At 48.7% G+C, this 71,111-nt stretch overlaps 2 protein-coding genes across 3 annotated transcripts; both read right to left on the bottom strand.

Annotated features, from left to right (window-relative positions):
- Window positions 1-6,036: 6,036 nt before the first annotated feature.
- Window positions 6,037-23,334, bottom strand: LOC142453818 (cytochrome P450 4F2-like). The gene is made up of 12 exons (XM_075555527.1): window positions 23,137-23,334; window positions 21,463-21,607; window positions 18,695-18,748; window positions 18,478-18,605; window positions 16,479-16,600; window positions 15,265-15,535; window positions 13,497-13,563; window positions 13,265-13,394; window positions 6,967-7,100; window positions 6,811-6,875; window positions 6,562-6,644; window positions 6,037-6,229 (listed from the first exon to the last, which is right to left on the bottom strand). The coding sequence occupies exons 1-12, from the start codon at window positions 23,332-23,334 to the stop codon at window positions 6,037-6,039; spliced, it is 1,590 nt and encodes a 529-aa protein (XP_075411642.1).
- A 14,255-nt stretch (window positions 23,335-37,589) lies between these two features.
- Window positions 37,590-54,435, bottom strand: LOC142432450 (cytochrome P450 4F3-like). 2 transcript variants are annotated; one of them, XM_075537687.1, is made up of 12 exons: window positions 54,238-54,435; window positions 52,044-52,188; window positions 49,359-49,412; window positions 49,144-49,271; window positions 46,993-47,114; window positions 46,035-46,311; window positions 43,649-43,715; window positions 43,334-43,463; window positions 38,489-38,622; window positions 38,333-38,397; window positions 38,090-38,172; window positions 37,590-37,767 (listed from the first exon to the last, which is right to left on the bottom strand). In XM_075537687.1, exons 1-12 carry the CDS (start codon window positions 54,433-54,435, stop codon window positions 37,590-37,592), a joined length of 1,581 nt encoding a protein of 526 aa, XP_075393802.1. The 2 variants fall into 2 exon arrangements, with proteins under 2 accessions (XP_075393802.1, XP_075393810.1); XM_075537695.1 differs by lacking the exon at window positions 52,044-52,188 and adding an exon at window positions 50,429-50,573.
- Between the last annotated feature and the right edge of the window lie 16,676 nt (window positions 54,436-71,111).

The following is a 71,111-nucleotide window of genomic DNA, read 5'->3' as shown; positions in this document are numbered from 1 at the left end:
TAACTCGACAGGTGTAATGATCCCCTAGGAGCCAATTCCAAGTTTGTGAGTGAATGTCCCGTGGGAACTTCAGCAGGGCCTTGGAGCTCATTAAAAGTTGACAGAGTTGATTACCTCCATTCCATTGCTCCAATTAAAACGTCCCTAAGGTGCCTTGTGGAACCACAGGCAGGTGAGCTACGATCTGTAAAGGGCTAAGGATGAAGATGGAGGTGCAGGTTCAACAGATATGTTTAAGGACTTGCACCATTCACGTATCATGCAGTTGATCCACTCGAGGCACACAATCCAATGATGCTTTGTATAGTCGAAGGTATGTGTAACCACCATCATTGTCTAATTTCAGAATATTTTTATCATACCAAAAATAAACAAACACACACACCTGAAAATGTTACCCTACATCTACCTATCCCAACCAAGCTCTAGGCAACCACTAATCCACTCTCTCTGTAGAATTCCGTATTCTGGACATGTCATACAAATGAGATTATATAATGTCCTGGTGTCCGGCTTTAAGAGTGTCTGAGGTAATATTTTTATGCTCGGCCATGTCACAGTGTGCATCAACACTCCTTTACCTTTTAAGGCTGAAGCACACTCCATTGTACAGCACGCAGAGCAGATTTTGTTTATCCGCTTCATTGTGGCTGGGCAGGTGAGTGATCCCCATCTTTTGGTTCTTGTGAATAATGCTACCTTAGACATCTGTGGGCAAGTTTTTGCAAACATCCATTTCCTTTCTCTTAGAGAGGAATTTCACCCAGGTGTAGAATTTCCGGATCCTTCAATCCTGGTGTCGTGGATCGAAAAGCACCCTCCAAAAAGATCTAGCTAGCTGGCCAGTCATGATTCCTAGTAATGTGTAGTTTGCCTTCCATTCTGGGGCCTGATGCAGTTGCCCTCCCAGTTATGGGGTGTAAACTCTAATTCTGTATGTTAATGAGCCTGGAGTAAGGTGGGAACTAGCTTAGTCATGCCATCTTACAAGAGGATGTGACTCGAGTCCCATCCCTGCCTGCGTCACACCTTTTATCTCGACAAGGGTAAAAGGGGAGAGAACCACGCAGAGACCAGGGACCGGACTACCACCTCGAGCGAAGAGCCAAGGAAGGAGCATATCGTTTGGACCCAGGGTTCCTGTGCTACGTCACTCCCAGACCAGAGGAAGATTGATACCAAGCTAGACGGAGATCCCCAAGGAATATTGAGACCACCGATCTTGAAAAGAGAAACGGGCCTTCCCTTAGAGACGATACCCTGAATTCAAACTATAGCTGCCTGAACCTGGGAAATGATTTTTATTTTTGGTAAAGGTATCCACGGCACTTCTGTGATAGCAACACTAGATCAGTCAGCCACATGGTGACTTTCAGGTCTGGTGTCAGCAACAGCAGAAGCACTTTGACCTCATTAACAAATAGGAAGGGGAGCAGTTTGAACCCAGTCAGGGGGACTACCAAACCACCAAAACAGAAAAGGCTTAGGACACTGCTTCCATAAAGATTATAGCTACAAAGACCTGGCCGAGCAACTCAGCTCTCTTGCAAAGAGGTCGCCATGGAAACGCTGTGCTTGGCGATTGGAGAAACCACCAGCCTGTTTGCTGCACATCACTTCACACTCTCCACATTCCTCTCACGGCCCTCGTTCCCCACCGCCCAGCCTGACCGCCAGTCTCCTCCCATTGCCTGCCTGCGAAGCACCCAATAGCTGACACACTTCTCTCTGAATGTTGCCTTAATGGCGTCCAGCATCTGCCAGTCCCTGAGAGGCTGGCCAAGGTCCTGGAAGTGGGAGGGACGGTGGGATGTAGGAGACGGACCATTTCCATCAGCGCTCACGTCCACAGTTCAGTTGATTCAGTTCCTTCTGCAGTGGTGCTGTCAGCTCCAAGCCTGCGGAAGGAGATCCCATGCCCCAGACCTTCAGACCTGTGATGAGCTCTTTTCTCATCCCCCCAAATCTTCCTGACTAGTTCAAGTAGGACAAACTCAAACTCTCTGCTGGCCCCTCAGTTCCAACTCATGGTGTCCTCATGGGCTGCAGAGCAAAACTACTCCATAGGGGTTGTTGGGTTCCCCCATTGTGATTTTTTTCCGCCTTTATGTTTTATTTTTTCTCTAATAAATCATTTTATTAGGGGCTCTTACAGCCTTTACCACAATCCATACATACATTGTATCAAGAACATTTGTATAAATGTTGCCATCATCATTTCCAAAACATTTTCTTTCTACTTGAGCCTTTCCTATCAGCTCCTCTTGTATTCGCCCCCACCCCACCCCCATGAGTCCTTGATACAGTGTAATTTTTTATTTTCATATTTTACACTATCTGCTGTCTCCCTTCACGCACGTTTCTGTTGTTCATCTCGCTGGGGGTGGGGATAGGGTTATATGACGCTCTAGAGCAGTGGCTCTCAACCTATGGGTTGCGACCCCTTTGGGGGTCGAATGACCCTTTCACGGGGTCGCCCAATTCATAACAGTAGGAAAATAATTTTGTGGTGGAGGGGGTGTCACCACCACATGGAGAACTATATGAAAGGGTCTACTCTAAAGGAACCTGTGCCAATCCCCATCCCACTTCATGGACCACACCAGAGACAACCAGGTGCATCTTGATGGCTGGGTATCATCATCTTCCTGCAGGCAGGAACCCAGGCTGCTTCTGGAGCATTGCTTCAGTTTAGCACAAAGGAAGAAAGGCGATAACAGGTGAGAAGGTCTGGTGCTAAGGACAGGACCCAGAGCTCTATGGACATCCTCTGTCACTGACCCTGGGGCCTCAGAGAGGGCAAGTCTAGGAGCTGATAATACACAGTAAAAAGCCTCCATCTATTCTGAAGGATAGGGCGGCCGGCCCGGGGTCAGCAGGTCTGTCGATTCTCACAGATGAAGTCAGACTGGGGTGAAGTATCATCACGCAGGTGTGGGTGATTCTGCCATCTGGTAGCACCCTGGCATCCCCGTCGCTGTGAAGAGATGCCCACCAACTCCCTCAGTGATTGGGGCAGACCCCCTGGTGCTGTGAGTGATGGTCGGGGCTCTGAGGCTCCTGCAGACCCCAAGGGCATCGTACGTCTATTGATTCCATCTTTCAACAACCAAACCATGACCGTGGTTCATGAAGACTCATGTATCGGAGAACTGTGCACTGTAGGACTTCGGAGGCTCTAATCTTAGAGAAGAGAGTCTCTGGTTGGTACAAATGGTTATGCACTTGACCATTAGTTAAACATTTGTTGCTTAGAACCCCCTACTGGCACCTTGGAAGATATGCCCCGTGATCTTCAAGGTTCTGAAACGCTCATTCTTGAAACCCCTATGGAGTTAAGGTAAACAAGTAGCCATCTAGCCCTGGAGCAACAAAGCCCACATGGAAGAAGCACACCAGCCTGTGTGATCACGAGGGGTCGAAGGGACAAGGAATCAAGCACCAAAGGAAGAAAATCATATCATGGTGAATAAGGGGGAGTACATGAGGGGGATCCCCCAATGCCCATCTGTAGACAACTGGACATCCCTTGAAGAGGGGCAGTGAGGAGGAGATGAGTCACTTGGGGTGCAGTGTAGCACTGATGCAACACACAACTTTCCTCTAGTTCTTAAATACTTCCTTCCCGCCCTCCGACCCCCCACCAATATCATGATTCCAATTCTATCTGACAAACCTGGTTAGACCAGAGGCTGCACAGTGGTGCAGATAGGAACTGGAAACACAGGGAATCCAGGACAGATGAGCCCCTCAGGACCAGAGGTGAGAGTGGTGATACTGGGAGGGAGGTGGGAAGGGGGTGTCTAACGGGGGAATCCATTACAAGGATCTACATATAACCTCCTCCCTGGGGGATGGACAACAGAAAAGTGGGTGAAGGGAGACATCAGGCAGTGTAATATATGACAAAATAATAATTTATAAATTATCAAGGGTTCATGGGTTCATGAGGGAGGGAGGCAGAAAAAGAAAAAAGAAAAATGAGGAGCTGATTCCAGGAGCCCAAGCAGAAAGCGAATGTTTTGAGAATGATGAGGACAACGAATGTATAAGTGTGCTTTATACAAAAATCGATGTATGTGTGAATTGTGATGAGTTGTAGGAGCCCCAATAAAGTGATTTTAAAAAGAAAGAAAAAAACCCCCTCTGGAGTGAAGTTCTACTCTGACGCACCGAGCCCCGAGCCCCTGTGAGTTGGACTGGATGCAAGATCGACTAAGCCACCTACCAGCGGCAGCCTTGATGGAAGGAGACCGCGTGCCTCGTCGACGAGGCATCTCTGGATGGATTTGAAATCACCAACTTTTCCACTAGCGGTCAAGTACATTAACACTTCCTACCTGGTACCTGACTGCCAGGCCAATCTCCTTCCATTTTCCAAGTGGAGAAACTGAGTGTTCGATCAGGAGAAGTGACAGATCTTCAGAGGAGACCGGCTGAGGGTCACCCAGCACCTGCCTCTCGGGTGCCTGCTCCGCTCCCCTTCTTTGAGATCTAGTCACCCTGAAGACAGACCAAAAAACCCAAACCCACTTTTGCTGAATTGATTTGGACTCATAGTGATGCTATACAAAGGGCTCGTAGGTGCATCTTTAAGGGAACAGAACACCTTTATCTTTCTCCCGAGTGGCAACGGGTGGGTTTGAACCACTGGCTGTAGGGTTAGCTTACCCAACAGTGCAACCAGGGCTCTGGAGCCAGACAGACCCATGCAAACCCTAGCTCCGCTACATGTACCTATGTGACCTGAGAAGATGCCTCAGGGCCTCTGACCCTCCATCTCATCTTTGCAAAATGGGATCGACATGTAAGGTGCCCTTAGGGTGTCTGCACAGAGTAGATGCTTAGAATTCAGAGGTTACCATGAAGACAACTTCTTCCCTGGGCCTGAACTCACCCTGAGCAGTGTGCCAGGCTGCGACGGATGACGGCGGCAGACAGAGAGAGAGAGAGAGAGAGAGCGAGAGAGCGAGGTTGAAAACCAGATCAGGTCCCACATGCATCAGAGGGGGGATCAACTGACAAAGTTTTAAGAGTTCAAGTGAGGTCCATCCCTTTGGTCGTCTACAGTCATCTCTCCAATGGAGGCTTACAGAGCAGATCAGTTGTCCGTTCAAGAAGTCGAACACATTTTGTTTCATATCCTTGATTGCTATCCTCACAAGGTATTCTCCTTCCTCACTGGGTTTCCGGTTTCCATTCCTCCTGCTTTCTCAATCCTTTTGAACATTGTCCTCCGGTAAATGCTGCCCTTTTGCTCTCAAATGGCTGGTTATTCTGAGGTGTGTGTGTCTCACTAGTGTTAGTGTTCGCCTCATAGATCTCTCTACTGTTGGACTGAAAATTGAGTAATGGACCTTTGCTAATGGTGGCAAATCCATTTCTAGACCTGAAGGGTGACCTAGGAACCATCATCTCCGGGACTTCCACCCGTCTCCATCCAACCAGTAAGCACAGTCTTTTTGACCAGTTTGAATTTTGTGCTACATTTTTCTCCCACTCTACCATGGTCTTTCTCATGAATCCCTTTCAGAGTAGTTGCAAGTGGTGGCTGAGTACCCTCCGGGTCTTCAGGTTCTGGAGACTGATGTTCAAGTGGCCCATTACTCTCCTAGACTTATTCCACGCAGCTTCTGTTTCTTCATCTGTCTTTCTCCATTCAGGGAGGGGGCAGTGGCTGTACCTGAGGTGGCTGTTCGCCGACTTTAAAGACCCCGGTCGACAGCCACCACAGTAGGAGCCAGAACACATCTTGGTGGATTATGCTGTGCCAATTGCTCTTGGTATCCCCCAAGACCAGGTGACTGACTCCCTTAGCCCTGTAACTCATTTCTTCCGGGCATTTGGTTAAGTCTAACCCCCTTCCCCCCATGCTCCCTATTATCCATAGATTAACTCCATCATTGAACCTGTGGGAAATGAGGAGGTCTTGGTTCAGAGAAGCAGGTCCCGCCTCCATCCAGTCACTCCCAACTCCCAGGACCCTGCCGGTTTCCATGAGAGGCGACAGCAGAGTTTTATTGAGTTGGGGTGAGTCTAAGGATTGGGGGTTCTCTGTGGGCCATTGCCTAGCGGTTCCACCCGCAGCCACAGCCCGCCCTCAGTGCGCAGGATCAGCTCTGGCTTCCGCTGAGGTTCCTTGTCACCAGGCAGGACGCGGAAGCGCAGCAGCGTGAGCGCCAGGGCCACCTTCATCTCGGTCATGGCGAACGTCTGCCCGATGCAGTTCCTGCGGGCGGCACGCGCGACGCGGGTCTGACGGTGCCCAGGACGCCTACTGAGCCTGGATCCCCACCTGGGATCCCCACCCCAGCCCTGAGCAGCCGGAGAGAGGAGGAGGGCGGTTGACCAACCCCTGGCCCTCCAGAGGGCTTCCATGCCTCCTGAGTTTGGTGCAAACCCCAACCCCCTACTCAGAAGAGCAGCGTGGGGACTCACTGCCTAGGTCCTGGAGCTCAGACTACCCGAAACTGTCCCCCAGCCCCACTACAATCAGGCATAACGGAAGACCCAGGCCCCCACCCCTACCCCTATCCAGCACCAGTCACCTGCTGGTCTCACCTGGGCCCCGCAGAGAAGGGGATAAAAGCCAGGGGTGACCTCTGCTGGCTGTTTTCTGCGTCGAAGCGGAAGGGGTCATAGATCTGGGGGTGCAGACAAAAAAGCTGGCTGGGGTCTCCCTAGACAGATACTGCCTCAGAAAGATGTGCATGCAGTGCCAGACTGGGTGTCTGAGTTCCCGCGCAGGACCCCGCCCTTCTCCTCCCACCGGTTTCTGCAGCGGATAAGGGAGGACAAGGGAGGGGGTACCTCAGGATCTGGCCACACAGAGGGGTTGTGATGGGTTCCGAAGATGCTGATGAGGCAGATGACACCTGTGAGAGGAAACGTCGGTCAGTAGGAGGTCTCCTCTGCCTGCTGGGCTCTCCTCCCTCCCCAGGACCTCCCCCTGGCCATCGTGGGCACCTTTGGGGATGACCCGGCCATCTGGAAGCTCTATGTCCTGGGTGCAGCAGCGAGAGATGATCGTGACTGGAGGATGCAGCCGTAGACTCTCCTTGATGCACATGGTCAGAAAGGGCAGCAGGGCCAGGTCGTCCCTAAAGAACACCCCCCATGCCCCCCACACACCAACAATTAACCAGGGAGCAAAGACTCCCCCAGCCCCTACCTCCTGATGACACCTTTTGACCATCTCTCAGAATACCACTCCCTCTAACAAAATAAATTCCAGATGCATCAAAGTTTTGGGATGAAATGGATACACTCAGTGTGCGTACAGCTAGACAATCGCATGTGGTATAGACTCAGCCATAAAGAGAAGTGAAGTTCTGATATAGGTACTCCGTGAATGAGCCTTGCACACATCATAAAGCCAGTCATAACGGACGGTGCTGTATGGTCTCACATCGAGAAAATAACCAAATATGGAAAACAAAGGGTATTCGTGGCTACCAGGTATTGGAGGAAGGGTCGAGGGAGAGTTTGGTTTGGGAGTTTCTGTTCAGGGTGGTGGAATGATTTGGAAAAGGATCCATCTCATTAGAAGGTCCTGTGCAGAATGGGAGACACATGTGGACCAGAGTTCACAGCCAGGAGAGCAGAGTGACGTGTCTGTTAGAGTCTGGTGAGGTGCCCAAGACTATGTCCCGTACCTCTCCGGTCAGGAGCTGAATTCACATTCAGTCAGAAAAATCACCCACTTAAGATCAAAAGGGCAGCATTTGCCCAAGGAGAAGTAGAAATCTGGAAAGTGGGAGAGGCAGTCTGATAAGCTATGGTACATTGAGAGGATGATCAGGGAGGAGTTGAATCAGAATGTGTCTGAATTTGGGTGTAGATTATGATCAGCTCTGTAAAACCTTCGCCTAATTTACCATTAAGAGGGTTTTACTGTAGTATCGATGAAGAACACAGCTTTCCCCCAGATCCTGGATGCTTCCTCCCCCCAACTACCATGATCCGAATTCTACCTTGCAGGGCTGGATAGGACAGAGGCTGTACACTGGTGCATATGAGGGTTGGAGGTACAGGGAATCCAGGGTGGATGATACCTTCAGGACCAAGGGTGTGAGGGACGATGCTGGGAGAGTGGAGGGTGAGTGGGTTGGAAAGGGGGAACTGATTACAAGGATCCACATGTGACCTCTTCCCTGGGAGAGGGACAGCAGAGAAGGGGGGAAAGGAGACTCCGGATAGGGCAAGATATGACAAAATAACGATGTATAAATTACCAAGGGCATATGAGGGAGGGGGGAATGGGGAGGGGGGGGAAAGAGGACCTGATGCAAGGGGCTTAAGTGGAGAGCAAATGCTTTGAGAATGATTGGGGCAGGGAATGTATGGATGTGCTTTATACAATTGATGTATGTATATGTATGGATTGTGGTAAGAGTTGTTTGAGTCCCTAATAAAATGTAAAAGAAGAAAAGAGAAAAACATGATTAGGGCAAAGACTGTACAGATGTGCTTTATACAATTGATGTATGTATATGTATGAACTGTGAAAAGAATTGTATCAGCCCCAATAAATTGTTAAAATAAAAAAATTAAAAAAATAAAAATAAAATCTGATGCCACCATTCAAAAAAAAAGAGGGTTTTACTGAAAAGATATAAATTGTTTACCTGGTGTGCATTTTTATGTATACTTCCACGACTACAAAAATAATTTAAAAGCATTAGAAAATGCAGCTATGGCCTCTTCTTAGCCTTTGGGAGCAAACCACACCACGCCCAAACCAGCCCCGAAACGACAGACAGATTTGCAGGAAAAGGGAAGATTATCTCGGGTAAGAAAGCAAAACCAAAAGATAAATGAATAAGAGACAAAGTAAACACCCCCCCCCCATTCAATTCTTGCTTCACACAGCACCAGTGATGCAATCAGACAAGGGGTCATTGGTAGCAAGGCGAGGAAAACATATTTGTTCCAGAAAACACGGTTCTATCCTTGGGAAAACACCCCAAAATCCTCGGGAGAACTGTTACCAACAGTGAGGAGTCTCTTTGTCGGTCCATCGGGTCCCTGCTGACTCTGGGGACCCCCTGGGTGTCAGAGCCGAGCTGGGCTCCACGGGGCTTTCAAGGGCTGCTCCTTCCGAAGGAGACCACCAGGCCTTTCTTCCAAGGCACCTCTGGGTGAGCCTAAGCTCTGATCAGCTCTGAATCCGTTCATGGTGTTCACCACGCAGGGACCTCAGGGATTCAGTAAGTGGGCTCAATCAGATGTTTAAACATCGCCTTTCCACATGGCTCTTCTCTTTTTAAACAAATGGCTCAACATCTTTCAAAAACGCTAAAGAGCACCCTTAGGTCCCAACCTGACACACATTCCCTCCCCCATGGATTTCCCCAGGCTATTATTTCTTTAACTAGCCTCCCAGGGATACTTGTTGGCATGTCAAAAAGCTACCCAGCAGCATCTCCGTACGACTCATACTGCTCTCTAGCTTTCTCCTTTGACGATGTAGTCATCTCCTCTTCTATACCCTCTGAAACGTGTGTGCACAATAGAGCCCTTGCCAAAAATAACTTGCCCGTGATCTCTTCTAGTGCCATTGAGACTTCTTTCCGTTTTAAATCTTCGACACTATCTTGTCATAAGGCATGAGAAATCGATTGGATTGACCTTTTTCCCCCAAGTAGTTTCTAAAGCTTTACATTAAGTGGTGCACATTTTCCCCAACAGGTGGGAGACAGCATCCCAAGCATTTACGAAGGTTTACTGGGCTCAATATTATTTTAGATAAATCAGAAAGCCTTACATGATGCATATGACTAATCATTTATTTTAAAAAACAAAGGAGAGGTGTTACTACTAATAATATAACATGCCTGGGTTAGATTTAACAAGAAATGTGAAAGCTCTATAGACCACATTTATTTATAAATTTCTCTCAATAAATCACAAAGGCAAAAACAACACTGCTGTGGTCGTCACCTAATCTGGTGTCAATTTAAGGATGAAGAGTGTAGGGGTGGAGTCTAGGCTGTCAATCTGGAGCTAGCCAATGAGACTTCTGTGGGCGTGGCTTTCTCCTGACAATTCTGGGACTTCTGGTACTTCCTCCTTGGAGGTGGAAGACACCTCTCTCTCTGCTACTCCCTGGGAGACATTGCAGTTAGTTGACAAGCCACAAGGTTGCAACCAGACCTCTGAAGCTAGAGAAGCCACAGAGAGACCCCTGCTAGCGCTGAGATGCTCACAACGCCACTGGACCCAAAGACTTTTTACCCACTGGCTTGTGATCGTCCTGCATTTGGCTTCATTGCATGTGTTTCGTGAGTCTGAAGAGGACTTTATAGATTGGTATTGGACATATGGGCTAATATCAGACTTATGGCCTTGGACTGGACTGGATTGGGATGCTTTCTCAATGTTCAATTCCTGTTGTATATAAAACTCTTTCTTATACATATATGTGTGTCCATGGGTTTGTTTCTCTAGTCTAGCCAGACTAACACAGCTGCCAATAGAAAATATGATTCCCCATAGTGACAAAAGAATCAAAGGTTTCATTTAACAAAGCATGTCAAAGATCTCTTAGCAGATACTTTAGGCTGCATGAAATAGAATAAGGTGCACAGGATTTCTTCTTAGACGACCAAAGTCCTTGAAGGAATGAGTCCCTGGGCCTGGAGCATTAGGACCATGGTCTCAGGGCAACGCCTGAGTGTGTTAGCATAACACAGAGTTCACAAAGACAGTGGTCTGCACCCTACGTGGGTTGGTAGTGACCGGGATCTTCAAAGCTCATGAGGTACAACCAGTGGTCATTTCCAGTCCAGAAGAAGGAAGAGTAATGGAAAGACATATGGAAAAAACTCGTCCAGTGAATGAATGGATCATACAAACATCCATCTTCACCAACCTGAAATCAGAATGAGGTGATTCCCAGCTACTCCGACCAACTGCTCTGAAAGAGATCCTGGAGAGAGCAGGGGGGAGGGAAACTGAGGAGCACACCTCAACATGACAAAGGGACCGAGCTTTGGGGTCGGCAGGAGACAGAGACGATGGCTCTTTCTTAGTCACCCTGCGGGTCTGGCACGGAACTCGCTCCTGTGGTGCAATGAACAACCACTTACGATCGAAATGGAAATGGCAGCATGTACCCAGAGACCAAATTCAGAGGGTTAGGCGAGAAGGAGGGGTGGAAACGGGAAACACAGGGAGAAAGCTGAATCCAGGACGATACAGGGAGGAGCTTGCAAAGGATGAGCTGAAACATCCTGAAGTTGAAACCTTAAGACTGATGATCGACTCCGTAAACCTTCACCTAATCCGCAATGAAAAGTTGTTTGTTTTTAAGTGATAAGCGACTTTGAATCATGGATAGACATTCTAGACTTTGGGATTGCCACTTCCAGCTAGTAGATCGCTGCTCACAGGACAGAGTAGAACTTCTCCGTTGGGTTTCTTTAAACAGCAAAAACAACAACCGTTTGATTGGCACTTCGTCCACATAGCATTCAATTCAGTAGTTCAGTCAGATCAAGAAGAGTTGTACCACTTTTACCACAACCAGTGTCCGAAAGAGAACCAATGTTCTTTTCCCTATACTCATTGTTACTCGTGTATTTTTTTCAATTTTAGCAAAAATATACGCAACAACGCATTCACCGATTCAACCACTTCTATGTGTATCATTCAGTGTCATTGATTATTTTTTTCTTGTTGTACACCATTATTACTCCTCTCCAAACTGTCCCGCCACCGTTAAAATGAACTCAATGCCCCCTAAGCAGGCACTCTTCCTCCTGCACCCATGCTAACCATAGGACAAGTTTGGTTTCTCTCCTTTCCACCCCCAGTTGGGGTTCCGAGAGTATAACTCTTTATGGGGGCAAGCAGTGCCATCTTTCTCCAGAGGAGCAACTGCTGGCTTGAACTGCCTTCCTCAGCCCACCCCTTAACCGGCAACACCACCGGGGTTCCTGGCTTCGTAGATCCCAAAATGTCCATGTTCTACACAACGATGCTACATTCAATACAACTAAAATCTAGAGGAGTTTCTCAGGAAATTGAGAATCTTTCCAAAATTCTGGAAGAACGGAAGGTCATGAAGAGCTAGGCCAATTCCCAGTTAAAAAAGAGAGATCTCATTCTGCCAGATGTAGAGCCTACTACAAACCGCAGTAAAGAGAACAGCTCAGCCCTGCCGTGGGAACAGAATAATCAACCCAGAGGAAAGACTAGTTAGGAGACAGACATGTGCGAGGCAAAAGTCCCACATTCGACAGAGGAGGCTCCACAAAGCCCTGGGGGGGGGGGGAGTGGGCTGCTGTCAGAGAAAAGACGGGTGCACTCGACTTTTAAAAAAAGTCAGAAGATAACGTGTGCAACACAGAACAACAATGAATGCACTTTTAATACAGAGTCAGTTCTGAGAAGGGCATCTGAAAGAAAGAAAAAATCCCCAAAGAAAAGGCAACCAAATGCCTGCGAGTGTGTGTGTGTGTGTGTGTGTGTGTGTGTGTGTGTGTGTGAGTGTGTGTGCGCTTCCCTGAACTAGCCAGCCATCTCTCAATCGCTCACCCCATCACGTGGCCTTTGACCAGGCTGATGAGCCTTGGCTCACAGCATTTCCTAACTGCATTTAAAAAGTTGCCAGAAATTCATTCAACCACTCAGGTGAGAAACCTTCTCTATCCCGCCCCTGGGGAGCTTCTCTGGAAACTTTAGCCCTGTCCCTGTGAGCTGCAACTCTCCTGGCTTTGGAATTCCTGGAACAGAGGGCCTGGGATGGGTCCTTCCTGGGGCTTTAGCACTCTGGATGGAGCTGGGCACAGTGTTGGGGATGGGACTGATGGGCACTGAGTTGGGCACAATGAGAGAGTGTCTGCTTGCTGAGGACTGGGAGGGTGATGGCCAACAGCCCTCTCTTGCCCCCAGATGTCCCCCTGTGAGCCCCTGGACTGGACAATAGGGTAGGGAGGAGGACTCTGGAGAAGACGAAAACAATCCAGGGAAGTCAAGACCTTGAAACCATGTCATTCAAGGATTGAAAACAAGGCAGGGGAGGGCCACGTGTTTACTGAGCACCCACCAAGTGATAACAGCTCACAGACATTGTTGCTATCCTCCAAGCCGACCAAAGGTTTCTCATCAAAAGCCACAGCCTCGCCACTGGTGACAAGGTCGGGTCTCTGTTCCTGGTCTCACTAAGGAGCTAGGGCCAATTCCGCAGAAAGCTCGTCCCCCACCCCCACCAGAGTCAAGGAAAGAGGCTCCGGGAACAGGTCATGAGAACTGCACCCACCATTCAATCTCCTCGGTCCCACGGTCCTTCAGGAGCTCTTGCACCTCCTTCCGGCAGCGCTCCTGGTATTCCGGGTGCTTGGCCAGGTTGTACAGGACCCAGGAGAGGCCGCTGGCTGTGGTGTCATAACCTGACGGGAGGATGGAGGAGGGTGGGGCAGGATGGCCCACCCACCAAGTCCTTGGGAAGGAAGCGCCCCCATCCCCAGTGCCCTCCCCTCCCGGAACCTCACCCTCAAACATGAAGGTGTCGGTCTCTGCTCGGATATCCTCATCTGACAGCTCCTTCCCATCTTCATCCTGGAGAGAAGGTGGCTAAGGGTCAACTGAGACTAACTGCAGGGTCATGCACAGCGGTCAGCCTGGAGCAAAGCTCCCGGACTAAAGCACGTTGAGAATGAAGGCTGGCCATCGAGTTCCAGAACGTAACCAGTGAAACTCATGTAGCTTGCCGCAGTGTCAGCTGACAGAGCGCTGGACCACGAGCCACGCAAACGACGAGGTGGCCACCACGATCCACTCAGGGACGTCACAATGGTTGGCCTGGCAAAGGACTGGGCAATGTTTCATTCTGCTGTGCACACGACCACCGTGATTCCGAGCTCACACGGTGGCTGAGATCTTAGGCAAAGGTCCAGCTTCCGCCCAGAAACCCAAGCCAGCCCTGTAGTCCTGGATGCGCCTTACGCACATCTCTAAATGCCTATCTGCACAGGCCTCCCCTCATCGCCTTCCATGCTCCTTTGTACCTAGTGGGAGGATTTGGTGCTCCTTGAATAGTTCATGCCTCTGCAGGGTGAAAGAAGGAGGAGGAGGAGGGGGAGGAGGAGGAGGAGGAGGAGGAGGGGAAGGAGAAGGAGCAGCAGCAGCAGACATCACCGTATTTACATTGGATGACAATTTTCCGCAGACGTTAGTGACTGAGTATTGCACAAAAGCCATTTATTTGCCCACAGATCATCCACTCTGACCTCCCCCAGAGTCACTTGTTTATTTCTCGGGACCGAGGATCCAGAGACTTTGCCCTCACCCTGCAGAGGATTTTTTTTATACTGTGAAACCAAAGTTACTCTCCCACTCCCCGCCTCTTAAACCTCTTTAGAGGGGTGAAGGTCACACGCGCTGCCGGTCTGCATGCGGGTAAAAACTCTGTCTCGGGTGCAGGTGGAAAGTTGGGTGGAGGTCATGCGACCCTTGTGATACTTTGGGAAGGGGAAGCCCACACTGTGAGGCTGTCCTTGCTCTGAAGGCACCCGTCTACTCTGATCCCGGGATCTAACCGATAGACCCATCTGTCCATCATCGCAGTGACTCGTGTGTCCCTGTCATGCTGGGAGCTATGCCACTGGTCACTTACAGGCTAGACGGATCACTCGGGGTGGACAGGTTTTCAGCAGAGCTTTGAGATTAAGACAGACTAGGCAGAAAGGCCTGGTGACGGACTTCACAAAACCAGCCATCAAACCCCCTGCGGATCACGACAGACTGCTATCCATGATACTACTGGACAATGAGACTCCTAGGTCAGAAGGCACTCAAGATATACAGTGAACTCAAAATACACAAGGATGGACGCAAGCACACCACCCATCATGAAGGTGGGTGCAGGACTGGACAGCACTGTGATACATATGTCTAAACAAACACACGCACAGTGGCAATCTAACTTATTAGCTCGTAAATAAAGTACAATCTTACGCCTTCCACAGTTCCAGCTTTAGCCATCCCTGCAGGTTATAGTCCATAAAACCATCTCTAAACATCTCTGACACGGCCCTCGCTTCCTCAAACACCTTCCACGGCTCCCCATTGTAGATCTTGTGCATAGATCTCAGCTCAGAATGAAGCGTTGCCCAGTCCCGGGCCAGCTTACTGACTGTCGGTCGGTCGGTGTGCTCGTGCCTAGCATCGTGGCCACTTTGCGCTCGGACCACCTCTTCCACGTGATATTTATAACCGAGGTCTTGCCCTCTTCCCAAATCAGCACCTACAGGCACCCACCTTGCTCAGCAAGAGCACGTCAATGAAGTCCAGAGTCTTGGTCTTGGCCTTGGCCTTGAGGAAGTCATCGACATCCTGACCTTTGAGGTCACGGCGCCGTTGCTGGATGGCGGCATTTGTGAAGTCATGCACCAGGCGGCAGGCCCTGCGGAAGTGCCTTCCATAGGGAGTGAGGTAATACAGGAAGTCCCAGTGCAGGAAGTACTGATGGTTCCGGTTCGCTACGAGGGTGCTGAGCTCCAAGATGGCAGTGATATAGTCACTGGGCTTCCTGCAGGACAAGGGCAAGAAAGCAGGCAGCAACTTCACAGACCTGAGGCCCAGGGTGCACTTCCCTCCCAGAAGGCAGGCACTACCTCCCACAGTGAAAGTGAGCATCCAGGAGAAGGTGCCTCCAGAGATGAATGGAAGGTGTGAGCCAGGAGGGAGATCTCTCCACCCCTTTGTCTCTCTCTACATCCCCATCCCTGGGAACTGCCTGTAGGTACCAGGCACCAGGGAGAAATTGGGAATAATGCTCATCACTTTCACCAGCCCCTTCTGCTTCCCAAACTTCATCCTCTGCCAATTGGTCCATGGATCCAGCCTCTGCTTGGCTTCCTTCTACCCAGTAGTAACACCGTCCATTGTCTACATGACAGTCAATCTTCTGCAATTTCTAGGACTCAGCTCTGGCCATGTCCTTCCTCGCGTGTAAAGCTTGCAGTGAGTCCGTGGACATGCCGAGATAAAGTCCACATTTCTTTGCCTACCTTTTAAATATCCGTACAAGCTAGCCCCTACCCAGTTCTCCAACCTTATTTCTTCGATGTCTCCTCAAGCTCTGTTGCACATATTGCTCATTCTAGCCTTTTTGCTTTTACTCAAACATTTTTCACCTCCCAAAAGACCTTTCTTTCTCCCCCATTCCCTGGGCGTTATCTATCTATCTGTCTATCTATCTAGCTATCTATTTATCTATCTATCTAAAGAATGGAAATTTTTATAGGAGTAGAAAGCCCACAGGACAGTTGGTGGTTTCGAACTGATGACTTTGTGGTTAGCAGCCCAACGCATAACCCACTCTGCCACCAGGGCAATTTCCCTCTCTTGAATTGCCCAGCTCTGACCTACCTCCTCCAAGAAGGCTCTTCTGATTGCCCTGGTCAATCCTCCCTTCCCACCTACTTCATTGGGTCCATCATTCAAACTTCCAGATTCGGGTTAGGACTCACTCCTGGCAGTGGCTGTCCAAGCTGAAGGCGCATTTCTGCAGACTGTCCAGGGTCATGAGGCTGATGTGCTCAAACAGGTCCAGATGGGTGCTGCCATCAGAGGCCAGGCGCCGCCACTTCTCCTGGTCAGGGATGATGGCAGAGACGGGGCTGGGATCTACCTCCTCTGGGAACCAGCACCCCCTGCTGAGCCACAATCACGTAGATTAACCCCACCCAGAACCCAATCTCATGACACACACCCCTTCCAAGGCACTCATCCCCAGAGTGGATTAGGCTTGCGTGGATGTGGGATCTGCTGCTAGGAAGATGTGGAGACACCATTGCTAGGCGTCAGGAGGCCTGGGTTCGATTCCTTGGGTTCTCCGTGCCCTTTGTCAATTCACTTCCTCCATTGTGTGTCAATGGCTCCAGGTTGACTAACAGATGAGATAACCTTCTCTAGAGGTCTAGAAAGCAGACTGGAATCCCGAGTCCACCGTTTACCAGAGCAGTCAGGAGCTGACTGAACACAGATAAATGGCCTAATCTCTTTGAGCCATAGAATCATCATCTGTAATGAGTGAAAAATTGTCATTTCTCCCTAATAGGGTTGTGAGAATTAAACTCGTCCGCACGCGTCCTGGCATGACTCTGTTTCTGGCATATCTTCAGTGCTCATTAGGGGCATCGTTGTTGTTGTTGTAGTTGTCATCATCATCATCATCATCATCATCATCATCATCATCATCACCATCCTTGTTCTCGATTGATTACAAAGTGCCCCTTTTGTCCGGAGAGGCAGTCCTCCATGGGCCCTGAGCATCCCTGTGCTCTCTGCCTGGGTAAGTACGCAACTCAAGGTCCGTATGCTCGTTCACCGGGTCATCTCCCAGCCTGTGTTTGCCGTGAGAAGTTCAAGGCAGGAGGACCTCTCTCTCCTTGGACAGGAATTAGGCTTGGTTCTGCTGACGATAAAAGTTGGAGATCCTCACGTTTGAGGTTCCTTCCCAGTATGAAAATACACTGCCTCTATCTCGGCCCACGTGGGTTGCTCCCATGGGATTTGGGGAGCTTGGGAAAAGGCTGCGAGCCAGCATGCTACCTGCAGTGCCATGAATAATAAAGTCTTTTCCCCATGTCTCCGGAGAGCCATGTCTCCTAGAAGAATCCTTGAAGTAATAGCACAATAACTTATCAGTTTGAAAATCCATGACTCTCCAGTCCTACAATTTACTCCTCTCTCTATCCACACCCTTTACAAGGTGGTTTTGCAGCACCTTCTATTAGTAGGTGGAGCCGACGCCACATTCTTTGGTTCTGGAGTGCACTTGGGACTTTCTGCAGCCAATGAACTTGGTGCAAAGGACAGCATGATGCTCCTCAACCCAGACCTCAAGAGGCATCCTGGCAGCTGACTCTCGCTCTGTTGGGACCAGGCTTTCACTGTGGGAATGCGTTTGGGCTGCCAGGGGGAGTGGGAGCTACCACGTACGTGGAGGAGATCAGTTGCCGCAGCCAAGGCCATGCTAGATCAGCTGCAAGCACTTGAGCGAGTCCAAGCTGGGTCAGCCTCGCTGACTACCTGCTGCACACCTGACCCTAGATACACGAGTGAGCCCCGCCAAGACCACACTAATGACTCAGCCGACTGACAGACTCATGAGCAATAGTGAGCGCTAATTCTTTGAAACCAGTGGGCTTCGATGTGATTTGCAAGCCACAGCATATATATATATCCCTTATCATCAACACCGTCTCAGGATTTCCCAGCCTCAGAGAAGGGATGCAGACACCAATGCCTTTCGCAACCTTACTATGTGCCTAAGACATACTTCCATTGTCTTATCTTGGAGACTCTTCCAAGTGCAGGTCATCATTCCCAATTGCAGATAAGGAGACCGAGGCTTAGAGAGTAATGGCCCTCAGGTGACCCAGCAGAAGCAGGACTCCAGACCATGTCTGACTGTGGCCCCTCCTCCCAGGACACCCTCAGGGACTCCAGGTTCATGGAACTCACGTGCATGATGTTCACACTCTCGTTGAAGGTCTTCACGTAGGGCTTCAGGATGTTGAAGTGGAAGGCGGGCGTCAGCAGGCGGCGGTGGCGAGTCCACCTGTCACCATTACTCAACAGGAGCCCGTCCCCTAGTAGTAGTCACGGGCAGTGGGCAAAGAAAACACTTTCCCCTATGCCCCAAGGTTTCCCCTCGCCCCTTTTACCCACAGATACTCACCCAACCAGGGCCTCAGGAATCTGTAGAAGACCATGTCCTTGGGTGCAACGGCCGCTGACAAGAATGAATGCCATCAGAAGTCATGGAGAGCGGTAAGGGAGGGACTCTGGATAGGGATGTGGACTGCCAGCCAAGGGTCTGCACTCCCCTCCAAGCCCAGCACAGCAGGGTTGGAGCCAAGGGCAGCAAAAGCAGGGGGGAAACAAGAAAGGACCAGAGCAGGTGCCAGCAGCCAAAGCAGAGAACAAGTTTCCCACAAAGACTCCCCTCCGTGCCTCACTGCAACATACTAGCCCCAATACCATGGCATAACACATCCCAACATGCCTTGGCATGTCTCCTTGACACCCAACATTTCTGTAACACTAAGCATAACCCAACACCCTAAAGACTGGTCTACGTGGACCGTGGGCACCCTGGCAGCCATTAGCTGCCTCTGACATGGACTCCAAACAGCTCCTTAGAGATCAAGACGTCCCAGTACAACAACAGCATACATGACACATGTGAGCATGTCCATAACATAGCAAAACATGGTCTTGCATGGCCTGAACATATGCTAACATGCTCCAGCATGACCACAACATACTAGACACACTCTAACATATCTATAACATGACACACCATTCTCTGATCTGGATCAGAGATGTCTGACATGACTCCATAAGACCCCACACATGAATCCCAGATAAAATTTAAATGTGGTTCCATTAATGTCCCAGATGTCATCCAGGTGTGATCAGACTTACATACATTTTTACCTACCTGACCCAAGATTAAAATAAACTACCAGACACATCACAGAGGGAGCCTGAGTCCCAGACACAGCCCAGCCCTGACACTGGATAAGCCCAAACATGGATCCCACATGACCAACAGGATATTTGGATAATCTCAAATGACATCTCAGAAGGGCCATAACATATTCTGCTGACTTGGGCCACAACTAAGCCCAGATGTGATCGACACCATCTCCAAATGGTCCCAGGTGCAAACACACACCCAATGTGGCCACACAGGTTTCACACAGACATGCCCTAGAGATGGCCAGACAAGACTAGGCTCAGAAAGGTGGGTCCAGGTATGCTAGGTGAGAATCCCCTCTCCTCAGGTTCCCTGGCCAGTTGAAAACAGCACAGAGACTCAGAGACAGCCAGCTACGGGCAACAGGTGTCTCGCTGGGGCTGATGTAACAGGCTCGGGAATGATGGGATGAGAGAGGTGGACTGTGGCATTCTAGGGTCTCACACACCAGCAACTCATGCTCCTGAAGGTGCTAGCCAGGCCCTGTGTGTGCTGGAGACCCTCCTCCGACCTCCAGATCTGGGCAGAACAAAGAAGCCCAAGTTCATAGTCACAGAGTGCAGGGTTGGAGATGGAGGCCCACCCATGCCCCGAGACTCCTGCCGGCCACATGTCCTCTCTGCACTGAGGCCCTTCCAGCCTCACACGCCATCACTCAAGATGCCTGAGTCACAGAGGCTGCAGGAGTCTCTCCCCACTGGGAACGCAATACTACCTTGACCTCGTGTCATGGGGACTCTGAATGATGGGATCACTTGTCTGGGTGCCCCCAGATAGTAAATCGCTACCCGAGACCCAAGCCTAGGTCTCTCTGATCACAGGGGCCCTGTCTTTAAGCTAAGCATTCTGCTGCTGTGTTCCCAAGAGAAGAGCTTTGAGAGCCCCCTGCCACCAAGGCTGGGCATGCTTGCGGACTGGTGCTATCTGATGCCGGCTTGGTCACCAATGGTCCCTCTGTGGGGAAAGACAGGTTTATGCCTTAAAATCATTTAGAATGTGGGGAAAGACTTTCCTGGACGGGGAACACTGAGGAGGGAAGGAAAATCGAGAGAGGGAGGCAGATTCCTGGTGGCATCACTGGCGTCCTGGATCTAGTTGCACCTGAAGCTTCTCCTCCCTGGGCTTTTCCGTCCACAGATGCCTTTTCTTTGCTCGGGCCACGCATGGTGGCGTCTCCACCGCTCACAAGAGAAGAGGGCAGCCGCCAAAGAACAGCTGGCGATCGACCCGCAGCAAACCAACAACCACGTTGTTGGCAGAGCAGAGATCTTCGTTGGGCATTGCCCATTCCCCTGTGCAAGAGGCCAAAGACAGAGGGCTGAGGAAGGAAGCAGAGATGGCACGGGGTCTCCTAAGAGAGACGCCTGGAGTCTGGGCAGGGGTGGGTGATGAATTTAGGGCAGACATGTTGTAGCAGGATGACCGAGAGGGACTGGATCCTTCGGAAGTGGTTTCCATGGAAGGCAACAGCCCAGAAGGCCCCGGTAGCCCTGCACCTGGGGTGCTTGGGTGGAAGCCAGGCCTGGAAGAAGGCTCAGAAGCCACCATGGACCACTGCCACACCCTGGCCATGCTTAAAAACCATTTCTGACTCCTAGGACCATAACCAGGTCCGGCAAGCACTCTTCCAGGAGGCCCTGCAGCCTGTCCCATGCGGAGTCTTCCTTCTCTAGGTTGCCCGACATTATCCCTCCCGCTGATCCTCCTCCTGATCACAGAAGACCAGATCTCACTCTCCCTGTCTGGGGCTTCCCCCGACTGAGCGCCACACTGAGAATACTCTATGGGAGAGTTGCAAGCGGTGAGGTGGGAGCTGGAAAATACCAGACAGAAAGAAGGGGAAAGAACAAAAGCAGACTGAGAGATGAAGGGAGAGTCTGGGGTTTTGCAGGGGCCACCCAGAAGCTGGGGAGCAGAGGCCCACTAGTGCTCGGTGTCCCGGATCACAAGCTCCACGTGGGTACCTGAGGCGTTGAGAAAAGGCTTGATGCTGTCCGAATGGCACAGACAGATGAGAGGAAGGACCGGGCCAAGCCAGACCTTAAAGCCCTGGGGGTAGGTGGTGACCAGCTGAACAATTTTCTTCAAGCCCTGCTCCGTGGGGCTGATCTGCAAAGAATCAGGAGTTGTCACCTGTGCAGAAAGAGCCTTGGGTGCCCAGACCTTCCCAGGTCCCCAAGGTGGCGCAGCCTTTCCTGCGAACACCTGTGAGGATTGGGCGCCAACGGAGAGAGTCCCTGTTTCTTCCTGCTCTGTCCGAAGAACGTGAGTTCCTTGGGAGCGGGAGAGTCCTAGAGGCTCCACATCGAAGGGTGTTTTTAAGAACAGGGGAGAAGGCACAGAACTGGGCCCCAGAAGAAGGGTTTTCTCATTTTGGGTGCAGGAAGTATCTCAGAGCAAACCCTGGAAGGGTACGCAGACAGCAGTGGGACGTCTTTGAGCTACAGAACCAGCGCTCTGTTCCCACATGCCCTCTGGACCTCCTCAGTCTACCTCTGAGGTCTCTGGAATCACTGTTTGAGACGTCCTGGGGACCTGGGAGCTTCCAGTCCAGGAGGCTTCCTGCAGTGGGTGTGAACTCAGATTGTCCGCCTTTGGCAGAGAACACTCTGCTTGGCAGCCTGGGCACGGGTACATCTGTACCTATTGTTATATCTTGACTGTAGGGCAGAAGGGTGGGGAGACTGCCTACATCTGTCCTCTGGCCCAGCTGCGCCTTGAGGGTTGGTGGCAAGGGAGAGGGGGAGAGAGTCCACTCCTCCGTGGGGTGAGCACCGGCCTCAGCCAGTAGAGGAGGAGAGGAGAGGGGGTGGGTGACAAACCTCTGTTCAGGGTGAGCCTGTGGGAATGTCAGGGCCCCAGCTCTGCTCAGCCTACCCTGTGAGGCCCCCAGGGGAGCCAGAGGTACATGAATGAGGGAATACACGCAGGAGAGTGATCTAGGCCTTGGGACAAGATGAGAAAGAGAAAGTGATTCCTTTTCTCTTGTGGGCATTGCGGCGCAAAGAGGGTTGAAGGAAGAAAGAGGAGGTCCTCTCTGCCTCCCTCACTGACTGATGTCCTAGACTCACTCACCCCCAGACTAACCCAGCAGTTCTCAACCTGTGGGTCTCAACCCTTTGGGGGTTACCTAAGGCCATTGGAAAACACATATCTCCAATGGTCTTAGGAACCCAGACACCGCTCCTCAATCCGGCTCCAGGTGGGTCCGCCCCCATGCAGATACGCCCACTCTGAGTACCCGGTGTGAAGACTGTGACCCAGAGTACACCATGCTTCAAGATGAAATTTCACTTATTTGTCACTAGAAGTAACTATTTCACAATATATAATTACCTCTTGTTTGGGGGATGAATCACGATGCTTTCACGGTGTTCAATTTGTAACAGTGAAAATACATCCTGCCTATCAGATATTGACATGAGGATTCGTGTCAGGAGCAAAATCACAGTGATGAAGTAGCAACGAAAATCATTTTATGCTTGGGGGAGGTCACCACAACATGAGGAACTGTCTGAAAGGTTCACGGCATGAGGAAGGTTGAGAACCTCTGCTCTCACTGCCCGTGTGTCTCAACTCGCCCCACCTCCTCACCCCCCACAACCCCACAAGTAGGTGTATCCTGCTGGCCGACTCACCATGCCCAGGTGCCCCAAGAACCAATTCCGCATTGAGGGAGTCGGGAAACATTCGAGGCGGTGGGACTTGTCATGGATGGCATAAGACCAGGCCAGGATGCAGGCCAGGAGCCAGGAGGCCCCAGCTAGCAGCAGGATCAGCCATAGCGGGGCTCCTTCAGGCCAGAGTCCCAGCCAGGACAGGTTCAGCATGGACATTCTGCAGGGCCAGGAAGAAGAAGGGTTAATAGTGAGTGCTTGGACAGAGACAGGATGGGTACAAAGTTCAGGGAGCATCTGAGGGTGTAGGCTCTAGGGACAGGAGAGGAGACAGGAATGGGGCAGCAAGTCAAGGGAGCCCCAGGGAAGGAAGGGGCAAAGGATGGGTTACAGAGAGAGAAAGGGGAGGGAGAGACGGGGCTGGAATCCAAGACGTCCCATCCCCCCACCCCCACCCCACAGCTGGCCTTCCAGGGAGGTTGTGAGAAGATCCAGTTACCTATTATTCACTGCTCCAGAGCAGCTTGCTCACTCCCCAGAGCAGTCCAGAGGGATGAATACTCCAGCCCCCACGTGACCAGGACCCTCCTAGCCCTGTCACCTCCTGCCCCCTGCAGCTTGTCCCACACAGCTCCTCTCCACGTCTCTTAGGATCACTTTGTCTGTCAGGGACTTGTGGACAGTTGGTAGGGGCTGACCCTGGCTGGCCAATCCGTGCAGGCCTGGCTCTCTCCTCCCTGCTTGGCAACCACACAAAATAGGAGGATGGAAGTGGGAGTAGGAGGTGGGGAAAGGATTCCGTGGTGTCCAGAAAGCTCAGGTCACTGAGAGTAGGTGCTGGATCATTCGGATCCAGCTCCTTGTGCCAGGGGACGAGTGGCCTCGTTAATATGAGCTGCCCCTGCCTTTCAATAGTCAAGAGTACAGCAGACAAGTCCGAACTGCTGCAGGTTCTGTTTGGAAACTGCTGGCCCCTCCATCCAGCGGTTGCTGGCATCTGGTCCTGACCGGGCCAGCCTGAGAGGGTGCAGGGATCACCAGGGTCAGGCGGCGAGACAGAGGGCACGGGCAGGGCTGGGGTACTTGGAGGGTGTGCTCCTGAAGGAACGGGCTGGGAGTGGACAAAGAGGGGGGGCGGTTCCGTCTTGTCCTTGCTCTGTGGACTGTGCCAGCCCCTTCTCTGAGTCACAGTCTTTCCGTTTGGGAACTGGGACGTCGTATGGAGACCTTGGAGAAGGCAGAGGATTACTCCACAGGAAGGTGGGGAATGGACAGGTCAGATCCAGGAAGAGAGGGAAGAAGGCGGCACCTGTTAGTCCCGCTTGTGCAATAGGTGCCCCACATACAGCACCCCTCGTGTATACCATGTTCTCCCAATGCTTCGCACCAGTGCCCCACATACGGCTTGTCTGTCGTGGGCAATGCATCCCACAGAAATGCCTACTGTGTGCCGGTTAGCAAAAACAAAGCATGCTTCCCCGTGCGCCATTGCAGCATTCAGGCATAACTCCAGCATTCAGCTCTTTGATACAGAAAAGGGCTTTAGTCCTTGATTCTTGATGCCCCAGCTTCCCATGGCCTTGGGGACAGATTGGGCCCCACTTTTGGAGGTTCATGATGGTCCTTCTAGTCATCCTCCCTTCCTCCAACTATGGCTACAGTTCAGTGGGCTCCAAGGTGCTCACCCCCTGCACCGTGGTTCTGGGTGACTCCTCTCCCTTGGAAGAAAGCAGACCCATAGACCTCAGAACCACAGACCCGTCTCTTCCTTCCTGGCTCAGCATGTTCATCGATGAATAGGGCAAGGAATGGGCCCTGGCAACTGAGAACAGAAGGCAGTGGGTGCCCAGCTTCCTGTGGAAACTGGATTTCTTTTCCAGATTGTAGGAACATGGAAGGACCCAGAACTGAGTCCCGAATTCCTGTTCTGGCTGGACGTGCCCATTTTGCTTAGTGGTGCAGTGTGAAACGTGCTCTCGGGTTCACCCAGGAAGCTGTGGAATGTCAACTTAGGGAATCACTCCAGTGACTCTTATGGACTATTTTGGATTGAATTGTGGTGCCCAAAATGTGTGCTGTAAATCATTTTTTTAAATATCATTTTAATGGGGGCTCTTAAAGTTCTTATAACAATCCATACATCAATTGTATCAAGCATATTTGTACATATGTAGCCATCATTATTTTCTAAACATTTACTTTCTATTTAACCCCATGGTATCAGCTCCTCTTTTCCCTCCCAGCCCACTTCCCCCCTTAATAAATTATAAATTATTATTATTTTCATATCTCATACCAACTGCTGTCTCCCTTCCCCCATGGTTTCTGTTGTTCATCCCCTGGGTGTGTGGGTGGGAGTGGGGGTTATATGTTGATCCTTGCCATCGGTTCCCCCTTCCTCCCTTCCTGACCGCTCCTTACCCCTCCCTCCTGGTATTGCTACTCCCATTTCTGTTCTTGAGGGGTTCATCTGCTCTGGATTCTGTGTGTTGTGAGCTCTTATCTGTACCTGTGTACAGGCGTCAGTCTAGCCCACAATGAAAGACAGGACTGGAGTCATGATATTGGGGGGTAAGGAAATCTCAATGAACCAGAGGAATATTATGTGTTTCATCGGTGTTATGCTTCACCCTGGTTGACTCATCCTTTCCTTGTGACTCTTCTGTGAGGTGATGTCTCATGTCTACAGATGGGTTTTGGGTCTCTACTCTGACCTCCCGCTTTCTCAATAATATGGCTTTTTGTTTGTTTGTATGAGTCTTCTGATGCCTGTTACTCAGTCCCAACCACACCTCATGATCCCACAGGCTGGTGTGCATCCTTCACATGGGCTAGTTGCTTCTCAGCTAGATGGCTGCTTGTTTAACTTCAAGTCTTTAAGACCCCAGATGTTATATATTTTGATAGCCAGGCACCATCAGCTTTCTTCACCACATTTGCTTATACACTCATTGTGTCTTCAGTGATCGTGCCAGAAGAGTGAGCATCACAGAATGCCAGATTGTTAGAACAAAGTGTTCTTGTGTTGAGGGAAAGTATGAGCAGAGGCCCAATGTCTATCCACTACCTCAGTGTATTGCCATCTAAATACATGTACATAGGCCTATACCTCTATTTTTATGAATTAATATATTTACATGTGTACACACCTATGTTTATACCTCTATCCATAGCTGTGATTCCTAGATCTTTCCTCTGTTTTCTTTTACCTTCCTCCTGCCCCACCATCATGTTCACCCTTCTTCTGTCTCTTAGCAATTCCTCTCAGCTAAATTGCTGTTGTTCCAACTCCCCCAGGATTTCTATATACATCCTCCTCCTTGTCGATTTTAATTCCCTAGTTGTTCCCCTGTCTGTGGAGTTGCTAACTCACTGTTCCCTTCCCCTGCCTTCTCTTCCCACAAAATCCCTCTGAAACCATAGGTCCTGGTCCCATTGCTTTCTCCTCAGGCTTGCTTCTGATGCCTATGTTATATAGGGAGACAAACCAACAATAACGGAGGCAAAAGAAAATATAAAACAAATAAAAAGAGAAAAGGGGCGGGGGAACCTAGAAAAAATCCTGAGAAAGCATAGATAATGTCCAGGCCTGCCCACTGACTTTTATGGCTATCTCCCCACCAGTCCTGGGGGATTCTAGAAACTGCCCCTCCCAGTCCTCTCTGTGTCTCAGCACATCCATGCAGGGACGTCCTTGGGACTTGGTGTGCCGATATGGGGTCTAGACTTTCACTCTCTTTTTCCTTCTTGGTTTGCTTCCGTGTGGACATGGTAGGCCGGTCCCTCTCCCCAAACTATAGATTTAGTGCTGTCCTTTGTAACACAGACTCGTAGGGATGGGGTCAATGGCTCTGATGGGAGCCTGCCTTGTATCCCAAGCTGTTCATGAGTTAGATGCTCCATGTGGTTACGTTGCCCTCCAGGTTTGGCACACCATGGTGGGGTCTGCAAGCACACTCCCATTTCTGTGGGGACATAAACATTACTCTCACACTGGTGGGTTAGTGCCCTGCTCTACCAATGCCATCATCTGCCTTCCCCCTTTTTTTCACACAACCTCCCCCGCCCAACCTTTCCCCTCATTTGTGTTGGAGCGTCACGTACATCCTTGGGGTTGGCTGTTCCCCGGTCAGCTGCCTGTACTTCAACCTGTATAGTGCGAGATAAGTGGCTTTTCTTCTCTACCTACTGTGCTGATCATACTTACCTCAGTGGACTTGTGTGTACTTGTCCTTTTGTGATTGGCTAACTTCTCAGCATAATTTCCTTCAACTCTTCCCATGAGATGATGTGCTTCATGTGATCTTCAGTGCTTTTTAGTGGTTTGTAGTACTCCATACGGTGTATGTGCCAGAGTTTTCTGATCCACTCATCTATCAATGGAAATTTCGTTTGTTTCCAATTCTTAGTGACTGTGAATTGCACCACAATAAACATTGGAGCAGAGACAACTGGTCATGGTCTATTTCTTACCTTTCCTGGGTATATGCCCACTACAGGGATTGCTGGGTCATCAGGTAGCACAATTTCCATTTGATTTAAATATCACCAGATCACTTTCCACAGAGACCACCTACATCTACACATCTACATGACCACCAGCAGTGGAGGAGAACGACTATCTCACCACATCCCCTCCAACATTTGGTTCTCTCTGATTTTCTGATTTGGGCTGCCCTGAATGGGGTTAGGTGGCATCTCATGGCTGCTTTAATTTGCATTTCTCTTATGGCTAATGATCAGGAGCATTTTCTCATATGTTTATTGGCCAATTGGGTCTCCTCCCTAGTGAAACTTCTGTTCAAGTCTTTTGCCCAGATCCTCAGGGGGTTAACTGTTTTCTTTCATTTGCAGGTTAGGAGGGTATTGTAGATTTTAGCAATAAGCCCTTTGTCTGGTGTGTCATTGCTAAAAATCCTCCCCCAGTCTGGGGTTCTTTTAGTGCTCTATTGGTGAAGTCTTTCGACACCCACACAGGTGTTTTATCCTTAGTATATCCCACTTGTCGATTTCAGCATCACTTGTGTGTGCAACTTTCCCTATTGCAGTTAGCCTGTGTATTTCCTGGGCCGAGGTGTTTAGGTTTGTCCCGATTCCTTCGTTTATGGTCATGATAGTTGGGGGTTTACTTCTAGGTCTGTAATTCACCTTGAGTTTGTTCTTTGCATGGGGTGGCGTAAGGGTCTTATTTCATTTTTCTACAGGTGGATATCCATTGTTTCTAGCACCACTTGTTAAAGAGGGCGTCTGCCTCCCACTGGATGCTTTCTAGGCCCTTGTCAAAGATCAGTTGCCTATATGCTGATGGTTTTATTTCTGGGTTTTCTGTTCTTTTCCATTGGTCTGAATATCTGTCATTATTCCAGTACCACACTGTTTAGAGCATTGTGGCTATGCAGTAGGTGTTAAGGTCAGATAAAGTGAGCCCTCTGACTTTGTCCTTCTTCTTGAGGAGCTCTCTGCTAATTCTGAGTTTTTTTTAATGAAATTGGTGGTCAGTTTTTCCAGTTCTTTGAAGAAGATTGTTGGTATTTGAATCAGAATAGCATTAAACTTATACAGTGCCTGGGCTAAGATTGACATCTTTACTATATAGAGCCTTTTGATCCAAGAGCATGGGATATTCTTCCTTTTGTGGAGGTTGCTTTTGGTTTCCTGAAGTAGAGTCCTGTAGTTTTCCTTGTGTACGTCTTTTGGGTTTTGTTGTTGTTAGGTATATCCCTAGATACTTCAATTTGTTCTTGGCTACTGTGAAGGGTACTGCCTTCAATATGGTGATGAATAGGAGTGGGGACAAGGGGCATCCATGTCTGGTCCCCTTTTTCAATGTAACTGTTTTCATCTTTTCTCCATTGACTATGATGCTGGCTGTTAGCTTTTTATAGATCGCTTGTATTAACTTGATGAATTTCCCTTCTGTTCCTATCTTCTGAGTGTCTTAATTCAGGAATGGGTATTGAATGCTGCCAAATGCGTTTTCTGCATCTACTGATATTATCATGTGATTCTTATCCTTTTTCTTATCAATGTAGCAAAAATTGTTGATGATGGACTTTTGTATGTGGAACCATCCCTGCATCTCTGGAATGAATCCCACCTGATCATGATGGAGAATATGTTTTGTATTCTATTAGCCAACATTTTGTTAAGGATTTTTGCATCTATGTTCCTTAGAATTATCGGTCTAGAGTTCTCTGTTCCTGTGGGATCCTTGTCCTGTTGGGTATTAAAGTTATGCTGGTTTCTTAGAATGAGTTTTAGAGTTTGCTGTCTTTTTCTATACTCTGGAATAATTTGTAGAGGATTGGTGTCAGCTCTTCTATGAATGGTTGGTAGGATTCTCCTGTGAAATTGTCTGGACAGGAAGCTTTGTTTGTTGGTAGTTTCTTGATAACTGTATATATTTCTTCTTTTGCTATGGGTCTATTGAGATTCTTAACCTCTATTTGGGATAATCTAGGGAGGGGTTGTTTGTTTTCCACATCATTGAATTCAAATTTTCATAGTTATTTGTGCTTATCTTTTTTATTTCGTTGGGGTCCATTGTGATTTCCCTGGTTTTATACCTCATCCTAACTAATGATGTTTACTCCTTACTTTCCATGGTTAGATTTGCCAGTGGTCTGTCGATTCTGTTGATCATTTCAAAGAACCAGCTGTTTGCTGCACTGATTGTTTTTTTTTTTTTTGCCTTATTCTCTTGTCTTCCCACTCATTTAACTCTTCCCTGATTTTTATTATTTCTTTTCTTTTGCTATTGGAGGGATTGTTCTGTTGACTCTGTTCTAGTTGGTAGAGGGCAAGTTTCTAGAAACTTCCTAATTTCCTCTCTAATCTGGGTCAGTGTCGAAGAAGATCACTATTCATCCTCCAGTTGTTTGCCCTTGTTTTTCTGGTTGTCCTTTTGTGGATCTTCAGCTTTATGGAGTGGTGCCCTGAGAGCGATGTCTGAGTAATCTCTGTATGTTTGAATTTAATCAGGCTTGACTTTTGTTCCAGCATGGGGTCTATTTTCAAAAATGAGTCATGTGCACTTGAAAAGAATGTGATTTTTTTTTGCATTTGAATAGAAAACTCTATGAATGTCTATCAGGTCCAGTAGCCTGATTGTAGTGTTTAGCTCTGTAACCTCCTTGCTGAGCTTCTTTCCCAGTAGTCTATCTTTCTCTGATAGTGGTGTATTAAAGTCACCTACTATGATTGTTGAGTATGCGATTTCTTTTTTCAGCTTTTGAATAGTTTGTTTGGCGAATGTCTCAGGTCTCTCATTAGGCACGCATATATTTATTATGCTCACTGGTTCCTGGTCTACTGATCCTTTGAGCATTGTATAGTGCCCATTCTTGTCTCTTGGTATGCTTTGCACCTTGAGGTCAATTTTGTTGGAGATTAGGATTGCAGCCTCTGCTTTTGTAAGTTGCCATTTGCCTCATATAGTTTCCATCTGCCTTTTATTCTTAGTCTATTTTTGTCTTTGAGCTTAATATGTCTCTTGCAGACAGCAGATTGATGGGTTATGCTTTCTGAGCCAGTCTGCTAACCTTTGCCTTTTCATGGGCCAGTTCAGGTCGTTGGCATTCAGAGTTATTACCACCATCTGTGGATTCATTAGTCATCTTGTAGCTCTTGTGTTGAGTGTTTTCCTATCTCCCTTCATCTCAGTGTGCTGTGTTTATGGGGAGGGGGCTTCATTCTTGCCTTCTTTTGCCCCTGAGGCAATGTTATCTTGGTAGTTGGTTTTGCTGCATTGATTTCTGGGTGGAGTTGTGCCATTTGGTGGTCTCCTGACTGTCCTTAGGGGATGTTTTTCTTCTGACCACAGTGAGTTGGCTAGGACTTTCTGTAGGGCTGGGTGTCATATGGCATATTCTTTGAGTTTTTCCTTGTCCAAGAAGACTCTTACCTCACCAAGTATCTCAATAGATATTTTGGCAATGTAGAGTATTCTCGGGTTGTAGGGTTTTTTCCCTTTCACCTTTTGGAAGGTGTTACTCCACTCTCTCTTCCTCTTCATGGTATATCTGTTGATACGTCTGAGCATGTTTTTACCTGAGCACCATTGTATGTGACCACCTATTTTTCCTCCTGCTGCTCTTAAATTTTTCTCATTTTCCTCAAAGTTGGATAATTTAGCTATTATGTACCTTGGTGAGTTCTTCCTGAGCTTTAGTCTAATTGGTGTCCTCTCTGCTTCCTGTATGAAAGCCCGATTCGCATTCATTAAGGTGGGGAAGTTTGCTTCCAGAAATTCCCTCTCAATTTTTGCTGTTTACTTCTTTGTTGTGTCTTGTTCTGGTAGACCAAAATTATTCAAATATTGTTTCTATTCATAGCATCTCTCATTGTGCTCAGGTTTTCTTCTTCTGCCTCTTTTATTATTTTGTTAGACTGTTTTTCCCATTTGTTGAAGTCTGCCTGCTTGTCGTTGAGATCGCTGGTATGATTCTTGCCTCTTCTAGTCTGTTGGTGAGGTCCATGATCTTGTGTTTTGCTTCTGTTACTTCATGCATTAGTTCTTGTATTTGCCTTTGGTGTGTGGACTTCATCCCCTCTATCATTGCATCCTTATCCTGTATTACTCCAAGAAACATTCTGAAGATTTCTTTTTGAGGCAGATCAACATCTGATTCTTCCACGGACATTGTTAGGTTTACCACTTCCTATGCTGTTGCATTTTGTTTCTCTTGTTTTCTTGCTGAGGTTGTTGCGGTGTGTTGCTGTCTGCATGCCTTTGGTAAGAACTGGGTGCCATTTTCCTTGGAGACCGAGGGGCCCTGAGATTTTTGTCTGTGTGACTGGTAAGAGTGTTTTCAAGGACTATGTGTGGCTACTATGGTGGTGGGTCAGACTGCTATGTAGGCAGGGTGCCAGGCAACTCAGTCGCCAGTGGCGGTGAGGGGCCTCAAAGGTTGAGCTAAGACAGGTGACTGTGGGTATGCCATTGAACTGGGTTGGGGAGGGCTTGTGGCATGGACACCAGACTGGTCTGGACTGTCTGGTCACAATTTTCAGCTATTTAAAGAATCCATGTGGAGCCCAAAACTGGTAGAGCCAGTTTTTGGCTGTGGCTATCCGAACCTGTTGGCTTTTCCTATTTTGCTATGTTAAAATCCCAGGCTGTACTCTGGGGATTAGAGTTCTAGCTGTCTTGTTATGGTAATGCTATACTTATGGTCAGAGTTCTGGCAGCTCACCTTCAAAGTCACACAAAGGAACACAGCCTGGATTTGAAAGTGTATAATTTTTTTCATTTTTGTAATGGGCTTGTGGAGTGCCCTGGTTTGGGGGCTATGCTGCACTGTCCCTCAGGGAAGGGGACCGGATGAGTGGAGTACATTTGGGGATAACTAGATCTGAATTCTTCCCTGGCTGTATTCCTGTATCACTTCTGGCTCTGTCTTGCCCAGCACTGCAGGTTGTGGTCTGAGGATCTGCATTCTGTCACAGGTAAATACCCAAGGGCCCTTCAATTGTTGAAAATTAGTTTCTAATTACCTATTGTTACCCACACTGGCAGGTGTGGAGCTGGGGAGAGGGGGAAAGGCAATGGCTGATGTAGTCACTCCGTTCCTGGTTGGATAGGGGAGCTGCCAAGCCCTAGACTGCAGGAGCAGGGCAGATAGCAGAAACTCTGGTGTGAGATCTTGTGGCTAATTCTCAGAGATTCTCCAAGAGCCTGGGATTAGGACCACCTTTAGAGAACAGCTTGGGGAAATTACTTCTCACTTTGGATCTCAGATCATGGGAGCAGAAAGGGTAGTGAGATAGTTAAAGTTTATTGTGCCAACCTGGCCGATAAACACATGTGGTGTTAATTGAAGGACAAAAAGATAAATGGGTTGGTGAACTTCACCTGTCCAGTTCTCTTGTCTCTTGATGGTTGGATCAGGGTGCAGCTGCCTTAGCCAGTTCTCTGCTTCAGCTGGCAAGGCTCACTTCCTGCAAGACATCCATGAGGAGAAACCACATGGATCTACCCTGATGCAGTCATGGGTGCTGAAGCAGCCATGTGGAGACACCTGCTGGTTGCTGAAATGCTTACATGTTCACTGACTTGGCTTTCCGCTGGCAGTTGGCATTATAGCTTGTGTTTTTTGAGATGGAGGAGGACTTTGTGGATTGGTGTCAGACATATGGGCTAATGTTGGACTTGTGGGCTTTGGCAGCACTGGGTTGAGATGCTTTCTTGGTGTGCACTTACCCTTTATATAATACTCTCTTATACATGAGTTTCTGTCGATTTGTTTCTCTAATCTACCCAGACTAACACAGGTGGCCATGCTGCTGGACCTGGAGAGGGGTTAGCAGAGCCCAGGGGCAGATGCGGTGAACTTAGAGCATTTCAGTGAGTTCTCGAATTGCTTTGTGGGTGAAAATTTCAGGGGGAGGTCTGATCCTAGTACACTGGGTCTATTTTTAGCACCCAGCCTTTTAACTTTGGCCTCTTTGCCCCTTAATTTTATGGTCTAACAACAGGAGCGCTGGGCAGGTGATTCTACCTGGACACCATCTTGACTCCTTTCCTCCTGTGCCATAAATCTTACCTGTGGATGTCATTCCATGTGGGAATAGGGTTTTCTTTGTTATGCTAATGGGGCAAGATCAATGTAAGAACTAATTTAAAACAATAACGTTGAGCTTTTATAAAAGTAGATTACATGCAGAATCAAGGAAGCACACAAGGGGAAGGCAGATGCTATCAGGAGATTGTCCAGGAACTGAGGGAAAGAAACTGAAAGAGAAAAGGATCTTTTCACAGATCCCAGAGAGATAACCTTCTTCTGGAGCTAGGGCCCTGTGTGGACATCTATCTAGTCTCTTGAACTATGAGACAATCAATTTTGGTTAATTAAAGCCACCCACTTGTGATATTTCTGATGCAGCACACTAAGAAATTAAAACAGGTACCAAGACCAAGGCCATTTCTTAATACACACACACCCATCTGTTCCTCCTTTTTTTTACTTTATTCATCCATCCATTAAGCCAGCTTATTAGCCAATTAGCTGTTATTTTTCTTATGTAACATTTTTATTCATTTATTTAACTATTTCATTGACATATAGTGTACCATAGAATTCAATGTATTACTTGTATTGGTTTTAACTGTAGTAATGTTTCAATGCATTAGAAAGAGCTATGCCATCATTATCAAATCAATGTATTCATTCTTGTATCTATTAATATTAGCTCACTCATTCCTCCAACCTCCCCTGTCATAACCCTAGGGAGTTATTCATCTACTTACTGTCTCTATAGATTTACCTATCCTGGATTTCATATAAAGAAAATCATAGCCAAAACACTCATCAATAACAACAACATAAAACACAATGAAACCTCAATCCAAAAAGAAAACAGAAAATAATAAAATCTAGAGCAAATTAAAAAGGTTCGAAAGAGAAATCAAGTTTTTTAAGTTGTGAAATTTTGGACAGCTAAAATGTCCATGAACAGATGAATATATAAACAAAAGGTGGCCCACCGTGTGGTAGTTACATAATCTTTTGTCAATTTGAAACTTAAGAGTGAAGAGATGGAGTTTAGCCTGTCATCACAGCTTAATGACCTCATTTGGAAGTGCTAAGGAGATAAATAGCTTACTGAGGGCTGGACACACACTCACTCCTGTGAGACATTCCTGTGGAGAAGACACATGGAGCTACCCTAGAGTCCTGGAGCCAAAGGAACCCCGCCAGTACTGAGATGCTTCCACTGCCACTGGATCCACAAGACTTTCCACCCACTGGCCTGTGATCTTCCTGCATTCAGTATCATTGCACGTGTTTTGTGTGTCTGAAGAGGACTTTATAGATTGGGATCAGACATATGGGCTAATATCCGACTTATGGACTTGATCTGGCCTGGGCTGGAATGTTTTCTCAATATTCAATTGCTGTTGTATGTAAAGCTCTTTCTTATACACATGAGTGTCTATGAATTTTGTTTCTCTAGTCTACCCGGACTAACACCCCCCCCCCCAAACAATGGAATATTACTCAGTCATAATTGGATGCATCAGATAAGTAGCATGCATTTTTGACAATATTTGTAGTCTTGCTTATATAAAATATGCAAATACACAGAAATTAAAAATGATTCATGGTTCTGAAGGGTGGGAGGGATGGTAGAAAGGGAAGGTTTTGCTTAGGGGATAGTGAGCTTGTATTAATGATGATGGAATTATTTGGGGAAGCATAGCAATAATGACTGTATAACTTGAAGAATATATTCAACATCACTAAATTATGTGAAGGTAATTTAAAGTTATTACTACAAACTCAAAACAAAAGCGAAAACAAGAAAAAGACAGAAGAAAAGAAAACCCGCAGACAATGAGTCTGCACCAACTCACAGTGACCCCATGTGAGATTCCCAAGAAGGTAATTCTGTCTGAGTGCAGATACACTCACCTTCTCCCTCAAAATGGCTGGTGGGTTTGAACCACTGACCTTGAAGTTCATGACCCAATGCTTATCTGAAGCACCACTGAGGCTCCTTACAACCTCAAGTAAAGCTTCGTTAAAGAAAATAATCAAAATGGAAAGCTTTTGTTCCTCCTCGTGGCTTCTATCCTGGTTTATGCACTCTGAAAGGTGATGTTCCGTCGCTCTAACCTCCACTCCACTCCTCATCTGTCAGGCTGTCATACTGTGGTGACTTGCATGTTGCTATGGTGTGGGAGGCCAATTTTGTTTCAAATACCAGCAGGGTTACTCATGGTGAACAGGTTTCAGTGCAGCTTCCAGGATGAGACAGAGTGGGAAGCAGGGAGATATCCACTAGGAAGCAGGGAGATATCCACTGCAGAGGAATTAGCCTCTGAAAGGCTTATGGATAACAGCAGGGTGCTGTCTGATAGTGCAGCAGAGTCTCTCTGGTTAGGAAGTACTCAAAATACGACTGGAGAATTGCTACCTCCTTAAAGTAGAGTGGATTTTAATGATGTAAAGGAGCAAAGCTTTTAGTACTTCCATTGGCCGATGGGACAAGACTCAAAAGCAGAAAGAGTCAAAAACATCCATTAATAATCTAACCATGGAACTTTAGGAAAATTAGAAGTTTTCAAAAACGAGATACAATGCATAATGATGAATCTATAAGGTATTAGTAAGCTGAAGTGAGCTGACATTGGCCGTTTTTAATCAGACAGTCATATGGTGTACAGTGCAGGAAATGTCAAGTTCAAGAGGAATGGCATACATTCATCATCAAAAGGACCATCTCAAGATCTATCTTCAAGGCCATACTATATGTCATAGGATAATATTGATACACTTACAAAGAAGATCAATTCATATGATTATTATTCACTTTCATGCACCAGACTCCGAAGCAAATGAAAACGATTGAAGAATTAACTATACTAATTTCTTCAGTCTGATCAAACATGCAGTCAAGAGGAATGCAAATAGTGGTGCCAATGAAGACGGGTTGGTAGTTGGAAAATAAAGCCTTGGTGCTAGAGACAATATTCGAGATTGCATGACAGAATTTGCAAAACCAACAACTTATTCATCGCAAGTATATTTTTTCAATAACATACATGGTGACTATAAATGTTGACTTTGCCGTATTGGGTACACAGAAATCAAATGAACAACTGTGGAAAGAAATCATGGAGAAGCTCAGTATCATCAACCACAAGGCCAGCAACCAGCATGGGAGCAGACCATCAATTGCTTATATGCAAATTCACGTTGAAGCTGAAAAGCATGAAAACCAGTCCATGGGAGCAAAGGAGGACCCTGAGTACATTACCATCTCAGGAACAGCTTTGGCACACGGGGCACTAATCACCAAAGACCAGAGGAGTTGTGAGATGACATCATACGGGGAGAAATCAAAAAGTCGTTAAACATACAGGAAAGAAGAAAAAGACCAAAGTGGAAGTCGGGAGGGATGCTGACAGCGCTCTCGTGAACATAGAGAAGCTCACGGCAATAGAAGAACTGATGACATAAAAGACCGGAAAATGCCCACGGGCAACGCCGGAAGGCAAAGGAAACAATGTCATTAAATGTTCAAATGTTAGACAACCAGGCGACAAGAACCTGCTCAGCATGTCTCGAGTGGAAACAACTGGACGATGGCGTGGGTGGGGAAGATTGAAATCGCCCCGGACGGTCAACAATCTGTTGGAGAAACGAGAGTGGTAAGACGTCACCTCTTTGCTTCCCACCTGTTATTGGGAGGGAGCAGGCCCTGGGGAAGGCCACCGTGCCTGGCAAGTAGCCAGTCAGAAGACCCTCAGGAGGGGACTTGACCCGGAGCAACCGTTGTGCGTTTGGTACAGGGACGCGCAGTACTTCTCTCCGTTGGACGTAGGGGCACCTGCAGGTACCCCCAGTCCTCGCCCGCCCCTGCTGACTCTGAGACAGACTCGGGTAGAGGTGACAGCAGAGCTTTATTCCTGGGAGTCAGCTGAACGAGGTGGTGGTGGTGAGTCCGTGTGCATATAAGGGACCTGAGGGTCACTCTGGGGCCGCGCCCAGCGGCTCCATCCGCAGCCACAGGCCACCCTCTGCGCGCAGGATCAGCTCCGGCTTCCGCTGAGGCTCCTTGTCATCAGGCAGGACGCGGAAGCGCAGCAGCGTGAGCGCCAGGGCCACCTTCATCTCGGTCATGGCGAACGTCTGCCCGATGCAGTTCCTGCGGGCGGGACAGGGGTCTGCCTGTGCCCAGGATGTCCGTCGGACCCCACTGAGCCTGGATCCCCGCCAGGGACACATAGCCCAGCCCTCAACACCTTGAGGGATAAAGGGAAGAGCTGCCCAACCCTAGTCCCAAGGCCTTCCGTGTCCCAGGAGCCTGGTCCACATACTCAGCCCAATACTCAGAGTAGCAGATTGGATCCCACCTGTCTCCCAGCTCTTCCTCCAAACTTCCATAGAGAGAAAGAGACTGGAATTCGGACCACCGCACCCCCACACTTCACCCTATCCCACCCCAGTCTGTCACCTGCAGGTCTCACCTGGGCCCCGCAGAGAAGGGGATAAAAGCCAAAGGTGACCTCTTCTGGCTGTTTTCTGCGTCGAAGCGGAGGGGGTCATAGACCTAGGGGTGGGGGAGCAAACAGGGATGCTGGCTGGGATCTCCCTAGACAGATAGACAGCCCCAGACAGACGTGCATACAGTTCCAGACTTGGTGTCTGAGTCCCCACCCAGGCTCCCGCCCGCTTCCCTAGGTTTCTGCAGCGGATAAGGGAGGGGGTACCTCAGGGTCTGGCCACACAGAGGGGTTGTGATGGGTTCCGAAGATGCTGATGAGGCAGATGACACCTGTGAGAGGAAATGTCGGTCAGTAGGAGGTCTCCTCTGCCTGCTGGGCTCCCCTCCCTCCCCAGGACCTCCCCCTGGCCATCGTGGGCACCTTTGGGGATGACCCGGCCATCTGGAAGGTGTATATCCTGGGTACAGCAGCGAGAGACAACAAGGGCTGGAGGATACAGCCGCAGACTCTCCTTGATGCACATGGTCAGGAAGGGCAGCAGGGCTAGGTCGTCCCTAAAGAACAACACCCACCCCACCCCCAACAATTAACCAGGGAGCAAAGACTCCCCCAGGCCCCTTGACACCTGATGACACTGTTTTACCATCTGTCTCTCACCACCACTCTATAACAAAATTCCATGAACACGTTAGTATTAGATGAATAGAGTGTGGTTCAAACACACCATAGAATACTACTCAGCCATACAGAGAAATGCAGTGCTGACCTACGCCACTATGTGGCTGGACCTTGGGGACATCCTGGGGAGAGAAACAAGGCAGTCATAGAGGGCAGGTCCTGGGTGTCTCACTTACACAAAATAAGCAAATTCTGAAAAGCACAGATAATCAGTCATTTATTAGGGCAAAGGGAAGAGTGAGGGGCACGTTGTTTTCAGGGCTTTGAGTTTCTGTTAATGGTGGTGACGTGATTTGGAAGATGAGAGCAAGAATGGTTGCATCATTTGAAGAATGTATAACCAATGGTCCTGAATTGCACAGGTAGAAATTGTTAAGCTGGTGCGTGGTTCGCTACGAATATTTTCACCCCAGTTTAGAAGATAAATAAACAAATAAAGCCTCGGGAAAGCCATACTACATAATGACCAGAGAAAACATGGCTGGTTTCTTTACGTGCCTTTCTTGCTTGCTTTCTCTGCAGCCCTTTCTGAGCAAACAACAACACCCCAAACACATTCCTGAAGAGGCTGACAAATTTGCAGAAAAATAAAATGTCCCTTATGGCGAGAAAACGAAACCAAAAGGGAAAAGAGTACGAAGCAAACTAAAGCAAACAACAAAGTAAACAAAACAAAATCAAATAAAGGATATTGCTGTTGATTTCATTTCTTGAGATGGGATGTGAAAATATATGTAGTAGGTTTTTTTCTTCGAAAAAAGAAAATTCCTCCAGATCCCTTACCCCTCGTGCCTAAATAGTGGTTTGAGTGTCGTTGTAAACAAACAAACAAACAAAAAGGGGAGGGTGGTGGTAGAGGAAAAGTAAAATCGGAACAGGTCCAAAATACTATTCTTATTTAATATTGCACCAAGAATGCTACATAATGGACTAAAAACAAATGGGAAAAGGATACAGTTATTACAAAGCTGATGAGAATGCATTTCTCCCAGTTGCAGCACAGTGAAGGATTGATGTGGACCCTCTAGCCACCGGGTCGGTAGCGGCTACCTAAGGGCCATTTCCTGAGGGGTCTGGCTTAGAGAAGGTGGAGAAGATACTAATAGGATTCAATTTTGGGGGTTTGTTAATAGGATTCACTGTGCTGGCCATTCTGAAGGGGATCAAATGAAGGAGCATGCCCATTGACCCCTGAGATCCCTGAATGGTGAGCCTCCTGGACCTAGGAGAAAACATTGACACCAGAGGAGCAAGAGACAATTCCTGCCGTTTCTACACATCGCACCGGGGAAACCGCGAGAGCATGGAAAAACAAGGAACTTACTGTGAGGACTAAGTGCACCTCACCCAAGCCATGGTATTTCCAGTCCCCTCAGAGGCATGTGACAGCGAGCAAAGAAGACCAAGGGAGAATCAGTGTGTTTGAAGCATGGCGGTGAGAAAGAATATTAATTTAGAAGACCACTACCTGGCCAACTGACTGGAAAAGACCCATATTTGCATACAGGAATGCACAATTTATAGAACAATATCATCGATAGCACATGCAAGTAAAATTTTGTTGATAATCATTCACCAACAGTTGCAGCAGTACATTGGCAGAGAGCTGCCAGAGATTCAGGCCAGATGCAGGAGAGGATGTGGAACAAGGGATATGATGTCAGATGGATCTTGGCTGGAAGCAGAGAATGCCAGAAAGATGTTTACATGTGGTTTACTATGTAAAGGCATTTGACTGTGTGAGCCATAATAAACTATGGATAACCATGAGCAGAGTGGGAATTCCAGAACACTTAATTGTGCTCATTTGGAACCTGTACATAAATCAAGAGGCAGTTGTGGGAAGAGAACAAGAGAATATTGCATGATTTAAAATCAAGAAAGTTTTGTGTATGGGTTTCACCCGCTCACCATACTTATTCAATCTGTATCTGAGAAAATAACCTGAGAAGAAGCCATGCTACATGAAGAAGAACTGAGCACCAGGGCTGGAGGAAGGCTTAATAACCGTCTATTCTGCATGGATGACACAACCTTGCTAGCCGAAAGTGAGGAGGACTTGAAGCACTTGCTGATGGACATCAAAGATTGCACTCTTCATTATGGATTATAACTCAGAATCCAGAAAACCAGAATCCTCACCACTGGACCAATAGGTAACATTGTGATCAACGGAGAAAAGATTGAAGCTGTCGAGGATTTTCTCTTGCTTAGATCCACAATCAATGCTCATGGAAGCAGTAGTTATGAGATCAAACCGTGTATTCCCTTGAATAAATCTGCTGCACAAGATCTCCTGGAAGTGTCAAACAACAAGGATGCGACGCTAAGGACTAAGGTGCGCCTGACCCAAGTGTTGGTATTTTCAATCTCCCCGTCTGCATGTGAAATGTGGACGTTGAGTGAGGAAGACAGAAGAATCAATTCGTTTTTAGGCATGGTGCTGGTGAAGAATATTGGCAGCACCACAGACTGTCAAGAAGACAGACAAACCCGTCATGGAAGATGTACAATCAGAACGCTCCTTAGAACCAAGTAGGGCAAGACTTCATCTCATGTAGTTTGGACAGGTCATCAGAATAAGCCAGTCCCTGGAAAAGGACACCATACTTGGTAAAGTGGAGGGTCAGCAAAAACGAGGCAGACCCTCAACGGATGGATTGACCAGTGGCTGCAATAAGGGGCTCACATAGAGGAGCAGGGGTGAGGCTGGCGCAGGACCGGGCAAGGTTTTGTTCGGTTGCACACAGGGTTGTTAAGAGTCAGAAATGACTTGGCAGCCCCTTAACAGCCACATAAGTTACTCCTCAGTCAATGGGGAACAGTGAAACGTCCCCAGAATGACAGCTGAGGGAGGTAGTTTATTGAGACAACCTGGCCAATAAACCCATGTGGGTTAATTGAAGGGCAGAGAGATAAATGGCTTGCTGAGCCTTGATTTTCTAGTTTGGGGGTCTCTTGCTTTCTGATGGTCAGACCAGGGTGCAGCTGCCTGAGCCAGTTTCCTGCTTCAGCTGGCAAGGCTCACTTTCTGTGAGACATCCCTGAGGAGAAGCCAGGTGGACCTACCCTGATGCAGCTTGGGCGCTGGAGCAGCTGTGTGGAGACCCCTGCCAGCGCTGAGATGCTCACACGTTCACTGATCCGGCTTTCCTCCTGCAGTCGGCGTCATTACGTGTGTTTTGTGAGATGGAGGAGGACTTTGTGGATTGGTGTTGGACATACAGGTTAGTGTTGGACTTGTGGGCTTGGGCAGCCCTGGGTTGGGATGTTTTCTTGATGTGCTCTTACCCTTTATATAAAGCTCTCTCTTCTACATGAGTTTCTGTGGATTTGTTTCTCTAAAGTACCCAGACTCACACAACAGCCATTGAAACCCCATGAGCAGCGCTACTCAGATGCAGCTGGCGCTACCATGAGTCGAATCAACTCCAGGGTTTTGTTTTTATGCTAGTTTGATTTATTTGGTGTTTGTCAGGCTAACAAAGTAAGTAGCCCATTCTCCATTGCCCCCTTCTCTCCTGCTTGGGCTTTGCTCGGGCTGTGTCCTTGACCTACACCACTTCCTCTTGTTGTTGTTGTTGTTGTCACTTCCTCTTGTTGTTGTTGTTGTTGTTAGTTGCCATTGATTCATTCTCAGCGCATAGCAACCTTCTGCACAAACGGCACTAGGCACTGCCCGGTCCGGTCCTGCACCACGCTCACGGCTGTCCCTATGCTTGAGTCCGCTGTTGCAGCCACCAGGTCAATCCATCTCCCTGCGGGTCTTCCTTTTTGTCATTGCCCCTCTACCAAGCTTGATGTCCTTCTCCAGGGACTGGTGTTTCCTGACATGGCCAGAGTTTATAAGAAGTCTTACCACTTTCTAATTGTACTTAAGGGGTTGCTCAAGCTCATTTTCAAGTTCTCAGTTGAAGCACCTGCTCCAGCCCACCCTGAGGCTGGCTTCTCTCGCTCAAGCCTAGTCCTATTAATGTCAACTAGGACTTCCCTGGGCTGAGACGACAGTCCCAGACCAGAAACTCCTGGAGCACAGGGCCTGGGAAGGGGTCCACCCTGGGACACCAGGACACAGCGAATGGAGCTAGGAAGAGTGTTGGAGATGGAGGCTGAGTTGAATGCAGTGAGGGAGTGTCTGCTGGGTAAAGGACTGGGTGATGGCGATGTAGCTTTCTCTGTACAGAAAACAGACATCTTTTATCCCCAGGTGTCCCCTGTGCATCTCTAAATTGGACCATAGCGAAGGAGTTAGGGGGCTGGGGAAGAACGAACATCTAGGGGAGAGAAGACCTTTTAAACTTGTGATTTTAAGAAGACCGGGAAAAGAGGGAAGTTGGTTTACGGCGCACATGCTAAGTGATATCATGGGCCTTCACACATTGTCACTCTTCTCCAAGCACATTGATCGTTCTGATCCCAGAGCCACAATCTTTTCCCTGCTGCCTGGGCTGGGTACCAGGCCCTGCATCTGGCCTCGTTTTTAGTCTCACTAAGCAACTAGAGCAGATTCAGCTGAAAGGTCTTCCTCCACCCCTACCAGAGTCAGGGAACAGGGCTCCGGGAACAGGTCATGAGAACTGCACTCACCACTCAATCTCCTCGGTCCCACGGTCCTTCAGGAGCTCTTGCACCTCCTTCCGGCAGCGCTCCTGGTATTCCGGGTGCTTGGCCAGGTTGTACAGGACCCAGGAGAGGCCGCTGGCTGTGGTGTCATGACCTGAGGGGCAGCCAAGCAGGCTTGGGTCACTGGGCTACTGCATTGCCAGAGGGCAGGCATCTGCCTTGCGTTGAGGTCCTCCAGGAGGATGGAAGATGGTGGGGCAGGATGGGGTGGTCTAGAGTCCACCCACCAATTCCCCACGAAGAGGGGGCCCCTCTCCCATCTCATGTTGCAACCCTCACCCCCAAACATGAACGTTTCAGCCTCTGCTCGAATATCCTCATCTGACAGCACCTTCCCGTCTTCATCCTGGAAAGAAGGAAAGGCCGTTACTAGCCCTTAATTACACCCGCTCCGTGTCCCTGCGGGGCAGCGAATTATTTAACGTGGCTCTGTAGTCATAATCTCTGTTGCCCCCACCAAAGGGCCTCTTCTTGATGGGTCTGTGTTAGAGGGGTGGGAGAGAAAGACACCCCTAGGATCTGTCTATGAATAATACTTAAGAGGGTTCATTGTGATTGTCATCTGCTAGGTATAAAATGAGAACCAGGGGTGGAACGCGTCCTCTGGATCCGGAGATCCCTACACAGTGAACCTCCTTGATCCAGGAAAACAACTTTGATATCAGAGGAGTGACAGGAGAAGCAGAGCTGGCGCCAGGGACAAAGAGGAAGACTTCCCAAGCTACGGAGCAAGCAAAGCTGAGGGCTTTGGGGCAGGACTCTGGTTTGTGGAGTGGGGTGCCCTTGGACACTTAATGCGGCGATCTGGGTTTGCTGGCCCTGGAGCTGGAGCTGCGGCTCTTCGGGTTGAGGCTCACAGTGGAGCGGCATGTCCTTTGGACATTTATTAGCAGGCCCAAAGCGGCTTTGAAACATGTCCTGGCAGGACAACTGTATCCTGCACATTTTTTTAACCTACGCTGTGACCTGTTAATTCCCAGCACCTGCATAAGCCCCGTAATCGTGAGCATTTTCTGTGAGTTCTGCGAGGCTATTGCAATGAATCATAAAACCTAGTTGAAAAACGAAAGAGGGCTGTGTGAGGCACACGATCTTGATCCTAATCCAGCCTCACACTGATTGGCCAGGGCCAGGTGAGTTTCCAGGCGAAAACAAGCTAGGCAGAAAGGCCTAGCAATTTCCCCTAACCAGTGGAGCTCTCATGAATCATAACAGGACATTGTGCAATCTTGTGCTGGATGAGGAAGTTACTCAAAAGGTGGCCACAACCAAGACCAGTGTAGAAACGGCCCAGGCCCAGGCCCTGTTGCCTTCTGTCGTGCACAGGTGGCCATGAGCCATAGCCCACACTATATAGCTGAGACTATCGGCCAAGATCCAGCTTCCACCAGAAAGCCATGCCCACCCTGCAGTCCTAGATGTCCTGTGCCTCACTGCCTCTGCCTAGCCCTCCCTAAAGGCCTCTTCTCTGTTCTCCTCTGCTCCTATTTTATCCCTCCCCCAGTGGGAGGAGTCAATGGTCCATGAATTTGGGCATGTTTCTGCATGAGGAGGGCTTTGTGGATTTCATTGGATAACAACGTTCCCTGGATGCTGGAGATTGAATAGGACTCCGTGGCCATCCGTTCACACTCTGGGGCCATGAATCCAGACAGTCCGGTCCTCCCTGTCCCAGAGTCACTGGCTTACTCACACCTCAATGACTGGACATCGAGAGCCTTTGCCCGCACCCTGTGGAGATCGAAGTCACTCTCCCTCTCCCTTTGCTAACTAATCTCTTTAGAGGAGTGGAGGCAGATGCTGCAGCAGGTCTGCATGAGCTACAAGTCTGACCCTGTGGGTCCCTCTCTTTGGGTGCAGCCCTGTGGCAGGTACGGGTGAAAAGCTGAGGACAGGGCATGTGGCTCGTGGGGTACTTTGAAAGGGTGGGGCATGGGGTACAGCACTGGGATGCTGCTCTGGATGCTATTGCTGCTCTGAAATAAACAATGTACTCTGATCATACACACACACACGTCCTCTACCCATCTGCATGTTGTGGTGGTGACGTGTGTTGCTATGATGCTGGAAGCTATGCCAACGATAGTTACATACTAGCAGGCTCTCTTGCAGTGAGCAGATCTCAGCAGAGCTTCCAGATTAAGACAGACTAGGCAGAAAGACCTGGGGAGCTCCATCAGAAAACCAGCCACAGGAGAACGTTGTTCAACATCGTGCTCGAAGCTAAGTCTCCTGGGTTGGAAGGCACTCAACATACCCAGTGGCCATCACGTTGGGCTCCAGCACCCAACCAAAGTCAAAGTGGTGCAGGACTGGGCACCGTGGCCTTCTGTTATACCAAAGAGTTACACATATGAGTAGGTGTTGATGGGACACTAACAACGATATTATACGTCACTTAAACGCACACACATACACTGTGGCGATCTAACTTGTTCACTTGTAAGTAGAGTCAACCCTCGGGCCTCTAGCCTTTCCAGGTTTACCAGTGTCTGCAGGTTACTTTCCATAGCGTCATCTGTACATATCTCAAACATTGGCCCTCCCTTCATTGAACCCCTTCCTTGGTCCCCCAGGAATGGCTGGGTCACGTTCGAGCCCTTCCATTGGACATTGAAAAGTGAGGTCATGCCCACTTCTCAAATCGGAACCCCCGGGTACTCACCGTGCTCAACAGGAGCACATCAATGAAGTCCAGAGTCTTGGCCTTGGCCTTGGCTTGGGCCTGGAGTAAATTATCGACACCCTGATCTTTGAGGTCACGGCGCCGTTGCTGGATGACGGCATAGGTGAAGTCGTGCACCAGGCGGCAGGCCCTGCGGAAGCGCCTCCCATCGGAAGTGAGGTAATATAGGAAGTCCCAGTGTAGCAAGAGCTGATGGTGCCGTTTTGCCACAAGGGCGCTGAGCTCCAAGATGGCAGCAATGTAGTCACTGGGCTTCCTGCAGGACGAGGGCAAGAAAGGAGGCAGCAACGTCACAGACCTACGGCCCAGGGTGCACTTCTTCCCAGAAGCCAGGCACTACCTCCCACAGTGACACTGAGCATCCAGGAGAAGATAGTGCGGAAGACGCAGGTGATGGGGAGCCAGGAAACAGGACTACCCACACCTCCTTCTCTCCTGTCACCCACGTCCCTGGGAACTTGGACATCGTGCCCATTAATCTCAACAGCCCTTTCTCCTTCCCAAACCTCATCCTCTCTCAACTGGTCTGTGGGTCTAGCTTTCTACCTGGTCTCCTTCTACCCAGCCAATGTCATTTTCTATCCAGTGCCTACATAACAGTGTGTCGTTCCCAGATTTGTAAGCCTCCGCTCTGACCGTGTTCTGCACTGGTTCAAATTCTTGTCCTGGCTCCATGGGGATCCCGAGACAGAGTCCACACTCCTTGGCTTATTCTTAAGATCTAGCATCTAGGTCCTTCTCTGACCTCATTTACGAGCTGCCTCCTTGTTGCTCTTACACACAACTCAATCTAGCCTTCTTGTTTTTATTCCTCAGCTGCCCAGCGTTTGACTCTCTCCTCCAAGAAGATACTTCTGACTGCCCTGGTCAATCCACCCTCCCCATCTACTCCTTTGGGTCCGTCATCCAAGTTCCCAGATTCAGGCTTAGGACTCACTCCTGGCAGCGGCTGTCCAAGCTGAAGACGCATTTCTGCAGACTGTCCAGGGTCATGAGGCTGATGTGCTCAAACAGGTCCAGACGGGCGCTGCCATCAGAGACCAGGCGCCACCACTTCTCCTGGTCAGGGATGATGGCAGACACGGGGCTGGGATCTACCTCTTCTGGTAACCAGCACCAACACCACCCAACCACAATCACCTAAATGCCATCTAGAGCCAACCTCCCAGTCTTCCCTCCAAGGCACCGCCGTCACCAGAGTAGATCAGGCTTGGGTGAGAATGGAAGCCATTGCTAAGACATGAAAAGGCCACGACTGGGAGGCCTGGATTCGATTCCCAGCCTCTGTCTCATATACCCTTTATCAACTCATGGTCCCCTATGTTCCAATGGTTAAAAGTACACTCCTAGCAAAGATGATCTACCACAGAGTTCTGTAAAGCAGGCTGGAGTCTCAGCCCCACCATTTGCTAGACCACGCTTACTAGTTGCTGGAAGACAGAGAAATGACCTAATCTGTTTGAGCCGTAGTCTCCTCATCTGTGATGGCTTAAGAGTAACCATCCATCCCCAATAGGTGCGTGAGCATGAAAGCACTCAGAATGTGTCATGGAGTGAAGCACGCTTTCTGGCTGATGGGAAGTGCTCAATAACTGTTAGCCTGACTGCATTCATCGCCCTCATCCTTTTTCCAGATTGCTTGCAAAATGTCTCCTTTGTCCGGAGAGGCAGTCCTCCATGGGCCCCGAGCATCCCTGTGTTCTCTGCCTGGGTAAGTACGCAGCTCAAGGTCCATATGCTCGTTCACCGGCTCATCTCCCAGCCTGTGTTTGCCGTGAGAAGTTCAAGGCAGGAGGACCTCTCTCTCCTTGGACAGGAATCAGGCTTGCTTCTGCTGATGATAAAAGTTGGAGATCCTCAAGTTTGAGGTTCCTTCCCAGTATGAAAATACACTGCCTCTATCTCGGCCCACGTGGGTTCCTCCCATGGGATTTGAGGAGCTTGGGAAAAGGCTGCGAGCCAGCATGCTACCTGCAGTGCCATGAATAATAAAGTCTTTTCCCCATGTCTCCGGAGAGCCATGTCTCCTAGAAGAATCCATGAAGTAATAGCACAATAACTTACCAGTTTGCAAATCCATGACTCTCCAGTACTACAATTTACTCCTCTCTCTATCCACACCCTTTACAAGGTGGTTTTGCAGCACCTTTTATTAGGAACAAACTTTGGTTCTGGAGTGAACTTGGGACTTTCTGTAGCCAATGAATTTGGTGCAAAGGACTGCATGATGCTCCTCAACCCAGACCTCAAGAGGCATCCTGGCAGCTGACTCTCGCTCTGTTGGGACCAGGCTTTCACTGTGGGAATGCGTTTGGGCTGCCAGTGGGAGCGGGAGCTACCACGTGGAGACCAGTTGCCGCAGCCAAGGCCATGCTGGATCAACCGCAAGCACTTGAGCGAGTCCAAGCTGGGTCAGCCTCGCTGACTACCTGCTGCACACCTGACCCTAGATGCACGAGTGAGCCCCCGCAAGACCAGACGAATGACTCAGCCGACTGACAAGACTCATGAGCAATAAACTCCCCGAAACTCACTGCCATCAAGTCAATTCTGGATTCACAGTGCCCTATAGACACAGTGGAATTGCCCCTGTGAGTTTCTACGGCTATAAATCTTTATGAGAGCGGAAAGCTTCATCTTTCTCCCACAGAGCGGCTGGTGAGTGTGAACTGTTGGTCTCGGGGTTAGCTGGTGAGTGTGAACTGTTGGTCTCGTGTGCCTTCATGAGCAACACACAGTGCGAATCCTTTCAGGGTGGTCTGTTACTCAGCAATCGCTATTACGGTATATAGTTTCCACTCTTATCACCAACACAGACTCAGGGTCACCTGGGTCCAGAGATGGGGACATAGACACTAACATCTTGTGCCCTCCCCCCCAATGTGCCAAAGACAGAACTCCACGGTGTCATCTTGAACACCCTTCAAAGCGGCGACGCTGAGCCCTCACAGATGAAGAACCTGGGACTTAAAGAGGAAGAACAATGGCCCCAAGACCACCCAGCAGAGCCAAGACGCCAGCTCACTCGAATCTACCTGTGCCCCTCCTCCCAAGGCTCGCTAAAGGGCCCTGGGCTCGTGGAACTCACGTGCATGATGTTCACACTCTCGTTGAAGGTCTTCACGTAGGGCTTCAGGATGTTGAAGTGGAAGGCCGGCGTCAGCAGGCGGCGGTGGCGGTTCCACTTGGCACCATTACTCAGCAGGAGCCCGTCCCCTAGTAGTAGTCACGGGCAGTGGGCAAGGAAAGCACTTTCTCTACGCCCCAAGGTCCCCCTCGCCCCTTTTACCCACAGATACTCACCCAGCCAGGGCCTCAGGAATCTGTAGAAGACCATGTCCTTGGGTGCAACAGCCGCTGATATGAACGAGTGCCGTCAGGGATCACAGAAAGTGGTAAGGGAGGAGCTCACGGGGGTTGGGGGGCGCGGTTGTAGGTTCCCAGTGGGATATGCATCCCACCCCCCACCCCCACCCCCGCACTCCAAGCCAGCCCAGCGTAGCAGGAATGAGGCCACGAATAGAGGGAGCAGGGAGGAGACAAGAAAGGACCACAACAGCCTCCAGCAGCCAGCGCAACGATTTCTCACAAAGACCTCTCAACATGCTAGACAAACAATAACATGGCACAGCATATCCCACCACGTCTGGGCATAGCTCTTATACACGCAACATTTCTGTAACCGTCCAATGTTCTACAAAGTGGGCCGCACGGGCCCTGGGCACCCTGGCACTGCCTAGCCTCCTCAGACATGGACCTGAAGGAGCTAACTAGCAAACAACAGTCCAACGTGGCAACAAGATACACGACACACCTTAGCATGACCACAAGACAATATAGCATTCTCTGACATGGCCTAAACACATGCTAACATGCCTCCTGCATGGTCACACCATGCTAGACACACCCTAACATTTCTATGACCTGGCACAACATGCTTTAATGTAGACCAGAGCCCTCTGACATGACCTCGGAAACCCCACACATGAGCCCCAGGCATTATAGAAATAGGGTCCAATTCTTGTTCCAGGTGTGACCAGATAGATGTACATTTGGACCTACCACATATTTCACAGAAGAACCCTGTCCCTGACACAACTCAGCTCTGACACTGGACAAGCCAAAGGACGAACGGCCCCCTCACGACCAGCAGGACATCTGGACAATCTCAAATGACATTTTAGACATGTCCCAACATGTTCCAATGCCCTGGGCCACAGCCGAGCCCAGATATGATTGAGATCATCTCCGAATGGTCCCAGGTGCAAACACACAGCCAACATGGACACACGGGTGTCACACAGACATGCCCTAGACATGACCAGATACGACAGAATCTCAGTGGCAGCAAGCTATGAGCAGCCAATGTCTACCTGAGGCCAAGAGAACAGGTTTGATAAAGGTGGGGTGGAAGATGCGGATCACTGCATTGCAGGGCCCCACCCACCAGCAGCACACGTCTCTGAAGGTGCTGGCCAGGCCCTGTGTGTACCGGAGACCCTCCTCCGAGCTCTGGATCTGGAGAGGAACAAAGAAGACTAGCTTCATCACTTTGGAGGTGCCAGAGAGAAGGGCTGGAGGCAGATACCTACTGGAGTGCCGAGGTCCCTGTCCAGTCATTCGTCACCTCTCTGCCAAGGCCCCTCCTGGGTCTGAGCCATTCAAGGTCACTCAGTCTCAGGGGCAGAAACAGACTCTTCCCCATTGGAAACCCCAAATCACCTTCAATTTCAAGCTCCTTTTACCCCCATATTCCATATAAGGAAACGAAGGCTCTGAAGAATGATGACAATTGCCCAGGATTTCACAGAGAGGACATGACTTCCTGAGCCCCAAGCCCAGGTCTGTCTGAATGCAGGACTTGTGTTCTTAAGCACTGAGCTGCTATGTTCCCCGAATGACCGCTCTGAGAGTCCCATGTCCAGCAAGGCCAAGTGAGCAGAGTTCCACTAATCGCCTTGGGATCTGGTACTCTGACGCAGGCCTGGCCATTAGTGGGCTTGCTGTGGGGGGAAACAAGTTCTCCCCTGGGAACAGAGCTTCTCAGACCATCATTTACAATGTGAGGCAATAATTCCCTCACATTGGTAAGGGAGGCAAAAATGACCAGGAAGCAATGCCAAGAGATGAAGAATGATTTCTGGCCACATTGTTTGAGTCCTGGATCCAGCTGTGCCTGAAGCCCACCCTCCTTGACCTTACGGTCAACAGATTCGCTTTCTTTGCTGAAGCCACACCTGACTGAGTTTCTACCACCCACAAAAGAAAGGGACCTTAGCCACCGAAGAGTCAGGCGCCTATAGTCGCCAAGTTAGTTAATGACAGAAACTAGTGGGACACTGCCCCAGTCCCCTGTCTGGGGTGCAAAAGGCAGAGGACAAGGGACAGGAGCAAAGCTTAGGTGAGGTCTCACAGAAGAGACACCTCGGGTCTGGAGCAGGGGGCTTAAGGACAAGTCACAGGTTGCAGTAGAAGGGACTGAACCATGAGAGTCGGACGTCGTGGCAAGAATGGCCTAGATGCCTTCTCATGGCTCTGTCACTGAGGTGGATGGGTAGAAGCCAGACCTGGCAAGAGGTGCCGAAGCCACCACTGATCACGACAGCACTGCCCATGAAAAACATCATTCTCAGCATTCCCCAAGCAAATCCGCCACTTCCTCCTCTTAGAGGCCTTCCGCCATGTCCCCCTGGGAGTCATCCTTGCTCTCTGGGCTGCGCCAGCTTCTCTCTCCCTCTGAGCCCACTGCGGGCTGCCTGCAGTTGGGGCATCGCTCCCATGACTGGTGGTTCTCCAGCACTGACACCTCTCTTGAGAACTCCATGGGAGGGTTGCAGGTGGTGAGTTGGGGACAGGTGAATGCAGGAAAGAAAGAGAAGTAAGAAAAGTCTGAGGTCCTGCAGGAACCAGCTAAAAGCTGGGGACAGAGAGGAGCCTGAGCCCTCGGATGCCACCAGGACCCCGTGATCCCAAGTTCCGCGTTGGTACCTGAGGCGCTGACAACAGGCTTGATGACATCAGGGTGACACAGAGTGATGAGGGGGCTGACTGGGCCGAGCCAGGACTTAAAGCCCTTTGGGAAGGTGGCCACCAGTTGAGTTATCTTCTTCAAACCTTGCTCCGTAGGGGGGATCTGCAAACAACCAGGAGGGGTCACCTCTCCCCAAAGTGCTACAGGTGTCCACCCCTTCTTGGTACCCAGAGCGGGCACAGCCTCTGCTGCGAAGATTCGTCAGATTTCTGTCCTGAGAAAAAGACTCCTTTCTTTCCCAAAACAAGGGCCCCGTGGGGATGGAAGGGCCCTGGGAGCAGCCTCCAAGTCTCAGGGTGAATCCCAAAAACAGAGCGAGAAGGTACAGGGCTCGGTTCCAGGTGATGCGCTCGCTCATCCTAGTAGGGGCTTAAGCACAGGGGACAACGGCAGTGGGAAGTCTTCCTGGGAAGACTTGCAGACCTTTGCAGGCCTATCCCATCAGGGCCTGTTCCCTCATTCTCTCTGGGCCTCCTCGGTCCCCATGGAGGGCTCAGGACCCTCCCTTTGAGAAGGACTACAGAGCTGAGACCTTCCAGTCTAATGGGCTTCTTGGAGCAGCTGTGAGCTCTGACAGTCCAGCAGTCCCTATCGACAGAGGACAGTGTTCTTGCCCAGAAAGGCACAGGTATATCTGGGGCATATTTTCTCCAAGCTTGTTGACATGCCCCTTCAAGGGTAGGCAGGGGCTATGGTCCGGGGTGTGGAGATGAGGGAGAGGAGGACTTTCAGGATGCGTTGTCTCTTAGGTCCTTGGCCTCCCTTGGCAGTCTGAGCCTGAGCCCCAAGACATTCCCTAAGGTCTTCAGAAAGTTCTGGTTAAAACAGAGCCATCCCCTTGAGTCTCAGAAAGCCCCATCCATTCAGCCCTGAGCCCTTAGACATCTTCCCCAAAGTCCTGGGAAAATGCCCTGCTTCCTCTTGGTCTGTCTGAAAAGCCAGAGTCCCTTAGAAACAGGAGGTCCCTGGAGGGAGCCTCCAAGTCTAAGGGTAAAACTCAAGTCTAGGGGGCCTTCGTGGGTTTTCAGAACACCCCAGGCATGTCGAACCTCCAGGTTCCTCCCTCCAGCGGAACAGAACCACTTTCAACTGGTGCCCTGCTCCCAAGAAACCCAAGCCAAGGACCCAGTGCCCTTCGTGGAGCTGGTCCAGAGAGGGAGAGGGCCTCAGACATGTCAAACAGCAACAGAGGCCGGAGGAAGGGACGAATAGTCTGAACCAGACCATCCTCCAAGGCCGAGTCGGCAGGAAGGGAGACAGGGTGAAGGGTGATCTTCCTGGGGGCTGCAGGGCCTCTGAAGCTGCCTCCCAAATCTCGAAAAGTGTTCACGGGCATCGAGGCAGCTCCTCGTTCTGAAGAACGTGGCTTTGATGAGCAGCAGACGCTCGGAAGCTCTTCCCCAAGGCACCTGTTCTTGTCTCCAAACAAGAGGAAGCTGGAGAAATGGGTTTGCTCCCAAGTGGCTCTGGGGCACTGGGAAGGGGAAGCCTTGTTCATTTGGACTGGAAGACCCAAGGGGAGCAGGGGCCACCCAGGCCACGAAAGAGTTCTCAAACACGGGGGGTATAGACCTTTGTTGAGTGCCTACTCAGGCCAGCTCCTGCGCTGTGTATTGGGGACAGAGGGGCCCCTCCTAGAGTGACTGTCATCGGGGGAATGAGGGAGGATAAACAGATGGACTGGGCAAGCTGTCCTTTAGTTCCCCATGTGAGCAGGGCCATGGCAGAGGTCAAGGAAGACTTCTCAGAAAGGAAGTGGCCAACACTCACCTAGGTTGAGCAATGGGGTCCATTGGTACACCTTGGGGGAGAGGGGTTAGGACAAGAAGAGGAAGGTGCCCCAGTTGTGACCCATGGGTGAGGGGAGAGGGCAGCGTCCCTGCAGAGGCAGGCAGGATGGAGGGGTGGGGAGGGGAACACTGGACTGTGCACCTGACACGCCCACTTCAGGGTGAGACTATAGGCAGTCGGGGTGTAGGTGCACAGGCACCCCCTAGGCCTCAGGGGACTCCCACTCTGGAGGCGGGGTGCCACAGAAAGGGGGTGAGTGACCCTGAGGGGTGAGGAATGACACAGGTCTCCCTCACTTATCTGCCATGCAAGACACACCTGCCCCTGGTCGCCCCTGGTTCATCCTGCTGCCCCACTCACCAGGCCCAGGTGTCCCAGGAACCAGCTCCTCAGTGGAGGCTGTGGGAAGCAGCGGAGGCGGCTGCACTTGTCATACAAGGCGAAGGTCCAGGCCAGGATACGCGCCAGGAGCCAGGAGCCCCCAACCAACAGCAGGAGCCGCCACAAAGAGACTCCCTGGGGCCAGAGGCCCAGCCAGGACAGGCTCAGCAGAGACATCCTGCAGGCCAGGAGAAGAGGCACGGACAGTAAGCACAAAGACAGAGGCAGATGGGTGGGCACAAAGCAGAGGGTGAATTCAAGGGTGTGGGTTCCAGGCACCGGATAGGGAGCAGAGATGGGTGTGGGTGAGATTAGAAGGGGAAAAAGGGAAAGAGGAGGGGGGTGGAGAAAGGAGAGAGAGAGAGAGAGAGAGAGAGAGAGAGAGAGAGAGAGAGAGAGAGAGAGAGAGAGAGAGAGAGAGAGAAGGGGCTGGAGTCCAAGCAGTCCCAGCCCCAGATGGCATTCCTGGGGAGGTTGTTAGGGGTTACCCATTAGGGGCTGCCCATTATTCACTGCCCCAGAACAGCTCTTTTCCAGGAGCAACCAGACACAGCTACACCCCTGCCCCCAGCTGACCAAGACCCTCCCAGCTTGTCACCTCCTTCCTGGCACTCTCTCTCCCCAGCAGCTGGTCCTGCACCGCTTCCTCTCCCCGCCTCCTAGGACCTCTCTGCCCCTTCAGGGTCAGGGACATGGGAAGAGTTGTAAGGGGCTGTCCCTGGCTAGCCAATCTGTGTAGGCCTGGCTTCCTCCTCCCTGTCTGGCAATGGCCCAAAGTGGGATGGACGCAGTGGTGTGCAGATAAATTGCAGAGAGCGGGCTCAGGTTGCCCAGAATAGGCACTGAATCCGGTAGACCGGTACCTTTCATGAGGGTAGGAGTGGCCGGGTTAATAATCTAAAGTTTACAGCCTGTCCAGCCCTTCTATGATCAGGGTGGAGCAGATAAGCCTGAACTTGAAGGTTTGAGCTTGAAGCTATTGGCCCCACCACAGCTGTTGCTGGAATCTGATCCTGATTCCAGCCAATCTGGGAAGGAACAGAAGTAACTCCAATCTCCCAGAGATTGCTAGCATCAGGATTGTGGGATAAAGGGCACATGGGGGTGGGGCATATAGGACACTTGGAGGCTGTGCTCTTGAAGGATGGGGGTGTCAGAGAGTAAAATGAAGGGGTGCCCCCTAGTCCTTGCTCTAAGAACTGTGTCAGCCCTCCTCTGAGCCTCAGTCTTCCAATCTGAGCAATGGGGAATTCCATGGGACTTCGGAGAAGGCGGAGGATTATTCCATGGGAAGGTGGGACAGGTCAAGATCCCCGAAGAGCCAGAGCAAAGGGAAGGCACAGGCACCTGGTACTCGAGCTGCCTCTGCACTAGGTACTCAATATAAAGCACCCCTACACATTTTATAGTGTGCCTACTATATGAGCCAGCTGTCCTATATATTGTGTGTCTACTGTGTGCAATGCACCCTACAGAAAGAACCTGCCACCATTCCTCCAAATGAGGCGAGCCTCCTATGTGCCTCCCATGGTCTTGTTCAGAATTGTCCTGTGGGGAGGTCTCAAAATCAGCAGAGTTGGAAGTAAGGTTTCCCAGCGCAGCTAGGAAAGCGTGGGAAAAAGGCATCTTCCTGAGGTTGGCATGATGTTAAGGAGACCACGAAATTCTCTCCTCCCTCACAGTGCTCGCTCCAGTCCCACATGACCCCCGATTCGGCATCTGCTCTTCAGAAGGATTCAGGAGCCCTCAGTAGGGTATGTAACCTCCTTGAATGTTCACCCCTCCACTGAGGAAGATTACATCAGGGACAGGGGGTGGGCACAGATCCAGGGCTGGGTCGACCAGGTAGAGTGCTCAGAGACTCTAGATAAAGTAGCCAAAGGGTCGCATCTTATTGCAGATTCACTGTGTACCTCTCAGGGATGGAGGCCACCACCAGCGACTGCTAACGTTAGTCACTGAGCCTACCTCATGTCCGTGTGTGTGTGTGTGTGTGTGTGTGTGTGTGTGTTTTTAAAATGAGGAATCCAAGACCGAAAAGCATTTAAGCGCTGTGTCACATGATTCATCCTTAATCACTAACCTGGCACTGCTTTCTATCTGCAAGTGGACGATTCAGTAACATCCGGGGTTATGGATTGAATTGTGTCCCACACAAAGAGATGCTGAAGCTGTTCCCTCCAGTGTCTCCTTTGGAAATAGTCTTGGAAGATGGTAACTTCACTTTGAAGATGGGAGATTAAGATCATGCGAGAGGAGGGCGAGCCCTCAGTCAATCTGACGGGCGTCCCTACGAAAGAGCAGAAGAAGCAGCGAGACGAACAGACAGAAGGCAGAGGCAGCGGTGGGGGCCATGCTGCAACTGCGAGCCGAGCAATGCCTGGAGGCACCACAAGGATCTTGCCCTGGAGAGTCCTGAAAGAACGTGACCCCACTGACACCTGAATTGCATCTTCTAGTCTCCACATGTGTCAGATACCACCTTCCTGTCATTTTTGAGCCACGTGAGGTGTGCCCATTTGTTATGGTAGCCCTAAGGCACGGACACACCTACCCACAGATTGTGGTAAGGACTGAAAGAGAACATAGCCAAAGGCTACACATAGAACTCCCGCCTGACCCACCGATCCCCATCGCAGGTCAACATGCAGAAGAAGGGCAAGCAGGGAATGCAAACAGAAGTCTGCAGCACTTTTCACAACAGCCCAAAGAGAGAAGAACCGAAACACTCATCAACACATGAGCGAGTCAACGTACTCTATGCATACAGACAGCAAGATAGCGAATTGGTAGAAATGTCCAAGGAAAGCCTTGGCTGCTTAACTGTAAGGTCAATGGCTCACACCCACCATGTCCTCCACGGGACAAAAACGAGGCAGTCTGCTCCCTGTTCAAAATGTGCAGTCTTGGAAGTCCCGGTGGTGTGCTGGATTATGAGTGAGGCTCCTACCTGCAAGATCAGCAGTGGGAGCCCACCTGTGGCTCTGGGGGAGAAAGACGAGGCTTTCCACTCTCAGAAAGATGGACAGCCTCAGAAACCCACAGGGACAGTTCGACTTGACAGGGCCGCTCCGAGTCAGAGTCAACTGAATGGCAATGTTTTCATGAGTCATGAGTCAATGCGTGTGTGTGTGTGTGTGTGTGTGTGTGTGTGTGTGTGTGTGTGTCACAAAAGAGTAAATATACGGTATGATCTCACTTACATGAAATAAAGAGATATAATGTGGTTTCAAAATGCTTGTGGAAAAAAATGGAATTCCACAATAATGGAATTTTCCACAAACCTTTGAAGCCCCTTGTAAGTGGTCGGTGGTGCTGCTCCAGTCGTTAGTTACCAGCGAAGTGGATCATGACTCTGGGCAAGTGCAAGGTTACAGAGTAGGGTCTTTTCCATAGGACTCTCAAGGCTCTGCCTTTTCAGAACATAGATAGTTATATAGCTGTATTGCGTATGCATATAGTATTGTATGTGTGTGTGTGTATATATATATCCCTGTTGCTGAATGCTATGCAGTTGGCTTCAACTCATAGTGACCTACCTACAATGAGATGAAATACTGCCCCATCCTTACCCATCCTCACAATTATTTTGCTTGAGCCCATTGTTGCCGCTACTATGCTGGCTCATCACATGGAAAGACGTCCTCTTTGTCACATGCTCTTCTAAGTGGAGAACAGTATCACTGATAACACTTGCGAGTAAAATTTTGCTGAAGATCATCGACAAGAGTTGCAGTGATATTGACAGGGAGAGTCCAGAGGTTCGGGCCAGATTCAGAAGAGGACACAGAACAAGGGATGTCATTGCTGATGTCAGAGGGATGTGGCCCAAAGCAGAGAACACCAGAAAGATGTGTACTTGTGTTTTGATTGACTATGCCAAGGCACTCATCTGTGTGAATCATAGCAAACTATGAATAACTTGAGAAAGATGGGCATTCCCAAACACTTCACTGTGTTCTTCTGGAACATGTGCATGGATCAAAAGACAGTTGAACAAACAAAATAAATACTGCATGGTTCAAAATCAGGAAAGGTGTGTGTCAAGGTTGCATCCTCCAAAGCATACTTGTTCGATCTATGTGCTGAGCTTCTCTGATCTGTATCAGAGAAGCTAGCTTATATGAAGAAGAACTTGGCATCAGGATTGGAAGAAGGCTCGTTAACCCGTGATAAGCAAATGACACGGCCGTGCTTGCTGAAAGGGAGGAGGACTTGGGGCACTAGCTGGTGAAGATCAAGGATGGCAGCCTTCAGTGTGGATGATGACTCAAGGTAAGGAAATCCAAAATCCTCACAATTAGACATTAGACAAGCAGCATCATGATCAGTGGAGAAAAGGCTGCCGTTGGCAAGGATTTTGTCTTGCTTGGATCCACAATCAGTGCTCATGGAAGCAGCAGTCATGAGTTTAAAGGGTGTGTTGCACTAGATAAATCTGCCACACAAGATCTCTTTCGAGTATTGAAAAGCAAGAATGTTACTTTGAGGACTAAGGTGTGCCTAACCCAAACCATGGTATTTTCCATTGATTCATATGCATACAAAAGTTGGACATTGAATAAAGAAGAATTGATGCATGTGTATGTGGTGCTGGAGAAAAATACTGAAAACACCACGGACTGATCAAAGAACAGGCATTTTCTGTCGAGAAAGTACAACCAGGGTGTTCCTTAGAGGCAAGGATGGCAAGCCTTTGTCTTACATACTGTGGACATACTGTCAGGAGCCATCAGTCCCTGGAGAAGGACACCCTGCTTAGTAAAGGAGAGGGGCAGCAGCAACCCGGACGCCCCCCAGTGAGATGAATCAACACAGTGCTGCCCCAATGAGCACTGGCCTAGGAACCATTCTGAGGCTGACAGAGGGTGGCTCTGGGTAGAAACTGACTCGAGGGCACCTGACAGCAGCAGCTACTGGACTAAGGATGGTGCCCTTCTCCAGAAAGTGACCCCTCCTGATGATTTGTCCAAAGTGGGTGAGACGAAGTTTTTCTAGCTTCCGTTCCAAGGAGCATTCTAGCTGTACGTTCTCCCAGGCGGCCTTCTTTGTTCTGCTGCGCCTGCGCAGTCTTCTCGATCTCCATTTCAACCCACGTCTTCCAGGGGACCCATTCTTTTCCAGCCTTCGTCTTCATTCGTCAGCTTCCACATGCATGTGAAGTGACTGCAAAAATGTCACGGCTCAGGTCAAGTGCACTTTAGTCCTCAAAGGGACATCTTTGCTCCTTACCGCTTCCAAGAAGTCGTGTGGGGCAGACTTGCCCGATGCAATCTGTTATTTGATGTCTTTGAATGCGCTTATCTACGAGGCTCTCTGTCCCTTGGGTGTGAGCGGGGAAACAGCCTCTTCCTCCCTCCGCCAACACGGCCAACATGGCCGTGCTGACCTCACCATGGAGAGCCACCGTCCTGTGGCCGACCAAAGAAGGCTACAAGTTGGTGAGCCAATTTCTCAGATCAGGATCCACCTGATACATCGCACCCAGGGGAAGTTAAGGACAACAACTGTGGATCTTCTGGACTTTTGGGGGGAGTGGGTTTGGTTGGGGGGTGAAGTAGTTAGTTTAGTGTGCCAACCTGGCCAATAAACACATGTGGGGGTTAATTGAAGGGCAGAGAGATAAATGGCTCAGTGAGCCTCACCTTTCTAGTTCTCTTGCTTTCTGATGGTCAGACCAGGGTGCAGCTGCCTTAGTCAGTTCCCTGCTTTAGCTGGCAAGGCTCACTTTCTGCAAGACATCCCTGAGAAGAAGCCACATGGACCTACCCCGATGCAGCCCTGGGTGCTGGAGCAGCCGCGTGGAGACCCCTGCCAGCGCTGAGATGCTTACACATTCACTGACTTGGCTTTCCTCCTGCAGTCAGCATCATTGCGTGTGTTTTGTGAGATGGAGGAGGACTTTGTGGATTGGTGTTGGATATATGGGTTAATGGGTTAATGATGAACTTGTGGGCTTGGGGAGCACTGGGTCGGGATGTTTTCTTGATGTGCACTTACCCTTTATACAAAACTCTCTCATACATATGAGTTTCTGTGGATTTGTTTCTCTAAAGTACCCAGACTACTTCAGGGGTCATGTTTCTAAAGCTGTGCACCGCTGTGACATCTGCCAAGGCGTGGCAGCCTGGGCCGTGGGCAGCACTCTGTGTGGGTTCATGGTGTGTAACGTTGCACATCCTTGAGAATGGTGATGAAACAGACATTGCTTACACCTGAGGGGGAGACAGATTTCTTCACCACCAGGGACCCGTTTCGGCTTTCTCTCTAGCACCTACCTCTGTGGTCCTGCTGGAGGAAGGAAGCAAGAAGGGGAACATCTCTTACCCCATTTGACTGTCCTGCCGTGAGCTGCGTCTTTACTCTCTTGATAAGGCCTGGGGAGCTCCTGATGCAGGCCCCTCCTCTCTGTCATGCAGGTGTCAGCTCAAATGTGACCACCTCAGGAGGCCTTCCTGACCACCCTGTCTAGAAGAGCCCCTCCGCCCCCACCTCCTCTGCCTCACTCTATAATTTCATTCATTTCTGCCACCGTGTGACTTGGCTATTACCTCCTGGCCTGCGCCATCAGCTGATGCACACCATGTTGATAAGACCTTGGCTGTCTTGTGGGTCCTGGGTGCCACCGCCATGCTTGGCGCAAACTGAAGGCTCAGACAACATTGACTACTGAAGAAGGAACTCTCTGGGGAGATCACTCCATTGTTTCATTTCACTGAGGAACACAGAGGGTTCAGAGAGGGCATGCGAGGTATACAAGGACACACAGCCGGCAACCAGCAGAGCCCAGTCTAGAACTCAGTTCTGCTGAATCAAAGTCCAGCGCTATTTCCTTCACAACAACAGGGGAGTGGGCAGGGTAAACTCCAGCAGGTGGGCAGCCTGGAAACCTGTTCCTGAGAGGCCTATGGCCGACTGGGATCATTAAGGGGACACAAATGAAGATTTTTCTCATTTGGCGGCCCCACTGTGTGTATGCCCTTTTCTCTTAAAATGGTGACTTTCTGCGTTTTGATTTTTTAAGTTTAAAACAGCACAGGCGCTTTCTGTTTCTGTGAACCACTGTCTGTATTAGCAAATGCTTGCTATTCCCACAGAAAAAAACAGAGTGGGTGGTTTTAAAGAAAGAAATCTCTTTTCTTACAGTTGAGAAGGCTCAAAGGCTCCCTCGGTTGAGTTTGAGGAAGGGTTATGGCTTCATTCAGCGACTGTCCCTGAGGCTCTTGGCGATGACCAAGTCCATCTATCTTCCCTGCGTTGTGCTTGCTTCCGTGTGTCTCATCTGCCCTTCCTAGATTTCCAAGGCCTTGTTCTTGTGGTTAGTAGCCACCAAGTCCACTCCGACGCGTGGCGACCCCACAGGTGCAGAGCAGAGGTGCTCCACGGGGTTTTCTTGGCTGATCGCCAGGTCTTTCTTCCTTGGAGCCACTTCGTTGTCTCTGACACCAGGTGGCCTAGAAATCGTTAGACCAAATCCACAGCCATAAAGTCTATTCCTACTCATGGGAATGACCCTATAGGAACAGAGATTCTTGCCCCCTGTGGATTTCCAAGACTGAAAATATTGTTTGGAGTACGATAAAGAATATTAAAGCCAAAAGCAAAAACTGTGCTACAAAGTCAAACTAAAGTCATTTCTATAAAAAGGGAAGAGAGGGAGAGAGAGAGAGAGAGAGAGAGAGAGAGAGAGATAAAGAAACAAGGGGTTTGATTACTGTACTTAGTCAAAACAGGGGTTCTCTTTCTTTCTTTCTTTCTTTCAAACCACGTTATTGGAACCTAATCCAGCCATCATACCATTCCGTAGTTCAATCAGATCAAGCTGGCTTGTACAATCACCTACCATAATCTGTTTCAAAACATTTTCCCCTTCTTATACTCCTTGATATCAGCTCCCCATTAAGTGCCACCTCCCCTGTCACACCCGCCAGAAACACTTACTCTAGTTATAGTCCCTATAGAGTCATCCATCCTGGGTTCCTTTTACCAAAAAACATAGAAAAATACACAGCACAGAGTCAAGAAGGATGCCAAACATCACAAACTTCAACAGAAGGAACTCCCAAGATGAAAAACACAGAAAAATATTAAAAATCGGATCCACCCCAAGGAATATCAAAAGGCTGATCCGATGACGAGGTTTAAACCACTCAAGTCAGATGTATCATTTTAATTTACTCCAGTCATTTCTACAATACTCTGTCTGATCCCCAGGTTATTCCCATCCCTCTATAAAGGTCAGAGGGAAATCACATGGGGCTCATGCCCTGTGTAGATGCTGCAAATGGATTTTGGGGTTCCATTGTCATCCCTAGCCTTCTGCACACCAGCATCTCAAATTTAAGTTCTGATGTGATGCCCTCCTTCCAACTTGGATTATATCTTTACAACCCTTGGTTCATGGATGTCGGTGTGTTTCTTCCATATGGGCTTCATTGACACCCCATTTATATGGCTGCTTGTTTGAAAACCAGCCTTTCAGACTCAGACATCATTCTTTCTGATAGCCAGTACCATCTCGTTTCTTCACCACACTTTGCTTTAGCATCCATATCCTCTGTGTTTCCCTCATGAGAGTGGGTGCATTGGCATTCTGTGGACAAAGTATTGAATGATGCAGAAAGCATCAAAAGAAAATGGAAAGAATACAGAGTCCCTATACCAGAAAGAACTAGTTGACATCCCACCATTTCAGGGGGTAGCATATGAGCAAGAACCAATGGTGCTGACGGAAGAAGCCCAAGCTGTGCTGAAGGCATTAGCCAAAAACAAGGCTCCAGGAATTGATGGAAGACCAATGGGAATGTTTCAACAGGCTGATGAAGCACAGACAGCACTCATTTGTCTTTGCCAAGAAATGTGGAAGACCTGCCTGGAATAGATCCATATTTGTATCCATTCAAAAAGAAATGTGACCCAATGAACGCACAGATTATAGAAAAAAACATCACTGATATCACATGCAAGTAAAATTTTACTTATGATCATTCAACAACGGTTGCAGTAGTACATGGACAGGGAGCTGCCAGAGCTTCAGGCTGCATTCAGAAGAGGACACAGAAAAAGGGATATCATAAATGGACCTTGGCTCAAAGTAGAAAATACCAGAAAGATGTTTACTTCTGTTTTATTGACTATACGAAGGCATTTGACTATGTGGATAATAAACTATGGATGGCCTTGAGAAGAAGGGGAATTCCAGACCGCTTGATCGTGCTCCTCTGAGACTTGTACCTGGGTCAAGAGAACAGCGCATGGCTTAAACTCAGGAATGGAGTGATTGGGACTGCATCCTCTCACCATACTCACTCAATCTGCATGCAGAGCAAATAATCGAGAACTTGGGTTATATGAAGAAGATTGTGGCATCAAGATTGAAAGAAGGCTTAGCAACCTCCAATGTGCAGATGAAACAACTCGGCTTGCTCACAGTGAAGAGGAATTGAACCACCTGCTGGTAAAGAGCAAGGGTTGCAGCCGTCAGCGTGGATTCGGACTCAAGGTAAAGAAGACCAAATCCTCACAACTGGCCAATAGGTAACACCCTGAGAAGTGGAGAAAAAGTTGAAGTTATCAAGGATTTTGTCTTGCTTGGATCAGTGCTCATGGAAGCACGGTCAAGAGCTCAAAAGAGGAGTTGCAGTCGATAAATCTGAGGTACGGCCGCCTTAGAGTATTGAAAATCAGGGATGTTACTTTGAGGACTAAGGTGCAGCTGCCCCATCCATGGCATTTTCAATAGCCTCAGATGCGTGTGAAAGTTGGACACTGAATAAGGAAGATCAAAGAAGAACAGAGGTGCTTGAAGTGTGGCGCTGGAGAAACACTGAAAGCACAACGGGCTGCTAGAAGAGCAAACGCATCTGTTTGGGAAGAAGTAAGGCCAGATTGCTCCTTAGAGGCAAGGATGGTGACACGTTGTCTTACCTACTCGGAACATGTTGTCAGGAGAGACCAGTCCCTGGATAAGGACATCATGTTTGGTAAAGTGGGGGGGGGGGCAACGAAAAGGAGGGAGGCCCTCAAGGAGATAGATTGACACAGTGGCTTCGGTGGGTTCAGGAATAGGACTAATTGTGAGGATGGAGCAGGGCTGCAGCTTCATAAAGTTAGTCCTCCTTTACAAGTCTTTCCTCATGAGTAGAAATTTTCTTCAGCATCCTCTGATCAGCATAAGGAGCCGTTTTTCTGCATGGGCTTCATTTACCTTGCCAGGCATTGGTTATGCTGCCTGGTGGCTGTTTGAATTAGCAGGCATCTAATTTCCACTTTGCTACAGGCACATTGGCATCTTCAGGGCAATCTGGTCTCTTATCTCCCACAAAGGACTGACTGACATCGTTTCCGATGGTTGGGCAACTTTGGTTTCCTTCTCTCACCAGACTACTCCGAAAGTCTTACCGTGCTTAGGATACTTAGTAGTTCACAATTGCCTGTGACCTGAATAAATGGCTGAGTCATACTCAGAAGCTTCCAGCTCATTAGAGATGACCGTTGCCTCCACAGGCAGTAGTCCAAGCGTTTTCATCCAGTTGTTTCCTTGGTTCCAGCCATTAGTGGCTACTTTCAGACAACATTGGGCAGTGACAATGATAATGACTATTGATATTCAAAGCCAAGAGACCAGAGAATACAATTGACCGAATCCAGGCACCTGCTCCATTGGGTAGGCAGGTATGTGAAGCCATGTGATTTTTGTCTTTTTATTTTCCCTTCCCCATATGCTCTGTCCAACCTCCACGAAAATGCCACAAGAGGCATTTCTGCTGACGCAGATATTTCCTTGCTGGGCAGAAGGAAGTCTAAAACGATCCTATTGTCAATAGCCACTGTGTTAACAAGTGTCGGGCAGCCCTGGCACTGGCCGCATCATTAGCTCTTTGTTCCACGGTGGCAGAGAGGTTTACAATGGCGTGCCCTCAATCAGCAACTCGCTGCCAACATACAAAAACTCACACACGAGAAGCATTTCTCTGGGTGTCCCTTGATGGAGTGATAGTTGAACTTCTCCTTCTTTCCCTCCAATGATTCTGAACCTCGCCAGTTGGTCCACTGAGTGACTTCCCCGTGAGTAGATATGGACTCGGATTTCACTCCCAGCACATTGTCCCATTGCGGGCCATCCACTCAGTCAAGGTGGTGCCCCCAAGTAAGGACCAGGATTGGCAAAAGGATTGTTTTGGGGGTATGGAATTCTCATTTTCCTCACCAATGAGTTACACCAAAGGAGCATAAGGCATTCTCTTTTCATTGTAATTGGTAGGAAATAGGATGGATAGAATGTCTTGTTTAAGCTAAGTTTGTGTTCAGGAATTGCTAAAAAAAATCGCAAACTGCTGCCAATCTTAAAAGATGAAAAAGTGCTTTCGAAGAGGGGACAGTTCATTTAAATCAGTTCTGGTTAGGAATGGTTTTATTAGCCGTATCAGGGGGTAAACGCAGGCAAGTTCATTGGATCGAGTTCTGTAATCACAGGCATGGTTCATGCACAGGATGGTTCTGATCCAGCTACAGTTATGCAGAGCTTCAATCTTGATCTGAGTTAAAATGAAAAGGGGTGCTTATCATGACCCCGATCAATCAAGGAGGTACAGTGTTACCTAGAATGCCATTATGAAACAAATGGGCTGGTTAAGCACCACAGGTGCTCCACAGAAGTAATTCATGATGGAGAGCACTACCAAGTCAGAGGGATGATGGACCGACCGCCTGAGGAGTCAGGCATCTCTGACAGGTTCATGGGCCCCGCACCTGCCTAAACTAATCTAGTACATGAATTTTCACTCTCGGATTTGACAGGAGTTGTGATGAGCAGAAGTACAATCAGAACACATAAGGAGAACTTGGTAGTGAAGAAACACACCCCAAAAGAAATAGACAAGGGCCCTACCATACAAATGATAACGCTAACAAAATTAATTTCCATGGTGAAGGGCATAACGTGGCCAAGATGGTCACAGCAAAGGGTAAATATCATTAAAATATTCATTAAATATATTCATAGCAAAAATATAATAATGTTATTTCAAAACTTATGTCTCTTACTAAATTAATATATGACTGGCATTCGTAGCAAGAAATCAATAAAATATTTTAAAAATGGAAACAATTGCAAAGAAAGCGAAAACATCAACAAACAAAAGAGGAAACGTGGATTCGAACCACAGGCATATCACAGGAACTACAACTAACCTCTAAATGTAATAGTTACAGAAAAGATCACATGTAAGTACATGGAGTGATTGCCCACATAGAAAGAATACAACAGCACCTTCCATGTGAAGTTCAGTTCCTGGGCTGTCCCCCAGGGGGTACTAGCATGCTCCAAACCTGTCTGGCTTGGAAGTGTTCAGAGATACGGCGCGCATGCGCAGCACACAGCAGCAGAGTTAAGCTACAGTTCGACTAAAGCACAGAGTCCCTTCCAATGGAACACAGTGGGTCCCTCTGTCGAGGTGAGAAGGGACCACCTTAAGCATAGATAAGATACACTTCACTCTGAGAGGGTCCCCTCAAGGGGTGAGAGGGGACATTGTCTATATTCTTGTGGGGCACTTTCCAATGGGAGAGGGTTGACCCTCTGCCGAGGCTCAGGCAGCTTTCTGGTTCCTTACGTAGTCCGTCCTTGAGCCTCTGGAAACATTTCTGTCCATTCTATCTGGGTTGCGCTCTGGAACAGCGTGTCTGGGAATGTTTCGGGATTATCTCTGCGGACAGTCCTCCTTCAGGATCTGCACGAAGGCCTGGCTGCAAGGTGAAGGTGTTTTCCAACCCAATTCTCACAAAGCCCTCACTTCATAACTTTATTCAGTCCCTCAGAGGCACCTGGTCTGTCCCTGTTAATCAGAAAACAAATGCCTGGTACTTCTATAATTTCCTTATCATGCAAAAGCTTAATTTTACAGAGTAAAAGCTATTCTAAAGACAATCAAAACAATAGAAGAGACTACTATCCGAAAATGTCCATACAAAACATAAATTCAAATTTAGCAAAAATGTCTATGATGATCTAGGATGGCGTGAGAGACAATAGTTTAAAAGCACCGAAATACCCACAATTGACCATTATTATTCCAGTGACTAGAAAAAAAATTAGAGTAAGCTCTCATTTTAAAAATTGTATTTCCAAGATGTAGCTGATAAAATATAGAAATTCCTGTAACTAAAGCAGAGAGCAAAAAGGTCCAAATCTTATTATAGATCGCACAGGCAGTTTCCGATCAGGACAGAGATGCTGAGAAAACAATCTATCCATCTATCATCTGCATCTCTTCCTGACAATGTCTGAAATTTCATTTCGGTCCTTCATGAAGCCAGAGAGTATGTTCAGGAATTGGGGTTTTCTTCACTTGGGATAAACAAACACAAACCTGGGCTCCCTGTAACTTGGCAACACAAGAAGTGGCATACAACAGCAGTAAATTCCCTTCCATTTAGATTCAAGGGACTCCTTGGGTTGACGCCTTTTCCAGATCCTCCAGTGAAACTAGAGAGGCGGCAGACTTTCTCATGTGTGTGTTTTAAGGCCTTCTTAAGAACGGTACCATGGTCTAAGGGAGGAGATGAGTCAGTCATGGTGTGGTGTAGCACCAATGAAGAATACAGCTTTCCTCCAGTTCCTAAACACTTCCTCCTTGTCCCCACCGCCCCCAACTACCATGATCTTAATTCTACCTTGCAAGTCTGGATAGAGAAGAGGATGTACACTGGTGCAGATAGGAGCTGGAGGCACAGGAAATCCAGGGCGGATGATACCTTCAGGACCAGGGGTGTGAGGGGCGATACTGGGAGGGTAGAGGGTGAGTGGGTTGGAAAGAGGAAACTGATTACAAGGATCTACATGTGACCTCCTCCCTGGGGATGGACAACAGAGAAGGGGGTGAAGGGAGATGCCGAACAGGGCAAGATATGATGAAATAATAATTTATAAATTATCAAGGGCTCATGAGGGAGAGGGCAGCGGGGAAGGAGGGGGAAAAAGAGGACCTGCTGCAAAGGGCTTAAGTGGAGAACAAATGCTGTGAAAATGATGAGGGCAAAGAATGTACAGATGTGCTTTACACAATTGATGTATGTATGGATTGTGATAAGAGTTGTATGAGTCCCTCATAAAATGTTTTAAAAAAATAACAGTAGCATGTTCTGGAGACTTCAATAAACCAGCTCTGGTTGAGATTGCTTCTGCAGTAACTGCTGAAGTGCCTTGGCCAAGCCCTTATCATTTCATAAGGAGATCATTCATAAGTGGAAGCAGTAGCTCTCCAGTGCATCAAACACCAAGAGAAACTTTCGCAGCCTAGTTCCACAGAGAATGTGAGCTTTGTCCGTGGAGTGTCTATAATTCCATTAGTCTTCTTCACCAGCCCATAAGATTTGGGGTGATTAGGACAATGGTGTCTTTGAAAATGGGGAGAATGCAACAGACAGCCTTTCTCACATTTCCAGTAAGTTCCCCTGTCACGGAGGGTCACTTCTGGTGCCTTTCAACGAGGAAATGCATCCACTCAATGTGAATCTCTGCAAATCGTAACTGTTACAGCTACATAACTATTAGCAGGTGTTAGCTGGATAAAATGTATTGCCATTCAAGCATTGATCCAGTTGGCAAGTGATGCTTTCCAGATGGAAATTGATCATGAGTACTATATTAAACAGACAGAATACTGTCTGACTACTTGGTCCACAGCTTTCAAAAAGTGCATCCTCAAATATTTTCATCATATGTCTATTGTCTTGCCTCTTCCCAGAGGTGGCTGCAGTGAGAATATGTAAATCCTTGGGCACCACGGGTTTGGCATCTGTTCCTTTCCGTAAAGAAGAATTCTGGTTAAATCTACAGCTTCCTGTCATCCACCATTCCACTTCCAATTTAAGAATGTATTTTGGGTGGCAAAGCTAAATCGTGTCAAAAGAATTTTCCACTCAGGGTCTTCTTTCACGCTACCCTTGGCTATTCCACGGGGCTACCATAGTAGAAGTGGTAGATGCCCTGGATACATGCTTGGCTAAGTTCATGGATGTTCTATAGGACCTGTCATCATTGATGCTCAAAGTGCTTAGCATCATTCAAACAAATGTAGAGTCAGAAGAAGTGGCAAGGCTAAAAAGACACATTTGGTTGACAGAGGCTAAAATTTCCCCCCAAAATATATTTGCAACAAAGTAACCAGTTCATCCCCAAGCATATCTTTTATGTCTGTAAAACAAATTCAGAAGTAGGTCAGATGTAAGCAACCTGCCAGGACAGGTCTATTGACAGCGCCCATTTACCACAAGGAGCAACATTCCATAGCAACAAGTCTGTCCTCTCCTCTTCTTCTTCTTTAGAATCTGTTTGTTGATATTTGCTATAGATTTTTAATGATGGGCTAAAAGAGCTGAATGGAAAACCAGTGGAGAAAACAAAGCAAAGCATTATCATGAAATATGCAAAAATGTGGCGTGAGGAAACCAAAGGACGAAGAATATATTTAGCATCTCTCAAGCTGAAAGGACTGATGAAAAATGTCAAACTTCAAGTTCGGTGGTAGATATATAATCCTTTGTCAATTTGAAGATCAAGAGTGGAGGGGTGGAGTCTAGCTTGTCAATCAGGTCATAGCCAATGAGGCCGCTGTGTGGGCATGGCCTTCTCCTGAGAATTCTGGGAAATCCGGTACTTCCTTGGAGGTGGGAGATTGTCTGCTCACACCCTGGGAGACAGAGCAGCTGAAAAGACACATGGACCACCCTGATGCTGAGACCCCTGTCAGTGCTGAGATGTTTCCAATGCCACTGGATCCAAGGACTTTCTACCCACTGGCCTGTGATCTTCTACATTCGGCATCATAGTGTGTGTTTGGTGAGTCTGAAGAGGACTTTATCGATGGGTATCGGACATATGGGCTAATGTCGGACTTAAGGATTTGATCTGGACTGGGCTGAGATGTTTTCTCCATGTTCAATTGCTCTTGCATATAAATCTCTTTCTTATACACATATGTGTGTCCATACATTTGTTTCTCTAGTCTACCCAGACTAACACAAGTTCAATATTGAAGAAATCTATAAGCAAAAGGTTGAATGATGCAGGAAGTGCCAAGGGAAGATGAAATGATACACAAAGAATTGGTCAATGTTCAACCATTTTAAAAGGTGGCCTGTTGGAAGGATCTTCACTACCAGGAAGAGAGAAGAGTTAGCCCTGGAGTGTATCTTTGGGACCCTGATGTGCCTGCATATTAACTCTCCAGGTACAGAAAGGTGTAATACCAGAGAAGGGCAGCAAAAGAACCAAGAGTCAGAGCCATAGATGGAGTGAGTGGTGGTGTTTTTGGCCCAGAGAGTGGATCCAACTAATGGTAAACCTTTCATTTCCTAACCCATCTCTTTGGTGTTACTCTGAGCCTTGTTCACGTTTGAAGACTAACCTAGTGCACAGGCTTTCTACACTATAACAGAAACATCATTAGTTTCCACTAGAGAGTTCTCGACACACAATGGGCTATGTGGAACCAAGAAAGGTTCAGGCCATTGAATAAGAGCCAAAGTTTGACACCAGTAATATCTGAATTTTTCTCAGATAAATTCTAGTTCTGCCATTTTCTAGCTGATTCACCTTGAAGAATATCTCTCTCTCTCTCTCTCTCTCTCTCTCACCTCCCCCCTCTCATAATAAGCCTCCTTATTCTTCTGAGAAACTCTATCAAGTGTAGCTCTTTGGAATACCAAATCAATCAATCAATCAATAAAAATCACCTTGATTTTTGCATTGCATTGAGTCAATTTGATGCACATGGTCTCTTTAAAGTGTTGAAAAACAAGAATGTTACTTTGAGGACTAAGGTGTGTCTGATCCAATCCATGGTATTTTC

This window comes from Tenrec ecaudatus, chromosome 1, assembly GCF_050624435.1.
Source record: "Tenrec ecaudatus isolate mTenEca1 chromosome 1, mTenEca1.hap1, whole genome shotgun sequence".
NCBI lineage: Eukaryota > Metazoa > Chordata > Mammalia > Afrosoricida > Tenrecidae > Tenrec > Tenrec ecaudatus.
This window is presented reverse-complemented; position numbering and strand designations above follow the sequence as displayed.

Coding starts and splice junctions, on each gene's coding strand:
- LOC142432450 (XM_075537687.1), bottom strand. CDS start 54,435: ATGTCTCTGCTGAGCCTGTCCTGGCTGGGCCTCTGGCCCCAGGGAGTC. Junction 46,312..46,992: donor TTGGACAGCCGCTGCCAGGA/GTGAGTCCTAAG, acceptor CTCGTCCTGCAG/GAAGCCCAGTGACTACATTG. Junction 38,623..43,333: donor GGGACCGAGGAGATTGAGTG/GTGAGTGCAGTT, acceptor GTTGTTCTTTAG/GGACGACCTAGCCCTGCTGC.
- LOC142453818 (XM_075555527.1), bottom strand. CDS start 23,334: ATGTCCATGCTGAACCTGTCCTGGCTGGGACTCTGGCCTGAAGGAGCC. Junction 13,564..15,264: donor ACGTGCTCTTGCTGAGCAAG/GTGGGTGCCTGT, acceptor CCTTCTCTCCAG/GATGAAGATGGGAAGGAGCT. Junction 6,230..6,561: donor CCCTTCTCTGCGGGGCCCAG/GTGAGACCAGCA, acceptor TGCCGCCCGCAG/GAACTGCATCGGGCAGACGT.